The sequence below is a fragment of the Benincasa hispida genome, chromosome 5 (genome assembly GCF_027475165.1).
Source record: "Benincasa hispida cultivar pf3 chromosome 5, pf3_genome.v1.1, whole genome shotgun sequence".
Classification (NCBI taxonomy): Eukaryota; Viridiplantae; Streptophyta; class Magnoliopsida; order Cucurbitales; family Cucurbitaceae; genus Benincasa; species Benincasa hispida.
In genome coordinates, this window is record NC_143482.1 from 57982176 (window position 1) to 58043123 (window position 60948).

General features: G+C 35.6%; 3 protein-coding genes across 6 annotated transcripts; 2 read left to right on the forward strand and 1 right to left on the reverse strand.

The window, feature by feature from the left end:
- Positions 1–32995: 32995 nt before the first annotated feature.
- LOC120077147 (Pectin lyase-like superfamily protein) lies at positions 32996–37057 on the forward strand. 3 transcript variants are annotated; one of them, XM_039031049.2, is made up of 6 exons: positions 32996–33312; positions 34601–34741; positions 34872–35048; positions 35550–35839; positions 35944–36172; positions 36689–37057. In XM_039031049.2, exons 2-6 carry the CDS (start codon positions 34622–34624, stop codon positions 36914–36916), a joined length of 1044 nt encoding a protein of 347 aa, XP_038886977.1. In that variant the 5' UTR covers positions 32996–33312; positions 34601–34621; the 3' UTR covers positions 36917–37057. The 3 variants fall into 3 exon arrangements, with proteins under 3 accessions (XP_038886977.1, XP_090170337.1, XP_038886976.1); XM_090314211.1 differs by having other exon boundaries at positions 32998–33312; positions 34601–34645; XM_039031048.2 differs by having other exon boundaries at positions 33035–33569.
- A 3756-nt stretch (positions 37058–40813) lies between these two features.
- LOC120078127 (damage-control phosphatase At2g17340-like) lies at positions 40814–48580 on the forward strand. 2 transcript variants are annotated; one of them, XM_039032347.2, is made up of 13 exons: positions 40814–41235; positions 41661–41726; positions 42131–42197; positions 42308–42376; positions 42817–42957; positions 43098–43226; positions 43359–43445; positions 44222–44296; positions 44384–44461; positions 44572–44649; positions 46180–46242; positions 46344–46436; positions 48297–48580. In XM_039032347.2, exons 1-12 carry the CDS (start codon positions 41066–41068, stop codon positions 46422–46424), a joined length of 1104 nt encoding a protein of 367 aa, XP_038888275.1. In that variant the 5' UTR covers positions 40814–41065; the 3' UTR covers positions 46425–46436; positions 48297–48580. The 2 variants fall into 2 exon arrangements, with proteins under 2 accessions (XP_038888275.1, XP_038888274.1); XM_039032346.2 differs by lacking the exon at positions 48297–48580 and having other exon boundaries at positions 46344–46657.
- Positions 46823–48532, reverse strand: LOC120078128 (cysteine protease XCP1-like). The gene is made up of 4 exons (XM_039032348.2): positions 47975–48532; positions 47640–47875; positions 47327–47467; positions 46823–47217 (listed from the first exon to the last, which is right to left on the reverse strand). Exons 1-4 carry the CDS (start codon positions 48432–48434, stop codon positions 47002–47004), a joined length of 1053 nt encoding a protein of 350 aa, XP_038888276.1. The 5' UTR covers positions 48435–48532; the 3' UTR covers positions 46823–47001.
- Positions 48581–60948: the final 12368 nt, after the last annotated feature.

Consider the following 60948-nt stretch of genomic DNA (forward strand, 5'->3'; position numbering starts at 1 on the left):
TGTCTTCATCATTTTGTTTCTCTTTCAATCTTTGTAGGACTGGTGGTAGCTAAACTTCTTCTACCTCATGTTCTAAAGGCTTGAGGGTGGACGCAAGTTCGGGGTTCATCTTCTCGGGCTTTTCCGAATTATAAGTCAACGGGTCCTTGGTTGTTACTGCATTTAAGTTTGTCGTGATGGGTTCCTCCTTTACTTCCGTAGTCATTTTATCGCTTAGCAAGGAGACTGCTAAGCATTGTTCCTTCCCTGTACCCCCAACATTGTGAGGAAGCTCAGTTGAGCTCGACAAAGCTCCTTGCGGTCTATTTTTGAGCTCGCCCGTAATTTGTCCTAACTGAATTTCGAGATTTCAGATGGACGTTGCTTGATTCTGAAGCACTGATTTGTTCTTCTCAATGTACTGCTTCAACAAGCTCTCTAAGGACGAAGATTACGGTGTCTGCAAGCTACTGGCTTGGTTATGCGTTGGACCGTTGGTTTGCGGAAAAAATCCGGGTGGCTCTTCTTTTTGCGCCACTGGTTGAAAGCTTTGTTGTTGATTTTTCCACGCGAAATTTGGGTGGTTTCTCCACCCGAGGTTGTACATATCGGAATAGGGATTATTCTTTATGAAGCATACTGACTGTGGATTTCCTGGGCATTCTTCCATCAGATGAGCGTCTCCACAAATAACACAACTTGCGGTCGTCTGAGCAATTGCGTTGACCTGCCCCTTTTTTGCTCCCGTACTATTAATTGTGATGCCTTGAATCAAACTCATCATCGCAGTCATTTGGTTCTGAAGGGATGCGATGGCCTCGTTGTTCACATCACTATCTTTAATTCTTAATCTTTGATCGTTTTCTCACCAATCCTCGTGATTTTTGGAAATGCGATCAAGTATGTTTTTGGCCTCCTCATATGTTTTGTCAAGCAGACCACCAGCTGCTGCCACATTGGCAGCGGTCTGCGAAGCAGGGTTCTGTCCTTGGTAAAAAAATCTCCATCTGCAAGCAGTCTGGTAAGCCGTTATGTGGACAGTTGATGCTTGAATTTTATGAAGTGGAAATTATGGATGATATGTGTTGGTGGATTACGTTGTGCACTCAAGTTTCCCCAGAGGAATCCAAGTGTAAATTCTTTTGAGTTTCCTGGTAAGTCTAGAGTCGAACACAGGGGCTTGTGAAAATAGTTATGTTGGAGGTTTTTATGAAAACTTGCGGTAACCAGTTGAATAAATAAGTGTTGGGTTGTTGTTGCATTAATGAAAATAATAACAAATGTGGTAGAGTTCGAAAAGAGTTGGTAAACGGAAAATACGATGAATATGCGGTGAATAGGTTGAGAAGGGTTTCGACTAACACTCCCTAGGATGCGTTCATGCCTTGCGATCATGCAACATGCATACAATAGTAAACCACCTCTCGGTGTGAATGGCATAGCTTCTAAGGCTAGAACATGACATTCACACAAATATGCGACCACATAATATCATTCCTATTCCTAGGATGCATGCGATGCAAGTTGACAAATAGAGTTTATCTCTAAGTCTCTATATCTTGTTAATGCAAGCCTAATCTTGCTCTTTCGAGTCTAGATTCTAACCTAGCTCTCTTGAGACATTAGGTTCTTTCTTTAGATTCTCTCTCGAGTAACTCTAAAGGGGTATTTTGCACAACATAAAACAAGATAATCGCAAGCAATGAACTTCCTAGATCATGTTAGCTTAGTTCTTCTCAACCCATTCAACTAGTTTAGCTACTTATGCATATTAAGAGAGTGAGCAAATGTAGAAATAGAACTTCCATTGAATAGATATAAGATGAGGTACAGAATAAAAATGCAAGTATAGTAAAGAGCCTGGAGCAATTTCTTACTACCAGGCATTACACTGTTTCTACTCGTGCTCTAAAGATAGTCTCGCTTTCGTGAGAGTTAGCCCACTCTCTGCTCTTACGCCCTAAGGTTCTCTCTCGAACTGCCTTGGACAATCTCCGGTGCAACCACTCTTCTCTAGCTCCACCGTAAAAATGGAAAAGGAAACTATGAATAGAGGTATGGACTTGAAATGGTGGTGAGGTAATCGACTGCTTCACCCATTCTCTAAAGAATGCACTTGGTATTTATAGGGCATCAAAGGTGAAAGGCGGCTTCTCTATCCTGGTTGTACAGATGAGACAGCTTTAATTCCTAACTGATGCGCCGGATAATTGTCACCGATCAAGCTAGATGTACTTTGTGACCGTTATCAGCTGTCAACTTCATTTGGATCCGACTGTCGTCAGCTTTCTGTCCCATCGATCTTAATTGTCCTTTCGTTTCGAAGTGTCCACCATGTTGCAGTGATTCTTCTTAGGTGAATGTTTGCGAGCACGATCAAAGCAAAGTCTTGTGGTGAAGTTACGCTCGACCAATGTATTTCTATGATCGCATTCTTTGCATTGCATTAACGCATTCAAAAATATAAAGATCAACTACTCTGATACATTGGATGCATGCGACCGCAATATTATAGAATTTATGCTTAATGGACGCAATTTAACATATTTCACCAATGCAATCCGACATTGTTTAAGGATTTAGCACTATGATAACATGCATTTCTACCCATTATCAACAGTCTCTTATCAGCCTCTTAAACCTTGCTTAAGCATCGTTGAGCGATTCATCAATTTCTTGTTCAAAATTCGTTATTAATTTCCTTCTCCTGGCATTTTCAATAGGTGGGAAGTATTTCTTCATCAACTTCTTTACCACTTATTCCCAAGAAGTGATCTCCCTCGGTTCGAGAGAACACGCCCATTTTCGTGCCTGATCACACAAAGAAAATGGAAATAGAGTTAGTCGAACTTCTTCAGTAGAGATATTCGGGAACACAAAAGTGTTCCAAATTTCTATGAAGCTCTGGAGGTGGGCGTGCGGGTCTTCGCCACGCCTCCCTCCAAACTGTCCAGCAGTCTAGATCTTTGCAACATAATTGGTTTCATTTCAAACCTCGATCCATCTAGCGCTGGCCTCATGATTCCTAGGGAGAAATCATAGAGGTTGGGTGACATATAGTCCGTAATGGGTCTATTGCAGTCATTTGCTAGAAGGCTGGGGTTGGCCATTATATGATTTGCGTTTGTGGCCCTTTCTTCCGGTTGTTCTGCCATTCTTGGAGTTCTATCTTCTTGTTGTTGTTGGTGGTGGTGGTTGTCTCTCAGTCTTCGTCGAAACGTTCTTTCAATCTTCAGGTCGTAGTACACCAAAGATTGAAAGCTGCAAAGAAATCAGAAAAATTACCGTTAGCACACTGAATTGCCGAAGTCCCCAGCAACGACGCCAAAAACTTGATGCGTTATTTTATGCGGTGATTTTATGAAAGGAATTGCAGTGATGGGAAATACGTTGTGCAACAAGTTTTCCCAGCAGAATCCAAGTATAAATCCTACTGAGTTTCCTGGTAAGTCCAGGGTCGAACTCAGGGACTAAGGAAAATGGTATGCAGTGATAATTTTTAAGAACACTTTGCAGTAACCAATAAATCAAAGAGTTGTTTTTGGATCGTTGTTTGTGGTATAAAAAGTATGCATTGGAGTTAAGAAAAGAGTTAGTTCTAGAACACATGCGATATATGTGATAAAGTCTATAGGACCTACACATAAGCCTCTATTCTTATTTATGCGATGACAAATGACACACACATAAACAAGGCAACCGCATAATATCATACCTATCTCTAGGGTACATGCGATGTATGTTGGCAAACAGAGCTTATCTCTAAGTCCCTATCTCTTGCTTATGTAGATCTAATCTTGCTCTCTCGAGTCTAGATTCTAACCTAGCTCTCTCAAGTCTTAGGTTCTTTCTTTAGACTCTCTCTCGAGTCGCAACATAAGATAAGATGATCGCATGCAATGAAGATCCTAGGTTATGTTAGCTTAGTTCTTCTCAACCCATTCGATAGACTTAGCTACTCATGCGTGCTTTTAAAAGAGTGAACAGATGTAGATAAGAAAGTTCCATTTTATAGATATAGAGTTGAAATACAAAATAACAATGTGAAATGAGAATAAAGAGCCTGGTAGCAATCTCTTGCTTCCCAAGGATTTTTACACTGTTCTTCTCTACTCTGTTCAAAAGATAGTCTTGCTCTCACGAGAGTCGGCCTTCTCTCCACTTTTCCATGCCTCTGGGTTCTCTTTCGAGCTGACCAGAGCAATCTTCCGGCGTCTCTTTCCTTCTCTCGCTCCGCCTTCGAAGTAAAAGAAAAAATATGAACAAGGTTACTTCTATCTAAGGGAAAATTATCTAACTGTTCGACTCCTTCACTGAAGGTTTCCTTCGGTATTTATAGAGCTTCGAGGTGAAATACTTCTTCTCTCTTATGATTGCACTGATGGGATGACATTAATTCTCTATCTGATGCGCCGAATATTTGTCACCGAAAAGTTAAGTGTACTTGCTACAGTAGTTCGTTAACGGCTTGTCAACTTAATTCAGAATCGACCGTCATCAGCTTTCTGTCCCATCATGATATATTATGCTTTTCACCCAGATGCGCCCACCAAGTTGCACTGACTCTATGCGGCAATCCTTCTTGAGCAGATATTTGCGAGCATAAATCACCACAAAGCCTTGCGGTAACACTGTATTCGACCGTTGATTCCTTGTGATCGCATTTTTTGCCTTGCGTCAATGCATATTCTACACAAAAATGCATAAGTTAAACCGTTTTCATGTGATGAATGCATGCGACCGCAATATTATAACTTAATGCTTTTTGGATGCAATCTTATATATTTTATCAACGCAAACCTGAACTGTTTAATAACTTAGCACTATAATAACGTGCATTTCTGCCCGTTATCAATTGACCACCATCCTTTAGACCTTGTGGAGCATCCTCCACTTCCTTCTTGGTCATACCTTCTTCAGATTCTTCGGTGATGGTGATGTGGTGGCACGAAGTTTTTCCTTCCTCCTACTCTAAATTTCCATTATGAGGATTAGTGAAAACAACGTCGTACCTCTTTACTTTGAGCAAGCCTTCACTTGTGTTTAAAGTAACGAAGGTATTTCTCTTTATGTGTGAGGGGATGGTACTATGGATTTCTCCATCACTTCTTACCTCTCCTGATGGCTTCTTGATCGATGGCCTTTCAGCATCTTTAAGGTAGAGGTGTCACCAAATTCACGCTCGGGGTATCGGCCCCCTCTTTCTTATTCTCATTTCGGAGGCGTCACCGTAGGCTTTTCCCTTCCCCTTTGTCTCACTTGGGACATATTCATTGAGGGGATCTCCAACCCTCTCATGCTTTGGGCGATAAAAAATGGGAGTGTGGGGTTTTTCTTCGCTTTCCTTTGGAACTACACCTAGTGTCTTGAAGGCTGACGGTTGCACCACCATCGGTGATTGACAGATGATTTCCTCATTTCCTTCATTCGACAGAGTCAACCTTCGAAAGACTGAGCGTCAAGTAGCTCCAAGAATCATATGTGGGCTTCCCCTTTCTGCTTCTGTCAGGCTTAATCTCTCAAAGACCAAGGCGCGTGCGACAAATGGTCTAATACAGTCAAAGGCTAAGGCTCTTTTATCTTTGCCCTCCTTTTCCCCTGTATCATCGACTTCTTCTACAGTGATATGATTGCTGTTGGCCACTTTCCCCTTTGCCTTTCTGATCATGTGAACTAGCTCTGACGATTCATATCCGAGTTTCGCCCTCAACGTAGGTATAGTGTGTTCCTCTTGCAAAAGCTTCCTTTGGGTTGACGAGAGTCGGGGTTGCTCATAAATTTTCAAGCTCTTGAACTCAGTGTGAGTTATGAAGTCATAACCCCCTTCGCCAACAACTTGTAAGCCTTGGGATCGAATACATCTTTAGTTCGCCTCTCAGGTAGATTTAACTCCGTCACCTCCGCCTCCGGCTTGTGGACTTCTTGCTTCGTTATTGGCGTGAGGGGTGTGATGAAACTCTCCTTTAGAATTTCTATGTCGCCAACCTGTAAAATTTTTTAGCATTCCATAAAAAGTGACTAACCCTTTTTGTCTCGACAAAGGGACATAGCACAGAATCGGAGGCTTTCAGGATTTTTTGTCCCTCACCACGGGTGTCTCTCCAACACTAGGGGACGTCCTATTCTCTTTTGGGTTGGAGGCTTGTGCCTTGCTACCCTTCCATTTCTCTGTGTCTATTGGCGACCTCGATCGGGATCCACTTACTTTCTTTGTCAATGAGGTCTTGATGCTTGATTTTATGAATTGGAAATGTAGGTGATATGCGTTGATGAAACTGCGTTGTGCAATCAAGTTTCCTCAGTAGAATCCAAGTGTAAATTCCATTGAGTTTTCTAGTAAGTCCAGGGTCGAACTCAGGGACTTGTGAAAACAGGTGGCGTGGGTAATTTTTATGAAAACCTTTGCCGTAACTAGATAAATAAATAAACTGTTGGGTTTGTTGTTTGCGTTAATGAAAAATAAATAAATGTTGCAGAGTTTGAAAAGAGTTGATAAACAAGAAATTCAATACGTATGTGGTGAATGGGTTGAGAAAAGTTTCGCCTAACACTTCTTAGGATGCATTCATGTTATGCAATCATGCAACATGCATACAACAGTAAACCACCTCTCGGTGCGAATGCCACGGCTTCTAAAACTAGAACGCATGTGATATATGCGAAAAGTCTATAGAACCTACACATAAGCCTATATTCTTATTTATGCGATAACAGAATGACACACATACAAATAAGGCGACCATATAATATCATTCCCATCTCTAGGATGCATGCGATGTAGGTTGACAAACAGAGCTTATCTCTAAGTTCCCATCTCTTGTTCATGCAATTCTAATCTTGCTCTCTCGAGTCCAGATTCTAACCTAGCTCTCTTGAGTCATTAGGTTCTTTCTTTAAACTCTCTCGAGTAGCTCTAAAGGGTATTTAGCACAGCATAAACAAGACAATCGCAAGCAATGAATTTCCTAGGTCATGTTAGCTTAGTTCTTCTCAACCCATTCGACTAGTTTAGCTACTCATGCTTGCTAAGAGAGTGAACAGATGTAGAAATAGAACTTCCATTGTATAAATATAAAGATAAAGCACAAAATAATAATGCAAGTATAGAATAAAGGGCCTGGTAGCAATCTCTTGCTGCCCAGGCTTTTACACTGTTTTTCTACTTGTGCTCAAAAGATAATCTCGCTCTCACGAGAGTCGGCCTGCTCTTTGCTTCTTTTCCTCAAGGTTCTCTCTCGAGTTGCCCTGAACGATCTCCGGCATCACCACTCTTCCCTTGCTCCGCCTTAAAACGAAAGGAAAAATTATGAACAAAGACGTGCGAACTGAAGTATGAAATCTATAACTGTTGAACTGGTTAACCCCTTTTCTAAAGAATGCCCTTGGTATTTATAGAGCATCCAGGGTGAAAGGCGGCTTCTCTCTCATGATTGTACAGATTGGACGGCTTTAATTCCTAACTGATGCACTGAAAAGATGAATGTACTTATGATCGTTATCAACTATCAACTTAATTCGGATTTGACTGTCATCAGCTTTCCGTCCCATCGCAATTAATTAGCCTTTCACCCAGATGCGCCCACCATGTTGCGCTGACCAAATTGCGGCGATCCTTCTCGGGTGAATATTTGCGAACACGATCACCGCAAAGCCTTGCGGTGATGCTGCGCTCGACCAATGATTTCCTATGATCGCAATTCTTGCATTGCATCAACGCATATTCTGCATAAAAACACTAAAATCAACTGTTCCTATGCGATGAACGCATGCAACCGCAATATGAAATTGATGCTTGATGGACGCAATTTAAAATGTTTTATCAATGCAATCCAACATTGTTTAAGAACTTAGCACTATGATAACGTGCATTTTTTTCCGTTATCACACCCCCAAATTTAAACAATGCGTGTTCTCAAGCATAAGCTAAAGACTTCCTTTAGCAAGTCAACCGCAATGTTCTTTTCCTAGATTTCTCAAGGATACTTCGTTCAAATCCTATATACCAAAGTTTCCTTAAGCCTTATTCAAGTCTCTTCTTGAAATATTTCTAAGACCTAGAGACTGCAAGTTTAACCTTCAAAAGGACTTTACTAATTTTCGGAACATCGCATGATTTATTTCAAAAAGAATTTTTTTTTCACCGGGGTGTCAAATGATTTTATCCTTGCATATTTCTTAACATTATTATTTTTTTCTGACCTTGCGCTGATCCAAGTGTCTTACCTTCGTTTTGGCTTGCTCCCACGTGTGTCATGCGGACATCCAACTACGAGCAATGCACTCTTTCTCAGACCAAACTCATGCCTACTTGGCAGTGGAGTTGCGGTAATTTATTTATACGTTGATCCTGGTGGCTTACTTTCATTTTGGTTTGCCCCCACGTGTGTCATGCGGACATCCAACTATGGGTAAGTGCCTTTCACAACTTAACTCTTATCAACATGGGTTTCCCCATTGCGCTGACAGTGGAGTTGTTATTCTCAAAATTTTCCTCTTTTTTTTTTTTTTTCAAAATAGAAAGGTCGCAAATAAATACCTCACCCCCAAATTTAAAATGCGGCAATGACCTCATTGCCAAAAGATTGAAATAAGTCATGTGATGTTTGTAGAAAGCTTCGTGAAGAGAGTTTGAAAGAAAGCTAGCAAACCCCTAACTTCTAGAAATATTTCATGAGGTGACTATCTTAAAGTTAAGTTGATCTTAGTATATATGAAAGAAAGAGAAGCATATTTTTCATCATTGAAATCATACTTGGCAAAGAAACAGCATGCGGTAACTTACTAAATTTATCTATGTCAAATGATTGCGGTAATCAAAGAAGATACGGTGATAAAACTTTTAAAACTAACATGCGATACGATAGCGCAAAATTTGAAATAAAGATAAGGAAGACTACACCCCCAAATTTATGCTGTCGCCCGTATTATGTATTGACGCATCCATCTTTGCGGCGATCTATCTTCTTTAGATTGCGGTGACAGAGTGAGATGATTTGCTGCTTCATGTAACACCTCCACAATCCAGCGCCTTGATTATTGTAAGAAAAACAGAGAGAGGGTCAAGTTATTTTAAACAAAACAAAATTCGTTATCGCAATCTCTTTTCTTTTTTTCTTTTTTTTTTTGTAGAAATAGAATAGATAAAGTTGAAAAGAGATAGTGTAATGAAAATTCAGAATAGTAGAGAAAAGTTGAAGATTTCATGCTTCCCAAAACTTGCGTCCCTGATGGATTGTGAATGTTGGATAATGCAGGGACAACCTACTTCCTTCTTTATTCAAAGTTATTTGGTTCCACGGAGTCGACTCAGTGATGCCAGCCTTCTCCATGATATGCTTTTACTCGCTGCCCATTAACTTTGAATATGTTGGTTCCGTCATCGTTTGATAACTCAACCGCGCCATGCGGAAATGCTTGTCTAACTATGAATGGTCTGGACCAACGTGATTTTAATTTTCCCAGAAAGAGCCGCAGACTTGCCCGACTTGGAGGTTCTTACCGCATATGCGTTTGTTGTGCCAGCGCTTGGTGCGCTCTTTGTCAATCTTCGCATTCTCATATACGTTAATCCTCCATTCTTTTAGCTCGACCAGTTGCATTTTTCTCGCTTCTCTTGCTTTCTTCAAATCAAAGTTCAGCTTCTTTACCGCCCACAGTGCCTTATATTCTAGCTCCAAAGGCAAATGACATGCCTTACCAAATACCAACGCATATGGGGACATACCTATAGGTGTTTTAAATGCAGTCCGGTATGCCCACAATGCATCGTCAAGCTTTGTTGCCCAATCTATTCGTGAAGGTCTTACTACCTTCTCAAGTATCAGCTTAATTTCTCAATTGGACACCTCGACCTGACCATTCGTTTGCGGATGATATGCGGTGGCCACTTTGTGGAGGATGTTGTATTTGCATAGCAGCTCTTTGATATTATGGTTGATAAAGTGGGACCCTTCATCACTTATGATGGCACGGGGGGTGCCAAAATGAGCAAAAATATTTTTCTTCAGGAATTGGGAGACTACCGCCGCATAACTTGCTGCAGATACTATTGCCTCTACCCACTTGGATACATAATCGACGGGTAATAAAATATAATGTTACCATTCGAGGGAGGGAATGGTCCCATGAAATCAATCCCCCATACATCGAATAATTCAAGCTCCAAGATGGTGTTCATTGGTATTGCATGTTTCCATGAAATGTTACTTGTGCATAGACACCGATCGCACTTCATGGCGTAGTCAGTTGCATCCTTAAATAATGTGAACCAAAAGAATCCACTCTGTAAAACTTTGGTTGCGGTGATTGCTCTCCAAAGTGCCCACCATATGGTGAGTCGTGACATTGCGACAATATGCATTGTTGAGCAGCATTTGGTACGCATAATTGAAAAATCTAGTTTGTCCCTCTTTTATATAGATTTGGCTCATCCCAATAATAATGTCTACATTCATGCTTGAGCTTCTTTTGTTGGTGGTAGGTGTAATCTTCAGAAAATTGCTCGCAAACCAAATAATTGACTATGTCTGCATACCAGGAAAATTCTTCAATATGGAACAGCTGCTCATCCGGGAACACTGCACTCACCTCAGACTCATTGCGGTCAACCTTAGGATTTTCCAGTCTAGATAAGTGATCCGCAACTTGATTCTCTGTCCCCTTCTGATCAATTATTTCTATATCAAATTCTTGAAGGAGGAGAACTCACCTGATCAGCCTCGGCTTTGCATCCTTCTTTGTCATTAAGTATTTTATTGTCGAATGATCAGTATGGATGAGTACCTTTATTCCTAACAGATATGCCCGAAATTTCTCCAACGCAAAAATTACCGACAGAAGCTCTTTCTCTGTGGTGGTATAATTTGTCTGACCAGGATTTAATGTTTTACTCGCATATATGATGGGGTGCAAAATTGTTTTTCTCTTTTGTGCTAAAGCTTCTCCCATCGCATACCTACTTACATCACACATAATTTCAAAAGGAAGTGTCCAGTCTGGCACAATCAATACGAGCGCGGTAATCAACGCATTCTTCAAAACTTGAAATGCGTTGAGGCAGTTGTATCAAAATCAAATTTTCTGTCAGCCTCTAACAACGCACTCAATGGTCATGCTATTTTCGAAAAATCTTTAACAAAGCGTCTGTAGAATCCAGCGTGCCCAAGAAGCTTCGTACAGCCTTCACGCTTGTTGGAGGTGGAAGTTTTTCAATTGCTTTGATTTTTAATTTGTCCACCTCCAACCCATCCCGGGAAACCTTGTGTCCCAACACTATGCCTTCCTTCACCATGAAATGGCATTTTTTCCAGTTAAGCATCAGATTCGTCTATTTGCATCTTTTCAGTACCTTCTCCAAGTTGGCTAGACAGACTTCATAAGTGTTCCCATAAACAGAGAAGTCGTCCATAAAGATTTAAACAGAGTCCTCGAGATAGTCTGAAAAGATAGCCATCATGCATCTTTGGAATGTGCTTGGCGCATTGCAGAGGCCAAACGGCATGTGATGAAAAGCAAATGTCCCATATGGGTAGGTGAATGTGGTCTAGTCTTAGTCTTCTGGAGCTATCATAATCTGATTGTGATGGAACATGAGACATACACAGCGGAATTAGGATCTAATTACACTATAATTTCTTTTAATTAAAAGGAAACTAGCATGCAAAATAAAGGAAAAACAGTCAATTAACTTACTTTTGAAGTTCCCGAAAACCCCTTTTCCTCACTAAATCTCGACCCGAATTCTTCCGGACCACCACTAGAGTTAACATACTATCTTCTAGACTCAGAACTGGATTGTGGGACCTGGTGGATGAAGAAAATCGAGAGAGAGAAAAGAGATGGAAAATGAAAATGGAATTTGGGTAGGGTTTGGGTTTTTTTTTTTTTTTTTTTCCAGCCCAATTTTGAAAACAAAATTGGCAAAATGTCAAAAAAAATTTCATCCAAATTGAAAGCCCAATTTATAGAAAAAACCATGCAACAATTGCATGAAATAAATTCATAAAAACCTAACACCTCTAATCTACCATCTTAGTGGGCTTAATGTCTCCATTATAAGCTAAAACTTAGCCCACTATTTTGTTAGTGGAATTATCCAACAAAAGTTTGGATTTTCCCACTAACTTTAGTCAAAGGGCAAAATAGTCATTTGGTCAAAGTCAAACTTTGACCAAAAAGTCGACATTTTGACTTTTTATGATTTTTTCCGTGTTTACTAATTTTTGACCTCCCGATCATGAATCCGCATTCATTTTCTCGAAATTCAAATAACCACATTTGAATATAAGATCGGTCAAAGTTTGACTTTTCAAAATAAAAAAATCAACTCTTTGACTTTTTATATCTTTGATCATTTCCATTATTTTCAGCTTCCGAATATGAATGTATTCATATTCTTGATATTTAAATCACATTTAAATATTAAAGTTGTATCTCTAAACTGAAAACCCGACCATTATATCACATATATTTGTCGGTTTCTCTCTCTTCACCCAATTCGAACAATTTGAATTATTCTATCATACTGTTATAAGTTTATTCCATATGAGCTAGTAGGAGAACTTAATGGACCTATAGATCATGGGCTCCAACGATCCAAGATTAGCTAGCTAAATTCTTTAGACAGAGCTAATCAACATTCGTTAAATAACGAGTCATTCCACTATAGTCCCGTAGTTGCACTCCTCTCACTATAGATATATTTGTGTCCATTTGATATAACCATGATTAGTAAGCAAATCCTTCACAGGTTATTCATAATCTCGGCTGGGTCATAAAAACCGTTTTACCCCCAAGACTACATCTTGTTCCTTAAGTTTCACTGATCCTCTAATGAACAATTGGTTTAAGGTCCAACCTATAAATCGAACCCCTCTCGGGCCAAGGAGAGGGTGGGCCCCTTGTTCAAGACCTGGATTCAGTACTAAAGGGAATAACCTATCTACTATCACTATAACGGGTAGGAGTGAATTTCGTCTTGCACCCTATGTTCCCAACTATCCATTTGATCTTACCCCTGAAATGGGAGGCTTATTGGGCCAGCGATGATGAGCTGCCCTCACCTATGCAGATCTAAGGATAATTTCGAGTGAACAGAAGTTCAAAGTTAGCTCAGGATTAAGATTAAGTTACCTAGGTCATCAATTAACAAAATAGTCAGTTTTATACATAAAATGGCATTTAGAACGAAAAAAATGACTATTTCATGGTTTAGTCTTATGTAAACTCATTGCATAGGATGCTCCCACTCACATATCTCTATATGAACGATTCAGGATCACATCGTTTGTACTAACTACAAAGTGGGCCGCATCCATAATGTCCCCAAATTAAGCGCCGAACCTCATTCATATACTATAGACCATTTTGGCTATATATTTGAACTTGATCCACATTTATGTCACTACATAAAGTTCAAACTACATTAAATAGCTTCAGGACCTTAGTTTATTGGATTCAAGATTACAATTTCAATAACAACTTTATTGAAAAACAAAACAAAATATGTTTATTAATTTACAAACTACGAGTTTTAGGACATAAAATCCAACAAACTCCCACTTAGACTAAAACTCCTAGTGGAGTATCACAATGTTGAATTTAAGTGAGAAACATATGAGTACAATAAACATATTAATACAATAAACTAGGGCATATACCCAAAAGTTCTCCCACTTGTCCTAGTTTACAAACTTCGTAGACCTAGACTCTGTAGGTGACCTTCAAATACTTTAGCCGTGAGGGCCTTTGTAAAAGGATCAACAATTTTTTGCTCAGAAGATATCTGGGTTACTATAACGTTTCTTCGATTTACAATCTCCGGATCAGATGGTATTTGTGCTCAATATGCTTGCCGCACTTGTGGCTTCTTGGTTCTCTTGAATTTGCAACTGCACCACTATTATCACAGTATAGGGTGATAAGCAGATGCATATTTGGAACAACTTCCAAATCTGTCAAGAATTTCCTCAACCATACTGCTTCCTTTGCTGCTTCACATGCAGCTATGTATTCAGCTTCCATTTTGGAGTCCACAATACAGTTTTACTTCACACTTCTCCACACTACTGCTCCTCTATTCAGAATGAACACTGATCCTGATGTAGATTTTCTTGCATCTTTATCGGTTTGAAAATCAGAGTCAGTGTATCTAGTAAGGATCAAATCCTTAGTATCATACACGAGCATGTAGTTTCTCGTTCTCCTAAGATACTTGACGATATTTTTAACGGCAGTCCAATGATCATATCCAGGATTGGACTGTACCTACTGACTATCCCTACTGCATAGCATAGGTAAGGTCTAGTACATAACATTGCATACATCAGGCTCCCTACTGTGGAAACATAGGGAATGTGTCTCATATCTTCAACCTCTTGAGGTGTCTTAGGACATTGATCCTTTGACAAATGAATTCCATATCTGTAAGGTAACAGACCTCTTTTGGAATTCTGCATCTTATACCTAGACAAAATTTTGTCTATATAAGTTGCTTGAGACATGGCTAGTGTTATGTTTCTGTGGTTCTGAATAATCTGAATCTTGAGAACATATTGCACATTTCCTAAATATTTCAATTAGAACTGTGTTGCTAGCCATTTCTTGATGTCAGTTAGGTAACCTACTTCATTCCCAATGAGTAGAATATCGTCAACATATAAAACTAAGAACGCTATAGTAGAATTGATGATCTTTTTGTAAACACAAGGCTCGTCAACATTCTATTCAAAGCCATAAGATTTGATCGCAGTATAAAATCTTATATTCTAAGATCTAGAAGTTTGTTTCAACCCATAAATGGATTTTTGTGACCTTGTGCAATAAACCCCTCTGGTTGAGCCATATAGATACTCTCTTCAAGATCGCTGTTTAGAAAAGCTGTCTTGACATCCATCTGCCAAATTTCATAGTCATAAAAAGTGGCAATGGATAAGAGTATTCTAATCGACTTAAGCAAGGCAATGGGAGAGAAAGTTTCTTCATAGTCCACTCCCTCTCTCTGGGTATAACCCTGCTTGGTCTCGTTTTCTCTTGTAGATCCACTTACAACCAATTGGTTTTACATCATTTGGTTAATCTACAAGTTTCCAAACAAAATTGAAGTATATAGACTCTATTTCGAGGTCCATGGCTTTGACCCACTGATCACGATCCACATCTTTCATCGCCTGTTTATAGGTCGATGGATCCTTTATGCCGTCATCAAGTATGACGACTTGTGTTTCTGTTAAACCCAAGTAATGGTTAGGCTGATGAACAACCCTCCCACTACGTCGAGTCATTCTTAACTCTTGAGAAGGATGTGACTGACCAAATATACTAGTTTTATCAGATGAACTAGCTCTATTTATAGCGTCTTTAGAAATTTCATTCAATACTAGTCTACTGTGAGGTTGATGACTTCTTATGTGGTCTTCCTCTAAGAATATGGCATTTTTTGATACAAATACCTTATTCTCTTGAGGATCGTAAAATAGACCACCTTTTGTTTTTTTGGATAACCTACAAATAGGCATAGTTTTGAACAACGCTCCAATTTTTAAGGATTTTTCACCAACATGTGTGTCGCGCATCCCCAAATCCTAAAGTGATGTAAACTGCCTTTATGCCTTTTCCATAAGGTGTTTCTGAAACACTTTTAGAGGGAACGTTATTCAAAATATAGACAACAGTCTCTAATGCATGTCCCCAAAAATAATCAGGTAACTTAGCAAAGCTCATCATTGAGCGAACCATGTCCAAAAAGGTTTTGTTTCTTCTTTCAGATACACCGTTCTACTGAGGCATATTAGGTGCAGAGAGTTGTGACTTGATTCCGTGTTCTATCATATAGTCCTGGAATCTTAAGTCCATGTACTCCCCATCTCGATCTGATCATAGCGTCTTAATTGTTTTACCTAACTTGTTCTCAACCTCAGCCTTATTTTCTTTGAACTTTTCAAAAGAATTAGACTTGTGATGCATTAGATAAATATGACCATACCTTGAATAATCATCAATAAAACTAATGAAATATTCATACCCACCTCGAGCTTCAACATTCATCAGTCCACAAAGGTCCGAATGTACAAGCTCTAACGGTATTGTGGCTCTCAGACCTTTTCCAGTAAAAGATCTCTTAGTCATTTTCCCCTCAAGACAAGACTCACATGGATGTAAAGAATTGACTTCTAACTGATTTAGGAGTCCATTCTTAACCAATCTCTCAATCCTATTGAGATTTATGTGATCAAGTCTTAAGTGCCATAGATAGGCATTAGAAGAAACTTTTTGTCTTCTATTTTGAGTTTTGATTGTTCTAAACATCTCAGTATTTAAGACAAATTTTGCTTTAGTTGGTCTTAACTTATATAAGTTGTTTTCAAGTATAGCATAACAAATTTGAATACCTTTTTTGAAAATGAACGTTTCATTAACTTCAAAGATATTTTATATATTTGTTCCAATATACATGTGATAGATATTAAATTCTGTCTCATTTTAGGAGCACACAAAACATCTTTAAGTATGATATATCTATCGTTGAAAAAAAAATTCAAGTCTCCCACTGCTTCGGCTGAGACAATCTCTCCTGTTCCAACCTTGAGGGTGATCTCGCCTTCTCTAAGCTTTTTCCAAGAGCTAGTTTCTTGAAAAGAGAAGCACATATGATTAGTGGCTCTTGAATCCAATATCTAGGTTGAGGTATCATACTCCACTAAACATGTTTCAGCAACTAGTAAATCAAATTTACCTTGTGCTTCTTTCGAGGCAGGGGCCTGAGGACATTCCTCAGTTAAGACAAATCTCAAGACATCTATTACTAGTGTTGAATTCAGATTGGTTTTCCATGTTGAGTAATTATCATCGTTTAGTTTCTCGGAAGCTAAGAGATGATCTAAAGAGCTAGTCATGCTGAAAAGAAAAACATATCCTTTTTAGTAAAAAACATTAATCTTTTAAATCCAATGAAGTTTAGAAAAAAAATCTAATAATGTACCATTCATTATTATATTTTGCAACAATATTTCAATGGTTTAGAATAACCTTCATCGAGGGGTGATCGATTATTCCTCCATTGAACCAAGACTATCTTGACCAGATACTATCACCAGAATAACTCTTATTCCTATAGTAACTTAGTTATAGCTACTTTGGTCAAGAATTTACTAACACTTAGTAATTCTCGTAAGTGTGACCCTCCATTTTCAGACCTCAAAGATCGGAATCATTATGCTCCCGAAGTTGGAAAGACAAGAATGAAAACGGACCTGAGAGACCCTATCAATTTCTAGAGTTCGCGGAGTTCCGAATCCTATAATACAACCTCTGATTGGTAAGGTCACTCCAGGGCAGACATGCAAGCGCATTATAGGAATCTCACGGTGCGACCTAATGGAAGAGACCGTAGGATGTGTTGACACACTTCCTTCTCCCACTTACTATGAACAACTTCCCCTATTCACCTTGGTATTGACTCATGCAAACACTCTCCAAATGGAGTCTACTCCCAGGGCGGCCAAAGCAAAGCATGAATCTCACAGTGTGAACTCTTAGGGACGCTAGAGCTAAAAGTACATTACTTCTCTCCAGCTGAAGTGTTCTAGACGGTTAGGGTATAAAATACTTAGCGATACATTTCGGCTAACTAAACATATCCTTAGTCTAGGTGATTCATCCGAGTATAACTTTTATACTAGATTTTTAACCTACGATGTTTAGGTGATAAACAAATTTTATTACCTCACATCGCTCACGCATGCTCATAAAACCGGTTTAACTTAACTCAGACGTCGGCTCGATCTCTAGGTAGTAGGTGTTCCGTGAACCATCAACTTAAAAACCTTCAACCTTAGTCATCTTATCTGAATTTTTGCCAAGATCTTGTCAGGTGAGTTTTTTTGTAACTTCGGTTTTACAACATATCGACCTATTTTCTATGAAAATTAGGATTGCTCGATGTTTAATCCTAAGTGAGCATGCATCTCATCTTTGTTATAGATTTTAGAAGTCTAGGTTATTTTATAACAATTATAAAATAAATTACAACAATTATAACCCTAGAGGATTCATCTATAACATACTTCCTTCAATCAAACATGCTTTAATATAACACTTATATTAAAATTAAGCATGCATAGTATATATTTTATAACACTTATAAGATATAACAAATGCATGTCACATGCTTTTCCTATGGTGTGGTTTTAAAACTCTATGGCATACTATATGCACACATAATTAAACAACATTATACATCACATGCATAATAGGTAAAAAAACACTAAAATGGACCAATTTTCGCATTAAAAATAAACAAATAACTAATTTATTACACAAATCAGCAACCAGCTTCTCGGAACCGGCTTCAAACACTTTGAACCATCTGGAACCGCTCAGAAACCACTCGAACCGGACCAAAAACACCAAAAACCAAGTTGAACCGGTCAAACCGGCTCAACCAGGTCAAATGGACCAGTCTAGACCATCTGGACCGGCTGGTCAACGCACGCTGGCATGGTCAACAAAGGCATGGGTACGCGGGTCACAGAGCGGGTTGGCGCATGGGTGCGCGGGTCGCGGGCAAGCGGGCGGACGGGCATGCGAGGCTGCACGAAGTGGAGTGGATGCGCGGGTTGGATCGGATGAGGCAGGCATGCGAAGCTAGGCACGCATGCAAGATAGCTTCGAACTGGGTCGGACAACTACTCGAGTTGGGTCTGAGAGCTCTCTTCTTGGGGCTGGGAATAGAATTCGGGTCTGTGATCATTTTTTCTCCAATTTTGCTACTGTCCTCTCTCCCGAATCAATAAATTACAACCTAATTTCAATTCTAATGACTCCAACAAATTTGCAGACCCTTTTACACACATTAATGCTCATAAACATGTGAGCAATTACAAATTTCCACTAGAAATTTAAACAAAAACAATGTCAAAATCATAATAAATCCACTTTAGTCCATATTTCATTCAACACTTGAATAGAAAGGAAAAAAACACCCATCAAAAGAAATTAAGTGTAATTAAAGTATGTTCTGATACCACATGATGGAATACGAGACATACGCAGTGAAATTAGGATCTAATTACACTCTAATTGCTTTTAATTAAAAGGAAACTAGCACGCAAAATGATGGAAAACAGTAAATTAACTTACCTTTGAATCTCTCGAAAACCGTTTTTCTTCACTGAACCCAAATTCTTCTGGACCACCACTAGAGTTGACCTACTATCCTCTGGACTCAGAATCGGATTGTGGGACCCAGTGGATGAAAAAAACCGAGAGAGAGAAAAGAGATGGAAAATGAAAATGAAATTTGGGTAGGGTTTGGGTTTTTTTTTTTTTTTTTCCAGACCAATTTTGAAAAAAAAACTTGGCAAAATGTCAAAAACCTTTTTCATCAAATTTGAAAGCCCAAGTTATAGAAAAAAACCATGCAACAATTGCATGAAATAAATTTATAAAAACCCAACACCTATAATCCACTATCTTAGTGGGCTTAATGTCTCCATTATAAACCAACACCTAGCCTACTATTTTGTTAGTGGAATTATCCAATAAAAGTTTGAATTTTCCCACTAACTTTAGTCAAAGGGCAAAATAATCATTTTGTCAAACTCAAACTTTGACCGAAAAGTCAACATTTTAACTTTTTATGATTTTTTCCGTGTTGACTAATTTTGACCTCTCGAGCATGAATCCACATTCATTTTCTCAAAATTCAAATCACATTTGAATATAAGATCAGTCAAAGTTTGACTTTTCAAAGTAAAAAAATCAACTTTTTTACTTTTTACATCTTTGACAATTTCCATTATTTCCGAGCTTCCGAATATGAACATATTCATATTCTTGATATTTAAATCACATTTAAATATTAAAGTTGCATCTCTAAACTGAAAACCCGATCACTATAACACATATACTTGTCGGTTTCTCTCTCTTCACCTAATTCGAATAATTCAAATTATTCTATCATACTGTTCTAAGTTTATTCCATATGAGCTAGTAGGGGAACCTAATGGACTTATAGATCATGGGCTTCAACGATTCGAGATTAGCTAGCTAAACTCTTTAGACGGAGCTAATCAACATTCATTAACTAACGGGTCATTCCACTATAGTCCCTTAGTTGCACTCCCTTCACTATAGATATATTTGTGTCCATTTGATATAACCATGATTAGTAAGCTAATCCTTCACAGGTTGTTCGTAATCTCGGCTGGGTCATAAAAACCGTTTTACCCCCAAGACTACATCTTGTTCCTTAAGTTATACTGATCCTCTAATGAATAATTGGTTTAAGGTCCAACCTATAAACCGAATCCCTCTTAGGCCAAGGAGAGGGTGGGGCCCCTTGTTCAAAACCTGGATTCAGTACTAAAGGGAACAACCTATCTACAATCCCTATAATGGGTAGGAGTGAATTTCGTCTTGTACCCTATATTCTCAGCTATCCACCTAATCTTACCCCTGAAATGGGAGTCTTATTGAGCCAGCAATGATGAGTTGCCCTCACCTATGCAGATCTAAGGATAATTCCGAGTGAACAGGAGTTCATAGTTAGCTCAAGATTAAGATTAAGTTACCTAGGTCATCAATTAACAAAATAGTCAGCTTTATACATAAAACGACATTTAGAACGTAAAAAGTGACTATTTCATGGTTCAGTCTTATGCAAACTCATTGCATAGGATGCCCCCACTCACATATCTCTATATGAACGATTCAGGATCACATCGTTTGTAATAACTACAAAATGGGCCGCATCCATAGGGTCCCCAGAATAAGGTACCCAACCTCATTCATATACTATAGACCATTTTGGCTATATATTGGAACTTGATCCACATTTATAACACTACATAAAGTTCAAACTACATTAAATAGCCTCAGGACCTTAGTTTATTGGATTCAAGATTACAATTTCAATAACAACTTTATCGAAAAACAAAACAGAATATGTTTATTAATTTACAAACTACGAGTTTTAGGACATAAAATCCAACAGGTTGTACCTGGCATAACCATTTAGAAAGCAGTAAAAACCATTTCCAACTAGACGGTCTAGCATTTGATAGATGAATGGCAGACGGAAATGATCTTTCTTTGTGGCCACATTCAACTTGCGGTAATCCATGCAAATGCGCCACCCAGTGACGGTCCTCTGCGATATTAATTCATTGTTTTCATTCGGGACTACCTCATGCAACCCTTTTTCGGCACACACTGCACAAGGCTGACCCACATGCTATCTGCTATAGGATAGATAATGCCCGCATCTAGCCATTTAATGATCTCCTTCTTGACGACCTCTTTCATCGCAGGGTTGAGTCTGCGTTGATGTTTAATTGTTGCTTGTGGTCTTCTTAAAGACGAATGTGGTGCATGCAGTACGCTGGGCTAATTCCTCTAATGTCAGCGAATGTCTAGCCAATTGCTCACACATATTTCCTTAGAATGCTCATCAACGCATTCTCCTGGTCTTCGTTCAGCTCAAAGGAAATGATAACTGGCAGCTTCTCATTCTGCCCCAAAAATGCGTACTTTAAATGGGTTGATAGGGTTTTTAATTCCAGTGTTGGTGGTTCTATTAGGGATGGTTGCATTGTTTTTCTTTCTTCTTTTTCTGTTGGCTCTTCTTCTTGATTTGCGATCATTTCTTCTTCCTTGTTTGTTTTTGTCATGATCACATTACAGGCAGCAACGGATGCGCTGGCATCCTCTTCTTCATTCTCTTATCAAGCTTTTCTTCCTCAATCGAATTCTGGTCATCATCTAAGTCATGCAGATCTTCCTCATCCGGAAATTTCATGGCACGAATTATGTTAAACCTGAGCTTCTGTCCGTTGATACTCAAGGTGATTTCCCCTTTATGCACATCAATCTGAGCATGACCTGTTGACAAAAACGGTCGCCCCAGAATGTTGGACACATCTTTGTCGGCCTCGTAATCTAATATGATGAAGTCGGCTGGTAGGATAAATTTATCAATGGTTATCAGCACGTCCTTCACTTTTCCTTCTGTATGCACCAGAGATCTATCAGCCAATAAGAAGAGTCACCGTTGTGGGCACAAGTTGCCCCACATTCAATTGCCTAAAAATTGACAGAGGCCTCAAATTTATGCTGGCTCCCTGGTCACACAAGGCTTGCTCGATGTACAGTCCTCCTCTGGAGCAAGGAATGGTAAAGCTCCTAGGATTGCTCATCTTCGGTGGAATTATTGATTTGGAACTTTGTGTTAATGCCACCGTGGAAAACTTACCAGCTCCCCTCTTCTTAGTTACCATATCCTTCAGAAACCTTGCGTAGGCAGGCATTTCCTCAATCGCTTCACTGAAAGGAATATTAACTTGTAATTGCTTTAATATAGATAGAAAGCGTTGGTACTATACCTCTTCGTTCTTTTTCTTCCTTCACGGTTCCCGTCTTAGTTGGCTTTGAGGTCGACGCAACCTCTGGTTCTAGTGCTTCTTTTTCTCTTTCTTCTTCTTGCATCACTACAACTTCAGATTCTGCCGCAATGGGAGCTGTCCGACTATGCTACTTCTTTTCTCTTTCCACAGTCTTCCCACTTCGCAATGTCACAACCTGACATTGCTCTTTACTTGATCCCCCCCGGGTTGCGTGGGAGTTCTGTTGAACTCGGCAGAGCCCCTTACAATCTACTCTTCAGCTCACTCGCAATCTAGCCCATCTATAATTCTAGATTACGGATGGACGTAGCTTGACTTTGAAACACAGTTTCGTTTTTCTCTATGTATTGATTCAATAGGCTTTCCAAAGAAGATGATTGCAGTGGTTGTGAGCTACTTGCTTGAGTGCTCGTCTGACCGTTGTTACGTGGGAAGAATCCTTGTGGCCTCTCTTTCTACGCCACTGGTTGGAAATTCTGTTGTTGATTCTTCAAGCAAAATTGGGGTGGTTTCTCCACCCGGGGTTGTAGGTGTTTGAAAAGGGATTATTTTTTACAAAGTAAACAAATTGTGGATTTTGCGGGCAATCTTCCATCGCATGCTCATCACCACATGTCGCATACCTTGCGGTGTTTTGATTGATTGCGTTGATTTGCCCATTTTGCGGTGTTGGGCTGCTGATCACAATTCCCAGAATTAATTTCATTATTGCGGTCATCTAATTTTGTAGTGAAGCAATAGCACCATTACTTGCGTCATTGTCTTTGAGTTTCAATCTCTGGTCATTCTCTCTCCAATCTTCATGGTTCTTAGAGATGCGATCCAAGATATTCTTCGCCTTGTCATACGTTTTATCGAGCAGACCACCAGCGGCTGCTGCATTGGCAGCAGTATGCGAAGCGGGATTCAAACCATGATAAAAAAAATTTCCATTTGAAGGCAGTCTGGCAAACCATTGTGTGGACAATCCCTGACCAACCTTTTAAACCTCACCCAGGCATCGTTGAGTGATTCGTCCATGTCTTGTTCAAAATTTGCAATTAGTTTCCGTCATCTGGCATTCTCAGTAGGTGGAAAGTATTTCTTCATAAACTTCTCCACGACTTTCCCAAGAAGTGATCTTTCCCGATTCGAAAGAATATGCCCATTTCCTAGCCTGATCACAGACAAAAAATGGGAACAAAGTTAGTCGAACTTCTTCGGCAGAGATGTTCGAGAACACAAAGGTACAGATTTCAATAAAGCTTCGGAGGTGGGCGTGCGGGTCCTTGCCACGCCTTCCTCCGAATTGTCCTACAGTCTGGATCATCTGCAGCATCACCGATTTCATCTTGAATCTGCTTCCATCGAGTGCAAGCCTCATGATTCATGGAGAGAAATCATATAGGTTTGGTGATGCATAGTTCCTAATGAGTCTATTGAGATCGTTTGCCAACAGGATTGGATTCCCCATGACATTATTAGCATTTGGTGCTCCATTTTCAGGCTGCTCCGCCATCTCTTCTTTATCTGATTGTGGTTGTTGTTGGTGGTCTCTCAGTCTCCGTCTAAACGTTAACTCAATCTCCGGGTCATAATTCGCCAGAGATTGAGAGTCTACAAAGAAGTCAAAAAAATTACCGTTAGCACTCTATTTTGCCAAAGTCCCCGGCAACGGTGCCAAAAACTTGATGCTCGATTTTATGAAATGGAAATGTGGGTGATATGCATTGATGAAATTCCATTGTGCACTCAAGTTTCCTTAGCAGAATCTAAGTGTAAATTCCACTAAGTTTCCTGGTAAGTTCAGGGTCGAACTCAGGGACTTGTGAAAACAAGTTGCATTGGTAATTTTTATGAAAACCTTTGTGGTAACCGGATAAATAAATATACTGTTGAGTTTGTTGTTTATGTTAATGAAAAATAAATAAATGCGGCGGAGTTTGAAAAGAGTTGATAAACAAGAAATGCAATGAGTATGCGGTGAACGGGTTGAGAAAAGTTTCAGTTAACACTTCCTAGGATGTGTTCATGCTATGCGATCATGCAACATGCATACAACAGTAAACCACCTCTCGGTGCAAATGCCACGACTTCTAAAACTAGAACGCATGCGATATATGCGAAAAATCTATAGGACCTATACATAAGCCTCTATTCTTATTTATACGATGACAGAATGACACACACAAATAAGCCGATCACATAATATCATTCCCATCTCTAGGATGCATGCGATGCAGGTTGACAAGCAGAGCTTATCTCTAAGTCCCCATCTCTTGTTCATGTAGTTCTAATCTTGCTCTCTCGAGCTTAGATTCTAACCTAGCTCTCTTGAGTCATTAGGTTCTTTCTTTAGACTCTCTCTCGAGTAGCTCTAAAGGGTATTTAGCACAGCATAAAACAAGACAATCGCAAGCAATGAACTTCTTAGGTCATGTTAGCTTAATTTCTCAACCCATTCGACTAGTTTAGTTACTCATGCATGCTAAGAGAGTGAACAGATGTAGAAATAGAACTTCCATTGTACAAATATAAAGATGAAGTACAAAATAACAATACAAGTATAGAATAAAGGGCTTGGTAGAAATCTCTTGCTGCCCAGGCTTTTACATTGTTTTTCTACTCGTGCTCAAAAGATAATCTCGCTCTCGCGAGAGTTGGCCCGCTCTTTGCTTCTTTGCCTCAAGGTTTTCTTTCGAGTTTCCTTGAGCGATCTCCGGCGTCACCACTCTTCCCTTGCTCTGCCTTAAAACGAAAAGAAAAACTATGAACAAAGATGTGTGAACTACAGTATGAAATCTCTAACTGCTGAACTGGTTAACACTTTTCTGAAGAATGCCCTTGGTTTTTATAGAGCATCCAGGGTGAAAGGCGGCTTCTCTCTCATAATTGTACAAATGGGACGACTTTAATTCCTAACTGATGCACCGAATAATTGTCACCGAAAAGCTAAATGTACTTGTTATCGTTATCGGCTGTCAACTTAATTCGGATTCAACTGTCATCAGCTTTCTGTCCCATCGCGATTAATTAGCCTTTCACCCAGATGCGCCTACCATATTGAGCCGATTAAGTTGTGGCGATCCTTCTCAAGCGAATATTTGTGAACACAATCACCGCAAAGCCTTGCAGTGATGCTGCGCTCGACCAATGATTTCCTATGATCGCAATTCTTGCATTACGTCAACGCATATTCTGCATAAAAACACTAAAATCAACTGTTCCTATGCAATGAACGCATGCGACAGCAATAAAATTGATGCTTGATGGACGCAATTTAACATGTTTTATCAATGCAATCCAACATTATTTAAGAACTTAGCACTGTGATAACGTGCATTTCTGGCCGTTATCAGGTCTTTGTTGGCGTTTTTTCACCAGGATTCTCACTCTTTAGGTAAAACTTCGAATCTGCAAAGTGAGATTCAGCCTCAGAAAACGGATTAGAGTCTGCTTCAACCTTCTTAATCCCATCCTGGTAGAACTTGAAACACTGGTGCAGTGTTGATGTAATCACACCATTCCTGTAAATTCAAGGGTGCCCTAATAGCAGCCTGTAGGTGGTCTTTGAGTCTATCACATGAAACAGTGTATCAGCCTTCAAATCGCCAATGAGAAGCTTTAAGCGTATCATGCTTATCGCCCTTTGGCTACCTTGATTAAAACCCTGAATCACTAATTTGCTGTTTTATTGCTCCTCCATGAGTATGCCCATATGTTTCATAGTAGTCTTAGGCATTATATTGACCGCGGAATTCTCGATGAGGATTTGACCCACTTGTTCTTGAATGTATCTAGAGACGTACAAAGGCCTATTATGCAATTTGGATCCCAGTAGTAGATCTTTGTTTGAGAGGCCAATGGATATACAACACGAGGCATACGCACGTGTTGCGGAGGTCGGTGCACCAGATGCATTGGATTCCAACAATGTCTCAATGAGAGTCGTCTTGGCTTCTTGCGGGAGTGAGATCAGGTCGTCTCTATTGAATGACGACAAACCCTTTGGCTCTTCTGTCAATCTTAATGGGCTTGGGAGGGTATCTTCTTCTTCTGCGGCACTGATAGCATGACATAAAGCAGCCTCTGGCGTCTCTTTTGAACCCCAATCGCAGAAGTTCTTCGGGAGGAAATCTACCAATGTCACCTGTCGCCTGGGGCGAGGAGCATCCTCGTCTCCCTCGTCAACAACCTTGGGTCTCCATGCCTTCTTTCTAACCTTCTTTTTTTTGTGTTTTGCTCCCTCTCCTATAACTTCGATGAAAGCATGACTCTTTTTGGGTAGAGTTCGATCTTTTCTTTTTATGGCGTGCCACAAGGATCTAACCTCCGTTATCGTCATTATTAACGCGCTCTCCTCTATCTTGAGGATCTGTGGCTTGGACCTCCCGCTGAAATCGCACAACCACAGGTTCACAAGTCCCAAACTGGACCAAACTCTCACTTTCTTCATAACATATGATTGGTGCCAAAACGCTTGGAGTTACTGTCACCACGACATGATTTGTTTTGGACCACCTCGTCTAGATCTAGCTCTATTTTTTTCTTACAGTTCAACTTGAGGATCAACTTCATCAGTACAAAATATTTTTCAAGTGGGTGGCTAACGACCCTGTGATACTTGTAGTAATTGGGATCATCCACTTTACCGGCTTATTCCAGTCTACATTTTCGTAGCTGAATAAGGTGGTTCTTCAGCAGTTGCTCAAGCATATCTGCAATGTCGGAGTCGGGGAACGGGTAGACTTTTTCCTATTGCTCCTTTAGAGTTAAACAACGTCTTTCGTCTCTTTCATCTTTCTTTCCCATCTTCTTCTCTTTCCCTTTCGAGGAAAACTTCAATGGGGCCATATTAACGACCATTGATTCCTTTGTGGCGCCTTTCACAATCTTCTCGGTGCCCTTCACTTTCTTCTTGTCTTTCTTTGGTTCGTGGATCAGGAAATCCCTCGTTCCTTTGTTGGCGATACTTAGCTTCTTGTCGTGGGCGCGAGTCGCCAATTCTTCAAAAGTACGGGGATTTATTCCCTGCAGGATATAGAGGAGTTCCCAGTGCATACCCTACGTGTACATTTACACAGCAGATAATTCAGTGAGTCGATCTTTGCAGTTTAGACTCAAAGCTCTCCATCGGTTGATGTAGTCGATGACCGGCTCCCCTTTCCATTGCGTAGGGTTTGTCAGCTCCATCATGCTGACGGTGCGTCTAGTGCTATAAAAGCGATTCAAGAATTCTCTTTCAAGTTGCTCCCAACCGTCGATCACCTCAAGTTCTAAGTCTGTGTACCAGTCAAAAGAGTTTTCTTTGAGGGTTCTGACAAACTACTTGACTAGTAGATCTCCAATTATTCCCATATTCTTGCATATTTCTATGAAGTAGGCGATGTGTTGCTTTGGGTTGCCCTTTCCATCGAATTGCTGAAACTTTGGGGGTTGATACCCTGCAGGCATTCTCAAGTTGTCGATCCTCTGGGTGTATGGCTTGGAATACATGAAGGAAGTCTGAGTCAGGCCTCCATACTGAGTCTTTATGGAGGTCATGATCATGTCTTGCAGTTGTTGGACCGACAAAGAGGCCATTGAAGCTTACTGTTGTAGCTGGTTTTCTTGCAGCACGGTCTTCCCCTTGTCAGTTGCTTTGACCGAGGGTGCTTGGTTTGATTCAATAGCCTCTCGAGACTGCATTTGTTCTCTCAGGGCAGGGATCTCATAGTCTCGCTCCTCGATGACTAAGTTAATCTTCCTTTCTATTTCTGCCATGTTCGCTTCAGCCGTTATGTCTGCCATCATGATAAAAATCACATCTGGCTGTGAATCCCCTTTTCGGTTTGCTGAAGGCGGAAGTAGAGCTATCAAATAGGGGGTTCTCCTTGATGACAACCCCGCCTTGTGGGGACTTCGTCATTTGCCTCAAGATGTTGTGCGCGATGAAGGAGTTTTGCTCTTGCTCCTACGTGACTTCTCTTGAGGACTGCGGGTGACAAGTCTCGTGTAAGAGCTGTTTGTGAAGGAAGCTCTGGATGCCATCTTCTTTGGTGCCATTTGTCTTGTTTAGATGCTAAGAGAGAGAGATGAAAGGTAGAGAGGTCCCACTAGGCGTGCCAATTTGTTCATACGAGGTTTCTGGAGAAACATATTTCATGGAATTGAACTTGAGTTGATGTTGGTGTTGATATTGATTTGATGCGATGTGGTTCGATCTTTAGTACTTGATCCTATGATTCTCTCTCGATTGGGTGGATGTGCTTGACTTGAAGAAGAAAGGTACCGAACGTTCTCGAAGTAGAAGTCCTGGAAGAGTCTTTGTGTCTTCAAGGGTCTTCTCAGCTTCAGGAATCTTGGGAGTCTTCTGTTTGTTGATGAATTCTCTCTGATCTCTCTGGATGTAGAATTGTTGCCTCTTGAAATGAAAAGAGTTCCTCTATTTATAAGACTCTTTGATGGGCTTCATGGGCTTGGGCTTTGGCTGACTAGCCCATGGGTTTAAGCCTAGTTGACCCATAGGTTTAGTTAACCTATGAGTTTAGTAGGCCCATGGATTTGGGCCTAGCCCTTGGGCCCAATTATTTGGATTTGGGCCTACTTTGGTATTTAGGCCTCATTAAGTCCAATTTTGGGCTCAACTGGACTTTTACCCAAATAATTATATCAGATTGGGCTAAATTAATCTTTTCCGATTCAACGGTCGTGATGACACCACGTGACGTCATCGAAATTTGTCTTCAACTGGGACATGTGTCAACTCCTAATTGGTTTAAATTTAATGATTTAGAATTTCATCATTAATTTAGTAAATGGCGTGGCAAGTTGTGATTGATCCCAAAATTTCTCATTCAACAACGAATACTAATGAAGATCTTTGAAACAATTTATTTTAGTAATTATTGAAACAAATACTAATGCAACAACTTTCACATACCTTTGACCAACCTAGGAAAAGAATACTAAAAATAAATAAAAAGACTTTTGGCCAACTTATGAAAAGAATAATATAAATAAACAAATAAATTTAATTTAAACATAGATTTTTAATATAAATCATAAAAAGGCCATGCTACTTGCTACTCTTTGTTTTTTAAATTTCATTTAAATCATAGATTTTTAATATAATTAAAATGTAAATTCTTACCTTTTTTTCTGGATTTAAGGATGAGGTGATTAATTTACCAATCTACTAGTTAAACCCTCAAATAACTCATGAAGTTGTAGTAATGTATTTCAATTCAGACCCAATCCCTCATAAAACTATATTTCCTTTTGTATCATAGGGATTTAGGTTTCTATCCCAAAAAATGGAAAATGAAGAATTCTTTACGATCCTTTTAATCATCACCACGTCCCAACGACAACTGTTCTTAACATTGACCCTATTACTAAATGACCATCGTAGAATAGAGAACCAATTCCCCACATTAGACACATATTAGACAACTAAACTTCTTTCGGCTTATCTATGAGAATGAAGTTTGCTGTCGTGAGAGCACACAGATGGATAGACGAACTTTTGCCATTCTCTGTAACATGATTTGGACGACCGGTCGGCTGGCACCTACTCAATGTGTTGACATCCAAGAGATGATGGCAATTTTCCTCCACATTTTGGCGCACGATGTTAAGAACGAGTAGTTGGACGACAGTTTGCACGGTCTGGAGAAACTATTTCAAGGCATTTTAGGTCCGTTCTAACCACAGTATTACAACTCCATGAGTTACTGCTGAAAAAACTAGAGCCTATCACGAGCGACTGCACTGATAGTAGGTTGAAGTGGTTTGATGTATTACAACAATTTGAATTCCACTCCTAGTTAAATATTAGGTTCTAGATTTTTGTGAAACTAGGAAATATTTATCCCCTTGTCAATGTATGATCCCATACAGAACTGTTTTGGTGCATTGGATGGCACATACATCAAAGTCAATGTCAGTACAGGCGAGCGTCCCCAATATCGTACCCGGAGAGGTAAGATAGCCACGAATGTGCTTGTCGTCTGTTCTCCAACTGGTGAGTTCATATTTGTGCTACTAGGGTGGGAAGGGTCTGCAGCCGATTCTAGAGTGCTTAGGGATGCAATTTCTCGACCACACGGATTGAAGGTTCCCAAGGGTATAGACTTCTGCGATTGCACTGTCTGGATTCAAGAGCAACTACTTTGCCAACTAATTATGTGTATACCATACCTAGGTTATTATTACCTATGTGATGCTAGATATCCCAATTATGAGGGATTCTTGGCACTATATAGGGGAGAGCGGTACCATCTTTTAGAATGGTGTAGAGTTGGAAATGCACCGACTAATCCATAGGAATTTTTCAACATGAAACATTCATCCGCTAAAACTGCATAGAAAAAGCATTTGGCATACTCAAAGGTTCTTGGGCGATACTAGTGGGAAGTCCTACTACCCAGTTAAGATCCAATGTAGAACAATAACAACATGTTGCTTGCTGCACAACCTGATAACGAGGGAGATGGGCCAAACTACAATGTCTGGAACAACGGATGATGAAAAATCTACATCTAATGAGCTTGGCGATGAAAATATACAATTTATTGAAACATCCAATGAATTGACCAATTTCAGGGATGAGTTAGCAACACGAATGTTCGATGAATGGGAACAAGCATCATGAGCACAAAGTTTCTTGTTCAATTAGTTTTACTATGAATAACTTCCTCCTACTTTTAGATTATGTTATCTTTCAGTTCAAACAATCTACTGTATTGAATTATCTTAATTTATGTTATGTTAATTGGTTCATGTGAATGATGAAACATGTTCTACACTATTCGTACTCAAACTTTGTTTGTCTAACTATGCCCAATTTATTTTATTAAGTTGTACATATGTATGTAGCTAAATGGCAGGACGTGAGAAAATGACAAAACACATTTAGAAAAAGATTGAAGATGCACGATTAATGGAGTCACTACTGCATTTGGTAGAAACAGGTTGGCAAGTAGATAATGGAACATTCAAGCCTGGCTATCTACAACAACTACAACGTCTACTTATCGAAAAAAATTCCTAGTTGCTCCATCAGGCTGTTGACAATAGAATACAAGGTTAGATTTTTAAAGGAAAAATATTGTGCAATCGCTGAGATGCTGAGTAATGCATGCAGTGGATTTGATTGGAACAACGAGTTCAAATGTGTGGAAATAGAGAAAGAGGTTTTCGATGTATAGGTTCGAGTAAGAGAACACATTATAGTATTATTATCTTACAATGGTGAACTCTTTCTAATATAATATTATGTTCTAACATAATATACGTTCCTGTTTGTAGTCCCATCCCAACGCGAAGGGTCTAAGACACAAACTATTCCCCCACTATGATGAGTTTTCAATCGTATTTGGGAAAGATAGGGCCACTGGTGAAGACAATGAAACCCCATATGATCAATCATCTGCAATAGATGAATATTTAGAGGATATTCGGTTGGGATCACAGGTTAATGAGCAACAAGAAAGTATACCTGACATGAACATACCAACCGTTGATGGGATGGATGAGGTTTTCCCAGATACACCCATCAGTAGGCATACTGTAACGATACGAGAGGAACGAAACACAAGAGGACTCCCTTCCAATCTGAAATGCTTGACATTGTACACACAACAATGGACATGCAGGAAAGTAAAATGGAGAAACTTGTATAATGGCAAAAAGAGAAATATGAATTGGAGCTCAAGAGGCATCAGGAGGTCATCGAACAGATCTACGAAGTTGAGAATTTAGAGGAGGACGATCGGTTGACCCTCATAGGTCTGTTGGTGAATGATATTCAGCGAACAGGCGGTTTTCTAGCCATTCCACCATCATTAAGGAAAATGTATTGCATGCGTTTGTTGGGCAAGACTAACTAATTATGTTCTCGGTGTTTGCAAGTTGGCTTGTTATTATTTTTTGTAACTTTTCCTAGTCTCTTATTCCATAGGTATCATATATTTGTTGATTTTCTGTGACATGTACAAATGGCCCGTGGGAATGAAATTTTTTGTGACATATAAAATGGTCATGTATAAGGCCATCAAATTATGTAAAATCTTTCAAGGGGAATGAATATAATGAATTTCATATTCAGTCTAACTTTTTTTTTTTTTATACGTGGAATGAATTTAATGAATTTCATATTCGGTCTAAATTAATACTATTTTGTAAAACCATTTGGTTTTCTTTGATGAGAAGTTTGAAATGAATAATATAAAATTGAACTATATTCCATATCTTGAGATTGGAAAGAATAAAAAAAATGCAATTAATATCTTATTCCAAATAGGATGAATACAATAATTGGATTATAAGATTTTTTTTTAAAATAATGTTCATACAAACAAATTATTATAGAATACAAAAACTAAATGACATAACAACTCTTCACACTCAAACACAGACATATGAACTAGACATAACAACTTTGCACATCAAAACGTAGAGATATGAACCCAGACATTTTAACTCATACATAACAACTCTGCACACCCAAACACAAATATCAGAACTCTCCAAATATTAGAACTCTTCAGATATCAAACTTTCCACATCCTATATCATCTCAGCGCCCCAAAAGTTGAGTTAATTTGGCAACCAAATTTATCATATAAAGATCAAGAAATTAAGAATGAATATATATGATATAACAGAGAATCTTCTATTTTGCATGATTCAACAAGCATCATATTCATGACGCTCAGTCCACACGATCTCTTCCAACTAACACTCTCTCAACCTCCGCTCCACCGATCTGGCGGTCCGACGACCTTCCGGTCGCCGGGCAGCGCGGCCGATTTATTTCTCTTTTCCATGTGTGCGACGGTTAACAGCCAGAGACTTAGTGGGGGGAAAGGAGTTAACGACGGTTAACAAGGGCGAATTCAAAATCGCCCCCATTTTCTCAGCATCTCCAATTGCAAATTTAAACTCAAATACCGTTTCCATTCATGGATCGGTAAGCTAAACCAATCTCTTCCGATTTCAATTTCATCGAGCAGAAGCATAGCTTGTTAAGCTATTAGCATGAATTTCCCCTTTCACACCACATTGTTTTTGTTGCTCTCATCTTCCTGTTTTAGCTCAGTTCTTAGTGGAGAAAATTTGGAAGCAGACGTTTCAGAAAGCTTATTGCGTTACAGAACTAAGAGTTCTCATGTTTTCAGTGTTAGAAGCTTTGGTGCTCGAGCAAATGGCTTGACTGATGATAGCAATGTCTGTTTTCTGTTTGTGTTGTGTTGTGTTGTGTTTTTTTTTTGTTTTTTTTTGTGAAAATTGTTTGAGATTTTAGTTGATGAACTGAATTCCTTAAGCTCTGTTTCTCCCTTCAACTGCTGAGACTCTTCTATGCTGCAATTTCCTGTACTTTTTTTCCCTTTTCATTTTTTGTGCCATTTCTTTAGCTCACAATAAAGGATAACTTTGTTTGGAATTTTATTACATACATTTTTCCTAAGGATTTCCATGAATCTATCCTTTTGTGTTTTCTAGTTGTCTACTCATATTTAGAATTGTTCAGTCAGATGTTTTCTTTTACTTAGCCCAATTTCTTGCTTGGTGGAAATGAAAATCCAGATTCCTTCCAAATGGCGAGTTTGATACATGTGTGGAAGGAGTAAAAAGTGTTTAATGGCAAATTACTTTATGTTTGATTCTACACTCTTAAAGGGGTTTTAGGTGCTTCCCTAACAATCACGGGGTTTAAAAGTACTATATATATGTGCTTTCTCGTAAAACAATTTAGCTCACTTGAAAGGACAACTTTGTTTGGAATTTTATTGCATACATTTTCCTCAAGGATTTCCATGATTCTGTCCTGTTATATTTTCTTGTTGTCTACTCATTCAAAATTGTTCAATCAGTGATTCAGATGTTTTCTGTCACTTAGCCCAATTTCTTGCTTGCTGGAAATGAAAATCCAGGTTCCTTCCAAATGGCTACTTCAACACATGTTTGGGAGTAGTAAAAAGTGTTTGATGACAAATTACTTAATGTATGATTCTACACTCTTAAAGGGATTTTAGGTGCTTCTCTAACAGTCACAAGGTTTAAAAGTACTATCTATATATGTGCTTTCTCATATAGCAATTTGACCTTTTTAAAAATCGACAATATATTGCTTTCAAACATGATGATTTTGAGTTGGAAGTGGTTTTGGTCCTGCGAAAAAAGCTCTTGAACACACCCTTACAAGAGTAAAAAGATTAAGGTCACTTTTCAAAAGTTTTCATTTGCTTGTGATTCAGGCCTTCCTAGCAGCATGGAGGATGGCCTGTGGTTCAGCTGGACTGGTAACTTTCCTTATTCCAAAAGGAACCTATTTGGTTGGTCCAGTTAAATTTTCAGGCCCTTGCAAAAATGTGTCATCTCTAACAGTTAAAATGAAGGCAAGGGTCTAGTCTTCTTCTTCTTTTGGGGTTTTCTTTATTATTATTATTATTATTTTATTTTATTTTATTTTTTAATTTGAATTTGAATTTGAATTTGTTTGGTTTGAGCTCAAATTTCCTTTTGCAGGGCTATTTGAAGGCATCAACAGACCTGTCGAAATATGGTTCTGGTGCAGGTTGGATTGAGTTCAGATGGATGGAGGGGCTAACCTTGACTGGAGGTGGAACCTTTGATGGCCAAGGCGCTGAGGCATGGCCATTCAACAACTGCCTTGATGACTACAATTGCAAACTACTTCCAACTGTAAATTCCATACCACATTTTGGTCTGTTTGATTTTTAATCAGTTTGTGTCTTGAAACATTAGAAATTGCAAGAACTGTTCTATTGCTGCCATTTGAAGCACTAGTGAAATTGTTTCAATGAACCATTTCAAACTCGTCCTGAAACATTAGGAATTGCAAGAATGTTCTACTACTTCCATTTGAAGCATTAGTAAGATTAATAATGCAAATCCATTCCGAACTCAGGTCTTGAAAGTTTAAACATTAGGACTTGCAAGAAGCGTTATATTGCTGCTATTTGAAACATCATTAAGATTCTTACAATGAAACGTTTCAAACTCATGTCTTGAAACATTAGTACTTCAGAAACTGTTTTGTTTCTGCCATCTGAAACATCGATTGAAATCTTAAAATGAGTGATTTCAAACTCATGTCTCGAAACATTATGAATTGCAGAACTGCTCTGTTGCTGCCATTTGAAAAGTCGGTAAAATTCTTACGATGTCTTGATTCCTTTTCAGAACTTGAAATTTGTGGCTATGAATAACACGGTTGTTCAACACATAACTTCACTGGATAGCAAGTTCTTTCACCTGGCTTTAGTACAATGCAAGAGGTTCAGAGGTAGCAAACTCATGATTTCAGCTCCGGCAAATAGTCCCAACACTGATGGCATCCACATTGACCGAAGTTATAACGTCCATCTTTCTCAATCACGTATTCAAACTGGTGACGACTGCATCTCCATCGGACAAGGGAATTCTCAAGTCACAGTCTCCAGCATCAACTGTGGACCTGGCCATGGGATCAGGTACATAGATTGCTGCCAAAAGGTTTTATGCTTCTGTCATCTTTTAACTTGTATTCAGCTACTAGAAATAGCATTCTGGATGACATGTCTTTTGTTCATTGCAGCGTCGGAAGCTTGGGAAGATATCGAAATGAAGGAGATGTAAACGGATTAGTAGTTAAAAATTGCAGCCTCACAGGTACCACCAATGGGATCAGAATCAAGACATGGCCAAACTCTCCTGGCAGCAGCTCAGCCACAAACATGACATTTGAGAACATTACCATGAACAACGTGTCCAATCCAATTATCATTGATCAATCATACTGTCCGTTCAGATCTTGTTCTCTTAAGGTAAGTCAGTGCTCTCTCAACATAATCTTTGTACGAAAAGTGATTGTAAAGTTTTCTTCATGCGAGATCAATATGATATTGTTTAGGTTTAAATATTCTTTAAGCCTTTGGACTTTCAAGTTCGTTTTATCTTGGGTCTCTGATCTTGCAAATTTGTTCTATTTAAGTCTACGAGCTTTCAATTTTCATGTAGTTTAAGTTTCTGAACTTTCAAAATCTCTATTTTAGTACTTACATTTTTCTAGTTCATAAACGTTCAAAAGATTAACTAATACAAGTTTAGAGAGACCCAAATAGCATTCTCAAAACTTAAAAACTAAAAATGGATATTTTGGAAGCTTAGATACCAAAATGGAACAAAAGTGAAAGTTTTGGGACAAAAATGACATCTAAACATGTTTTTTTACAAGTTTAGTTCAAGAAATATCATTTCTTAAACAAATTTCAAAATTATGGCCAAAAATCATTGAATGACAAATGCATTTCTGAGATGATCAAGCTGATTCATTTGGACAGGCACCATCTCTAGTGAAGCTGAGTGATATTTATTTCAAGAACATAAGAGGAACCTCTTCCTCTAAGGTAGCTGTGGCATTAGAATGCAGCAAGGGAATCCCATGTCAGAATGTGAACCTTGAAAATGTTCACTTGAATCTTTCATCAGGGGAAAACCACCCATCTTCTACTTGCAAATATGTTAGAGCCAGGTACATTGGCACCCAAGTCCCACCCCCTTGTGCTTAAGATTTACAAATCATATGTTTGTAGTTTGCTTATGTTGCAAAGCATATTTATATGTTTTTAAACATTGGCCTAAACATTTATAGCTTGTGGAATCTAGAAATTATTCTATCTGGTTAAATTTTACTAATATCTTTGTTGTAATTGCTATGTTGTGGCTCATTGCTTGTGTGTTCTTTTAAGGATGAATATTTGAAAGTATGATTTGCAAAAGATGTACTATATCCAATTCATTTGTTGGATCTTTTGGGGTTTGTTTATTTTCTTCTCTCTTTTTCCTCCTCTTTGATAACTTAGGAAAGATGGATATTTAGAGATATGTGAGTTTTTTAAAAAAATGCATTAAATTTAAACAAGTGGACATGATAGGCCTTTTTTTTTAAGGTAGAGATTTAAACCTTAACTTTTTGGTTGAGTGCATATGTCTTAATCAGTTCAATTATCAAGTTGACACATGATAAATTCAATCGTTATCATCAACTTTTGAGATGATGATTGGTGTCTTTATCTCTATTGTCATGTTGCAGAGGATACATTAATATCATTCTACATTCATTTTAGTTATAATACATTTTGAGGAGTTGTGAATTCGCCAAGTCAACTTTCACGTTTCACTATATTTTTATTTGTTGAGCTTAACAACATATACAAATACCTATTAATCGAGTGTATGTGTCTCCCATACTGGAAATGTGTTCATGTTGGCATGCAATGTTAAATAATGTTTACAATTAACAAATAAGGAAGAAGTTAATATATGCCCAACTAAATTAAGAAAAGCATTTTAATAACCTCTCTCTATCGATTATAATGGTTATATGTTACCTCAAACATCAATTAAGTTCAAAGTTGTCAACTTATATACTAGATTAACATTAATTAAGCAAGATCAACAACATTACATAAAGGTCAAAGTAAGTGTAAATCGACATTAAATGATACATACTACCTTTTTTGAAGTTGGAGGTTCAAACTCTCATACACTCATTTTTCATACTAAAAACCAGCAACATTATTTCAAGCAAAGACGATGAGTCGGTCAAATAGGTGATCAGATTGAGACAAAACTTTCAACTTTGAATAATCTGCCACTAATTGAAGCTATACATGAAGGATATAGCAACATTTTTCGAAACCACTAGAATGACATATAACAATTGTTGTAAATAGTTAACTCCTAATTCAACATTTTTTTTCTCATAATGCCGAGAATTTTCAAGATCACTATTGCTAGTTGTGCAACATTTACTTTACTATTTGTTGTATAACAACTGTTAAAATTGTTGATACTTTATGTAGCAACAATTTTGAAGTATAAAACATCACATTTAAAGCTTATATTAGTAACAGTTGTCAGACAACTTCTACAAACTTGCATTATTTCAAATTTTCAATGGCAAGAAGGATTTGGTAACCACTACAAATATAGCATCTATGAATGTGCACTAATTTTTTTTTTTTTTTTTTTAATGTTACTATAAAATATAGACATTGTAGTTAATTTTTGTCGATATATCGACATTTTATTAATATTTTCACATATCTATAGATTCGACATCAACATAAAAGGTGAATCGACATTTTTATTATATTATAAAAAAATTTAGGAAACATACAAAAATAAGCAAGAAAATACCATTAATGTAGTTATACTATAAATAATAAACATTTTAGTTTGTTTAAAAAGTGTAAAGTATCTATTTATAAATCTAAATATTTTTGTTTAAATTTATTCACTGACATCTTAAGAATGTTTTCAATCCGGATATTTTTCGTAAAATTGAGACAACCACCTGAACCATTTAAATCTTAACTATAAAATCATTGCAAAGGTAAATAAACTTAATAAATAACAAAAAAAAAAAATGTATGACTAACTAATTGTTGTACATGTGGACTAAGAACTTCCAATTTATTGGTTGAACCACCAATAGATTGTATTGAATGAAAATTATGGTTATGACCACAGTCAGTGTAGACAGTGAGACAATAGTCTAAGACCCCATTTTGAGCCTCATATTTTACATCTATATATAATAATAATAATAATAATACCGATATCTATTTTATTTAATTTTTAATAAAATTAAACTTAAAATATAAAATAATATGCTTATTAATTTTGATACAATTTTGCTTATAATACTGAAAATACAAATTATTAAAAAAATTCATAACGAATGAATTCATAAATTCTCCCAATTTTGATTAGCTCATATTTTAAATTTATTAACCTTTTATCTTTTTATTCATAATTCTTTTCAAATTTTCTTAAAAATCTCAACCATTAATATAACCCCCTCAAAACTCTTGTAAAGACCTTTTATATTTCTTATTTTATTTTATTTATTTATTTTTAAACCCAAAACCCTTCCGATTTCCCTCATAAATATATTAAATTTTTATTAGGCATGACTATATGATATGATATTTATTTGCTCTGTGAGTAAAGTCTTACAACATAAAGCTATGCATATTGATGTGGTTTAGATCACTTGAAAGGTTTAGTTTCATTGTTAGAAAAATATAGAGATAATAGATTCACAGATATTATGATTTCAACAAAAGAAATTGCAAATGATATGGAAATACAACCAATATTTCGTGAAAAAAGAATGATTCAAAGAAAAAAAATAATTTAATGAGAATGTTGATATTGAAGAAATACGATCACTTAAAGATTCTTTTAGAATTTATTACTTTTACTATATTATAGATCAAACAATTCTATATTATAGATCAAACAATTTCTTCACTTAAAAATAGAATAGAACAATTTCAAATATACGAAAATATCTTTAACTTTTTATTTGATATAAAATTTTAAAAGTCATTGGATTATGATTTGAAAAGATATTGTATTAATTTTGAAAATAAATTAAAACATGATAAATTTTCTAACATTAATGATTTAGATTTATTTTTTGAAGTAAAAATATGAAGGGAAGTCTTGCAAAATGAAATTGATTGTCCTATTAAAATATTAAATTATATAAGAAAAAAGGTAAATGTTTTTCCAAATGCATATCTTGCTTATAAAATATTACTAACAATAGTAGTAATGGTTGCTTCATTAAGAAGCTTTTTAAAAATTAAAATTAGTTAAATTTTATTTAAGGTCGACTCTGTTGCAACAAAAATTAAATGAATTGACCATATTATCCATTGAAAAAATATATCAATGAACTTAGATTATCAAAATTTAATACATAATTTTGAATCTCAAAAAGCAAGAAAAAATTTTATATAATATTTTTTATATTAAGGTCTCTCAATCAAAGTTTTGCCCAAGACCTCGTTTGATATCAAGTTTATGAATTTCATCCCGTCAACATTAAACATTACTCAAATGATAAAAAAATTTCTAAAACATTACTCTAGATTAAAAGGTTAAGGTTCGAACTTCTCGCACATGACTCAACTAACTCATAATTTGTGTTACTAACTAAAAGATCTATGATTTTGTATTAAAATAAATGGTTCAAATTGGTCACTATATTTTATTAAATACGAACTAGACAAAGCTAATTTATAATAAATACTCTAGAATTTTACCATTTGTTTAAAAAATACTACGATACTTTCAAAATTCTAATATTATCTCTAAACTTTCCTAAACATTATGGAATTTCAATCCAACATCAAAATTTAAAATCATGACCTAAAATGATATTATAATCTAAATTTTCTTTATAAGTTCCACAACCATTCATATTTCTTCTTCTTCTTCTTCTTTTTTTCCTACAATTTTAAAGAATTTATACTCAAAAGAGAAATTTTGAAAATTTGTGAATGTTAGATGGGTATTATTGCTACAAATATGTGAAACAGGTGATAAAGTATTATTATTATTTTTTTAAAATTAAAAATAAAAAGACGATTCTCATTCCCTAGAACGACAGATTTGCTTACAAGATTAGAATAAGATTAGAATAATATAAAAGATTTCTTCAAAAAAGAAAAAAAAAAAAAAAAAAAAAAAAGAGAATAAATAAAACGACACGTCGTTTCTTACTCTTTCCCTGTCCCAGCTTAGTCCCATTTTCCTCTTCCCTCTGCTTCAATTGCTCTGCATGAGAAGCGTGCATTTCAATCGGAAAACCGCCGGAAGCTACCAAAACCCCTGTCGAATCACATCGAAGCTCGCCGGAGATGGAGAGCGCGTCGGAGCTGGTGCCATTTCCACTGCTGCTCACGCCGATTGAGTCCAATTACAGAGCCTGCACCATCCCCTACCGATTCCCTTCCGATAATCCTCGCAAGCCTACCCCCATTGAGCTCTCATGGATCAACGTCTTCTACAATGTTATCCCATCCTTCAAGTACATCCGATTTCTCTATTTCTTCAATTTCCTTTTGTTTCTTTTTTCAATAATTGCGTATTCTGCTGGTGGGAAGGAAGGGGAAGCCAACAATTGATCATTCTGTTATAGTTAGCGATGTGGACGCGATCTGATTTATTGAGTCTTTGTTGCTGTTTGTTTTTATTGAATGTCTGGCTGATAGAGAGATTTCAGTATGATCGATACTCGAGATTGGTTTTCTTTCGGAAAATAAGATAAAACAATTGATTTTCTAGGACGGAATTCATCATTCATTTTTCTTGTTAACTCGTTCCATTAACAATATTACAGCTTTTGCGTTTGTAAGTTTCAGTCAATCTTATAAAAATTTAGATGGCTATGATCTCTCTTAGAACTTGGTAGTACTTTTCCAATCTTATTGATAGTGGTTTTGACATTTCTAGAGAACGGGCGGCGGGTGATCCCACAGTCCCAGATGCTGAAGAAAAAGCTGAAAAGTTTGCCCAGAGGTGAACTTTTTCTTAATGTTGTTACATTATGTATTTTTATTTTTCCTTATGTATCCCTCTATAAAAAAATTGCGTTGCTTCTTCCTATTTAAGATCATAACCACACATTAAAGCAAGTATAGCTGCTGTATTTAGGAAAAATGTTCTTGATTTAAAGGATTTATCTCGCTTCTGCCGGATCAGATTAGTTTGTCAGCTTGAGATTAGCCTTTGCTGCATCTACAGAATACACTAATCCTATGTAATATCGGTTATTATTATTATTATTATTTTTTACGAGAAACAGTAACGAGAACCTTTGCCCTTTTGTAATTTCATACAATCAATGGTGTATCGGTTATAGAACTTATTGTAGAAAAAGAATGATATGGGTCTCATTTTGTGCTTTGTATAATTTATTGAAGGTATTCTCAAATACTTGATGACTTGAAGAAAGATCCTGAAAGTCATGGAGGACCTCCTGATTGCATTGTGAGCCAACTTTAGTATCCAATTTTTAGAATTTCTAAATAAGTAAATAAGAATATGCTTGGCTTACACCATTTAATTTTCATGAACTAACTTATTATTAAAAATTGTAGCTTCTATGTAGACTTCGGGAGCAAGTCCTTAGGGAATTGGGGTTCAGAGATATATTCAAGAGAGTGAAGGCAAGTATATATTTTTCTTCAATTAAATAGTTTCCTTCAAAAAGGGAAAAAAGAAAAAAGAAAAAAAATAACGTAGAGATGTCACCTAGAAGTGGTGGGAATTGGGAAATATAATGTCTTAAAGGGGGATAATAATGGTTCTTGGAACTGATATAAATCAGCTTGCACTCTGAGTAGACTAGCATGAATGCCCTATGATTGGATACGGATGTAAAGATCCTTGCAACCATTATAATCTCCCTGGGGTCATGCAACCTGATATTGAAGATGTCATGAGCATCTAATTTCTATTAACCATTTACTCCACCAATGTTGATAACAAGGGGATTTTGGATATTAAAAAAGAGATCAAAGTCGCTCCACGGTGATAAAGTCTCATCTTGTGTGTCAACCATGGTTACACCCTTCTGATGTCTTTGTATCTTGCTTCCTACTAATAGGATGAAGAGAATGCAAAGGCTATTACCTTATTTGCTGATGTAATTCGTTTGAATGATGACATTGAAGATGATGAGAAGCGTTTGGAGAATCTGGTTAGAGGAATATTTGCTGGGAACATTTTTGACCTTGGTTCGGCTCAGGTGGGACAACCTTTCGTTGTGAAGTGATTATTGATTCTTGATCGCACAATTTTATTTTTTTCTAATACATATAACTGATTCTAATTACTTGAAGACATGTTGAGCGTTAGTTTGAAGTGAAATTAGTTCATGTTTTGAAGCTAGCTGAAGTTTTCTCGAAGGATGGTATGTCTTTCTTAGCGAGTTGTCAAAATCTAGTTCCTCGTCCTTGGGTGATTGATGATTTGGACACATTCAAACTCCGATGGAGTAAAAAGTCATGGAAGAAGGTTAGTTTAGTTTAGAATGTGACTTTCTGAATGTGTTCTATTTTTTAGCATGGATGTTGATATCTGAACATACTTTAACTCAGTTATTTGTTGAAGCTAATGAATAACAGGGGCTATTTTACATTATGACAGGCTGTAATATTTGTTGATAACTCCGGTGCAGATATTATTTTGGGCATTTTGCCATTTGCTAGAGAGTTACTTCGGCGTGGAACTCAGGTTTAGCGGTAGATCTGGTTTTGCATATTACACAATCATTCCATTTGAAAACTCTAAATTTTACAATTGGAAAATTAAACTACATGCTTTTGTGTTAGTTGAAATTGATTGAAATGTTATATAAGAGACAAGAGAAAACTGTATTTTGTTATTCATAATTGTACCTTTCATGATTACTCTGTCAAACTATTCATCTGATGCTTATGTCAAGGAGTTAAAGATTTTCTGTTTGCTGTCTGAACTCTGTACAAAGGAGAATTATATTTGAAATAAGAAACTTTTAGATTCAGCATGGAAGTAGCTGTACTGGACAGGTTATAAAAAGAAATCCTAAACTCTTACCTTCCCCCAACTTGGTGTGTTTTATCGTTTCTTACTAGTAAACTATGGGTGTCCTTTCTTCTTTTAGTATGTGATATTTTTATTCAGTGAATACTGCTCAATGTAGGTTACCTTTAAAGAATGATCTCATCTTGACTCAAGCGATCAAGCCTGTGAATCAGTCTGTTGGCATTTTAGTTTACTTGGAAGTTAATATCTATACTTTTATTTCCTCAAGGATAAATCCCTACTGTGTGAATCATTTTATATATATGTCTTTGGAAACTTCTGTAAGTTTCTATGATATGTTTTTCTTAAATGGTACCATAAAGTTTTCAAATTCAATTGGGTACTTTTCCAGAAAATAGGATGCTCTTGTAATTATTACGTTTTCTGTGTTGCCATTTTGAGTATAATTTACTTTTTTTCTATTTTTCTTTAAAAATAATCTGCAGGTTGTCTTAGCGGCTAATGACTTGCCCTCAATTAACGATGTAACTTATCATGAACTAATTGAAATTTTATCACAGGTAGCTGAAAGTGATATTTCATAGTTCTTAGTATTTATGAATTCAATGTTTCTATTGCTTCTAATTTATCATTTGGCAACTTATCAGCTGAAGGATGACCGTGGACAGCTTGTGGGGGTCGATACTTCCAACCTTTTAGTTGCCAATTCTGGCAATGATTTGCCCGTAAGACATATGCAAATTTATATGTTTGAACTTGTTGCGTGGATTTATAGGCTTTTGATATCGTTCATGTTAGTTATGTGTAAGGATTTTTTGTTTATGTTTCCTTGAAGGTCATTGACCTTTCTCAAGTCTCCCAGGAGCTTAGTTACCTGGCAACCGATGCAGATCTAGTTATCTTGGAAGGAATGGTGAGTTCTCATTAGTTCATCATGCTACTAAAATTAATTCTGAAATGAGTTCATTGTGTTAAATTATAAAGTTGTCTTGTTATCGTATTAATGTCAGAGTAAAGTCCATTGTAGTTCGAAACTCATTTGACAATATTTCAAGGTGTTATTTAGAAAGAGTAAAGCTTGCCTGCTGGTGGGTCTGCACCTGCAGCCACCACATGGCAAGATCTTATTGGGATATGTGTTTTTTTTTTTTTTAAAAAAAGCTACACTGAATTTACGCTCTGTTTTGGAAGTGTCCATGCTTTTTTTCATTTTTCATTTTTCTTTTAAAAACTTTGTAGTTTGCATTTCCCATCCAATCTGGCAGCGCTAAGGTCTTCCTCCTTCATCCCATCGTCGGTGCATTTCTCAATTTACCGGTGTTTGAATGACGTTCCTCAGCCCATCATAGGTTCATCTTTGTTCCTCAACCCCCATTCTGTTAAAATGGTTCCAACAAAAATCCAAATCTCCACTTGATGAACATTAAGTCTAAAACCATAGTAAAAACTCATCCTCCTCCATCCCAAAACCTTCTGTTTCTTCTATATAAAAGCCATTGTTGCATCAATTTTTATCTTTCAATTTCTGCCTAGCATCATCATTTTGGGGATTGATGGCTAGGTGATGAATCACATAGTTGACAATGGAGTTGTTATTGGTTTGAATTAACTCTGTTTCATCATGTTTCTGCTGTTCTTCTTTCAACTTTGGTGTCGATGTCTCATCCAGTGGTAATGTTGTGCAAAAATTTCATTTTGTCAGAACAAAATTTGAAGTTCTTGGATATTTTTTCTTCAGTTCTTCCAAATTGGGAACTCTGCTCCTGGGTTCGTTCTTATTTTTTGCTTTGATAGATACTTGAGTTGTTCTTGCATTTGCAATCACTAGAAACTTTTATTTTTGTGGATGACAATGGACTGGTCGGCGATGGGATGAGGGAGAAAGACACTGACAAGAAAGATGGGAAACGGTGAAGTACGTTTTGGGTTGATGCAATTTACGAGTTGAGAATAATAAAATAAATGACACATGGCACAGTAAAATTTTGTCACGTGGTGGGCTGCTGATGCAAGGTGCAGGCCCACCAGCAGGCAAATTTTTCTCATATACTTCACAGCTTTGGGAGTCGAAAGGTAAAATAGAAGTTTTCGAAGTGTAGGAGCATAATTGAAACAAACTCCAAACTTCAGGATTATTTTGTATAATTTAACCTACTTTATATTTATAAATATATACATATATATGTGTGTGTATGTATGTATGCATGTATATATGCATACATACACATACATATCATTTGCTTTTCAGTTATCCTAAAATGATTAAAAGCAAACAACAATTCTAAAGGAGTCCTAATTTTGGCATTCAAACGAACCGTGTGAACATTCTCTACTTGATTATAGATATTTCTACAAGTTAACTGAGAATTGATTTTTCTATGGTAAAACAATTTCATTGGAAGTCAACTGATGAGCTGTTTGATTTTTTACTTAACATTTGCAGGGTCGTGGAATAGAGACAAATCTTTATGCTCAATTTAAGTCTGATTCGCTAAAGATTGGCATGGTAATGATTTCTCTTTTGTGATCATAAATGTTGTTTTCTCAAAATTAGCCTAAACAATAAACAGATTTGTTAATTTACTAGTGCTTTTTCTTGATTTACAGGTAAAGCATCTGGAGGTTGCAGAGTTTCTTGGTGGAAGGCTCTACGATTGTGTCTTCAAGTACAATGAAGTTTCTAGTTGATGTCATCCTTTGGTACATCTGACCCCATTTTTTTATATCATTAAATATTGGATCATTGTAGGATTATTTATTAAGCCCCGGCTGTTGCTTGAAAAATGCCTTCCTTTATTTACGTGAACGAACTTGAGTAGGCGTTTCCATTTCGTAATTGTGAAGAGACTTGAGAGATGTATTTTTATATATTAGAAATTAGGAAAATAAATATAAAAAGAAACCCTGGAGAATTGTTGACATACTGCAGTGAGTAATTTTCCTTCATTATCTATTATGTGAAACCTGGATTTTTTTCCCTTTCTTTTTGTCGTTATGCCACCCTTTCTCCATTTAGTCTTGCCATTCTTTTGGCCATTTGTAAGGGTTTCTTTTGAAAGAAACTTTTCTGGTAATAAGATGCAATATCCTAAAAGGAGTAGCAGTTTATTTCATGTCGAACCATTACAAATCTGGTCCTTTTATTGATAAAATGCAGTAGAGAAGTTATGTTTCATATCGATTTGAAAGGAACATGGAGGAAAAGGAAAAAAAGAATATCGAAGTCTCCAAATAATATAGAGACTAGAGATTTAGCTTCATTGGATTATTTCTCTTTGGTTGGATAAGAAGCCATTTGGTTGATTCCACATAGTCCTTCAGGTTTTCCTGTATTTCTCTTCATCCTAATATATCCATTTTCTCCCCATTTTGGTCCCCATGAGTTCTTTACTATAATGTAGTCTGTTCCCTGTGATGAACCATATCCAACGGCTGTCACGCCGTGATCCATGTCGGTTCCACAACGACCTGTGAATATTCCCTATGAAGTCGAAAGACAAACCAATGATTTCACGGTTAGGTCAAAGTGAAACCATCCATTTTAAATTGTTTATCAAGGGAAGTAGAAGTATGACGCGTTACAATCTTACCCCTTTGTAGAATTGAAAATTTCTGCCAGAAGCCTCAATGGCTACACTGACAGGTTGGTGACTCAATGCTTTTAGGAGACTCTGTTCATCGTTTGCTGGCACGTCTTCGTAGCCACTAATGGTCACTACCTCAAATTGTTCCTAGGGATTATAGTAACATGTTTTTAGTAAATAGTAGGAAATGCAAGCCAGTGTTTTCAAGGTGACCCAAGGGCGCACACCCAAGGCTGAGAGGCGAGGTGACCTTGGACCGTGGCACCTTGAAAACACTGGTGCAAGCTTTGTTTGTGTTTTTAGAAGATTAACTATTTACCTTTTCTCTAATACATCTTCCTTCCTCCATTAGATATGGGTAGTCTTCCTCCTTTCTAAGTCCAGAATTTGACATTATGTATTGGAAGGCATAATCCATCAAACCGCCATAGCACCCATTGTTGAAGCTTCGGTCACAGTCGATCAATTCTTGTTCGGACAAGGAGGTTAGATTTCCAGTGACAATTTGGTTTATCCCCTCCACTGCTGCAACAGTCGAAAATGCCCAGCAACTCCCTGCATTCCAAATCATATTTTTGTTCAAACATCATCTAGGAAAATTTTGAACTCTTACCATAACTAGGTAGAAATAAATAGATGGGAAAAGAAAGAGACCGCAAGAGCCTTGGTTCTTGACAGGAGTAACAGCTCCTTTACTTCTCCAATCAACCGACTCGGGCAAGTCCTCCACATCTCTATAACTAAATCCACGAGACGACCTTTTCCTTGGAAACTCAATTTTCAATCCCAAATATTTACTCTTAAACTCTTCATGGCTCAGGTCTGCAAATTCATTCAATCCCAGCCAATAGCTAGAAACCTTCTTGTTTGTCTCATCAATGTGCTTCAAATTATCAATGAATATCTCAAATCTATGGAGCTTCTCTTCAATACTCTGATACTTTTTACTGTGCTTTTTCATCCATGACTCGAACAGCTCGATGGTTTTATCCATGGAGGCTAAGTGCTCGGGGGAATAGCCTACAATCGAGAAATCGTGAGCAATTGCGTAAGTGATGAATACAGTTGCAAAGAGGATGAGAGTTGTTTTGGAGAAGAAGGTAGAGAAAGCCATTTTTGAATAAACTCTTGAAGGAAAGGAAAGAACTTGGTGAATGAGTATAAAGGGGTTGGGATTCTCCTTATATAATGTTTGTTTGGTTGATTCTGTGGGGTTTCTTTAAAGTGAAGCAGTTTATACCATTTCAATTTTTTTGTCTATACTGTGTCTTTAAGATTGGTTCTTTTCCAGCCTTTTTCACCAAGTTATGTTCATCATCATCATTATTTGAATATTAGGTAAATGGCTAACAGGTTCACTCTAATATGGTAAAATTTAAGCGCTTGGCTGAAAAATCTTCTAGATTCATCTTTCTTTTTTTCTCTTTTTCTTTTTTTGGTTTAAATTGAAAAACTCACCAAAGGTAGTTAGCTCAATTGGTATACAGATGTGTTAGTGACTAAAATGTTTGTAGTTTGAATTCTCGAAAAAACACCCGATCTTACAAACTGTTTTTCCCTACATATATATATATTTGGAGATGTTTGACTTTCAAGTTAAGTGTGTATTTCAACATTAAGTTGTGTTGGCAAATGAAACTTACATTGGCATCATATATAAACTTTTATGGGTTATATATTTATATATTAATTGTGATGGCGGAATGGGAGACTAAACAATTCATCTTGAGATGGTAGTTGGTGTTAAATTCTATTTACTGATCAATGCTCGAGTCGACAACTTTTATGGAGTCATATGTCCATCTCCATAATTATTATACTAAAAAAAATTATAGATTGTAGAAACTAGATTTTTTTTAATCTGTAATTTATGAACCGAGGTTACTAAACCATAAAGAATATATTTCTAGGACAATTTTGTAAGGCTGATCAATGTTTTACCATTAAAAATCTTATATAATGAGTCGTTAACATGACAATGAAAGGCTGCTAGATAGACATACGTGCCTAATGAAAAGTATCAAAAAAAGAAAAAAAAAATTGTGGGCTATGTGGGTTGTGTTTATTTATTTATTTTTATTTATACCATACGTGGATGGAGAAATTGAAACTTGACTTTGAGGTTGTCAATATAAATTTGATTTAAGTTGTTGGTCCCAACTTTGTATCTTGTCTTGTGTTCTATCCAATTTAGAAGTGTTTATATGTTTTTTAGTACAATAATTACACAAACGAGGTATTAAAATTCGAATTTCAAGGGAATAAGAGCAAGTTAATTGCTATTAAGCTAAATTTACTTTGCTATATCAATATATGTTCAAACATAAGTTTATATCTTTTAGAATTTGAAGAAAAATAGTTGTCCATAAACTTTCGAGTTTTTATCTTGAAGTTAAATTAAAATTTTAAAGTTTAGGCCATAAACTTTCAAGTTTTTATCTAATTAACCTTTTCTCTCATTTTAAATATCGGCTAATATGTTTCTAAACTTCAAAATATTTACTAGGTTTCTTAACTTTCAACTTTGTGTGTAATAGATTCTTTAAATATTGAAAAAGTTTAAAACTTAATTGATTTAATATATATAAAATTGAATTTTATATCTAAATCCTAAATTTCATATTTGTGTTTAGTATTTTTGTTGTTCGAATTTGCCTACCCCTAACTGTACTAAAAGGTGCTTCTATAAATTTTAAAAAAATATCGAATTAGTGAATGACTTATTAGACACAATTGAAAAGGGTTCGGTGGATGAGTGATCCAAAAATTAGGTAAAAAATGCGAAATGTCTCAGTTTTTGAAAAAAAAAGTGTCGAATGACCATTTGTTGACGTCAAATTGGGGTGAAATTAATTAAATATACTGACGCGTACGCGAAAAAGCAATCTTGCTCTTGCTTGCATGCGGAAAAGACCCACTTTTCTTTCCCTTCTCGCCGGTCTCGATCTTTCTTTCTTCGCCAGTTTTGCTCTTCCTTTCCTTACACAGTCTTGCCAGGCATCCGACATCAACAATCACTCTCCTTGGGTTGCTTGTGTGAACTCACTATGCCAGAGAAGAAGAAGATGCAGCGGAGAAGAAATCGGAAAAGAAGAAGAAGATGCAGTGGAAGAAGTCGGAGAAGAAGTCTAGAGAAAGGAAGAGGAAAAAGAAAAAAGGAAAAAAAGGAAAAAAAAATGGAGAAGAAAACAAGAAAGCAAGTGCAATGTCGTAATTTCACGTGATCATAACATCATCAAAGGGTCATTTGATATTTTTTTTTTTTCAAAATTTAGGTCATTTGGCATTTTGGACCTTTGAAATTGATCTTTTGGACAATATCTCTAATTAAAAATTCAATAATGTACAAAATTGAATGTTTAAAAACCTATTAGATATTTTAAAATTTTAAAAGTTTATCTAGATACATTTAAGAATTCATGAATCTATTAGAATTTTATTTTTAAAATTTGTTGATCAAATGAACACAAAACTTAAACTTATAATTTAACTAAAATTTTAAATAGTTTTTAGAAACAAAATCATCATAAAATACTTAATATTTTTCTACGTTGTTTTTCATAATCGATAATTGAACATAACTGGAATAATCGACATGATGGAGGGAAGAATTGAGACTTATAAGTGGAAATTATTATTTCTTACTTAAAAAAGCTTTGGGTTTTCAAAACTAAAATCTTATTTAAAAACGGTTTTTCCTTACCTCTTTTAAACTCGTTCAAGCTTTTAATTTGAGGGCCGTACAACTGTTGTTACCAAAATGCCCTTGAAAAAGGCAAAATAATGCTTGGGTAATGGGTATCTTTACTATTTACGGTGTGTTTAAGCCAGAACTATCCTAAGACTATAATAACCGTCTTAAATGCTCTAGTATTTATTATTTGCTATCTTTTTACTATTTTACATTTATCATTTTTTATTCTTTATTACAATATTTACTATTTCCTTTTCAAACTAAAATAGTTTACACCTCAAACATATATTATTATAACTCAAATTAAAATAATCTACACCTCGAAAATAAATTATTATAACCCAACTATAATAATCGATGACTATAATAACCAACTCCTTATCCTAAACATCCCCTTAGTTGTTTGAAATCCTCCCACTTTATCACTCAACGGTCTCTCATTTCTTTCCATAAATTTTTCTAAAAAACAAAGATGGCTTCCTCTCTAAAAAAAAACCTCTTGCCCTTCTCTTTATATTAGTTTACTTCTAGTTAGGGTTTCAATCTAACATACCTTCAATTTTTATAAAGGTTCTTTGTTTAAATTTAAGGTTTCTTAAAAGTTATTACATTCGATATTTGAACTGTCTGCCTCTTCTATCTTGGATTATATTGGAGGTTGTTGTATGATTTCTAGTTATACAAGACGAAAAAAAATTAAAAAATCGTTCGAAGAAAAGAGAGAACAACGATTCATAAGTGGATTTGAAACAAAAGGAACGTTTGTTGAAATCTACTAAAAAATTCTTTTAAACAAACGGATTAGGGTTTGATAAACTTCTTTAAAAAGTTGGAGTTTTTTTTTTTTAAAAAAAATTAAATTTTCCATAAGCTTTTCTGTCTTTAGTTCCCCTAAGAAATCGATAAAAGAGTTCATTAATTTGACAATTAAACAACATCATCAAATCTTAATTGCAACTGCCAAGTAATGCTAAAGTTGGCACATGAAAGAAGTTCAAGACAATGAAAAACAAGGAAGAATGTTATAGGACCAAGGATAAGAAATTAAACATGAAATAATCAAACAAGCAACAAAAGTGGTAGAAAGCTAAAACTCAGACCAAATGAAGCCCAGATTTTTCAACTGTGATGAATCCAGGATTTCATGTCGCTCGACATAAATTCACATAAAGTTAGAAGCTTAATCCATGAACTTTTATATTTGTGTCTATACACTTTGTGTTTTTATGTCTAACAAATTTTTAAAGTTTCGATTTTATATTCATTAGGTCCCTATTTAAAATGTTAAAAAACATTAACTGTCATCTCAGAAATAAGTTTGACTTTGTATTTAGTAAGTCTTTTTCGACATTTATTTTAACACCAATATATCTATTAGTTACAAATTTGAAAATTTGAATTGCTAAAAAAATTGAAAATTGAAAATTTGAAAAATCTACCATCTTGATCCTTATTCCTAAGATTTGTAAATCTTTCATATCAAATTCTTTAGATAATTTAGCTTTTATCTTCAGGAACCTGCTATCAACTAGTTTAAAATGTCAATGTCGACGAAAATATTGAAGTGTTAATTTTACATAAATCTCTATGGAAATATCGATTTAGATAGTTCTGAAAACAATATAAAAAGAAAAAAAAAATCTAAAAATAAGCTTAAATTAGTACATGAACATTTTATAATTTTTAAACAAGTTAATATGCTTATTGTTTTTATTATATTTACATTAGTGATATTTTATTGTTTTTTTAATGTTTCGTGGCTTTTTCTATCATGTAATAAAAATATCGATTCACCCCTAACGTTGATATCAAATCCATGGAAACATTAAAATATCAACATGTCGATAGAAATTTAATACTAAGCTATCAACATGTCATCAATATATTGCACTAAAATAGTGCACAAGTAACTCTCGAATCTTATGTAATAACAATGATATGCTTAACACCTCTGAAATCCATTGTTACACAAAATTATTAAACTTTATCACTATCTGAGAGCTTATTGCAATCGAAGTCTGCTGCAATACATTTACAAAAGAAGGATCGCTCCCTGATGCAACCGAAATTTGATGTGACACAATTACATTAGTATCAGTAGTTTTAAACCCGCTCATGGTCACATTGTCTACCTTTTCATTTCCAACCTCCCAAAATTGGTCTCATTCCCGACATCTTGCATGGTCACATTAACAATGTATATGACTCCCTAGTTTCTCATCGAGACCACTGATGAAAAAATATACGTTCCATTACTATCACTAATAAGAATAATACCCTCCTCTTTACATACTTGTTTTCTCCCAATATTTTCCACGGTTGTATGTTGCCGTATTTGTTCAAAACTTATGAATATTTGAAGTTTAGAGAGATTTGCCACCCAAAGGAGAAATTGAACATCTTTGTCGTCCATTATGTATACTAGAGGAGATTCATAATCCAACTTATATTTCACCCTCATTATAATATTGAACTTTGACAAACAACTTTTGTGAGTTCATATACACGATCTCTCATTCCATTATACTTTAGTGTGATTGGCACTATGATACTCTTCAATCGTCCTCCACTATAACATTGTTCCTTGTCATCCCATGAACCACCATATCGAATGAATAGAGACTTCATGTACCTTAACTAAACATAAAAAAAAATAGTAATTAAAAAATAGTTATATCTTAAACTTTAACTACTAATTTCACACTCCTTTCTCTCGCTCTTGCTCCTACTTTTCACTCCCCATACCGCATTCCCGATTCTCTCTTTTCTTTCCACGCTCTCGATTCATACAAATTTAAAACTTGCACTACCCTCACTTGCCACTACGTGCGCTCCTCTCTCGTGATTATAATACACCCTCTTCATCATTATAACACTCATTCGTTCTCTCTTAGTTAAATGAGATGCCACACAACCTCAAAAATAAAAATGAATCATAAGTGTATACATGTACTTTCTTGACACGTGAAACTAATTATCTACGATGATTCAAAGTCCTTTATAACATTGCAATGTTAAACTTTTCAATACCTTGTACGTGGCTGGTTGTGGATTTTTTTTTTTAAAGAACGTGAGTTTTGATGTGGTGTGTTTTGTAAGTCTTTGGGTTAAGGGAAACATAACATAACTTGCAAATCACTTTAGTATGAATTGGTTTGAAAGGGTTGTGAGCAATGTAAGTTTATTTGTTCCCATTTCAGTGTATGTTCGTACAACAGAGTCTGATGGGGAACAACGACGATGATTTAGTGGCAGCACAAAGGTGACACATCTGTGAGCGAGAGAGTGAAGGAAAATGGAAGGGATAGAGAGAAACAGTCGAAATTTAGAGAGATAGAATGAATGAACGGATGAAAGAGATAAGAATGAATGAACGGATGAAAGAGATAAGAACCTCACCACTAGGAGCGACCACAAGTGGCGCTTCCATATTGACGATGACAGGGGAGCAAATGACAGAGCAGTATAGTGTGACATAGAGATGTCCAAAGGGTAGGGATGACGAATTCCCCATCTCCATCTCCACTCCTATTTAAATTTCCATTCGTGCGAGGATCAGGGCACAAGATTCCCCGCATGGAATTTGAGGGGATCCAGTCCCCACGAGAAAATTCCCCATTTTCTTACTTTTGGTAGTTTAATTTTTTAACAATCTTGTAATTTATTTTCAACCAAATAAAAATTTTAAAATTTTATAAATTAAATGAGTCATTCCAATACATTTTTTAATTTTAAATAAAACATTATAAAATCTCTTACTAAAAATAATAATATTATGTAGGAAAAGGTAATTAAAATTTCATTCTATTCTATAATTTCTAAAAGTTAAAATTTAAATATCACAACAACATATCAACATATATGTACAACACTCAACATATATCTAAAATTTAAATATATATATATATATATATCAACTTTAAAATGTTTTTAAAAAAAACTCACACTTTACTCATACGTAATTAATTTACATGAGTATATAATTAAATAAATAAGTAATTAAGGCGCAGCGAGACGGGGATAGGGAATATAATCCTTATATTCATCCTCCTTTAACCATCGTAGAGAAAAATATCCTCATTCTCTCCCATTCTCTGTCTATTTGGAGATTCTTCCCCCATTTGAGATGAATTTTTATAGGTTAAATGAATATCTCTAACGTGATGTGATGTGGTGATTGGAGGAGTTCTCGGGCACGAAATAAAAACAAAGGGAGGCTTGTGATTGAGAGTGAGTTGCTAGGAGTTCTTTTTTTAAGGAACATAAAGTTTGTTGGGGAAAGGGGGATTATGTTGCATTTAAAAGAAAACCTTTTTTTTTTCTTCAACAAGGTCAAACGCCAAAAGTTCTATTCTCTAGCCCAATTAAGTCCAATATTTAATTACCAATCCACAATTCCATTTATTCCAAGTTAATCCAAATTACTTAACTGAGATGATATCTAAGTTTAAACTTTAGTCGACAAAAATTAACTACATCTAAAAATGCAAGACATTACAATCTTCCCATGTTAAGAACTTTTGTCCTTGAAACTTAGGTTATCAAACAACTCTAGATACTTAGCTTCGATCTCATATCCTTTTTCCTACAATTGCATTTTCAATTATCTAATTGCACCAAAACACTTTTTCTCAAAATATTAATTCATACCTTCAAATTCTATTTTAGGCACAAGTACTGACACACCATTTTTTAACAATGACGCACAAAAAAGTCACACGTTGTAGACAAAACTTCCGAAACAACAAGATAGATTGCTCTAACACTCAAGTTCTCACTTAACTAGTGCAATTGTTTAAAATCAAGTCCCTTAAGAGGACTCTGCTATGTCTCTCCTCAGTATGAAGATATGGAACAACAAGGCCGATCTACCCTACAAAACCTCAAAGTGCCTAACAAATCTCGAATGGCTGCCCTTCTTTTCGGACCTCAAAACGCCCCCATAGGCACTACTCTCAAGAACCTTTTATCACCCAAATCCAAGACTATTATCATTATAATATAATATTAAAGACTTTCGTTTTTATTTTGAGAAACAGATTCTCATGTTAAGACTGAGTTTCAGAACCATCAATTTAAGGTCTAAGACACCGAATAGTAAGAAGAGTTCTAATTCTAAAATTGAGAGAGAGAAAAAAAAAAAAAAGAAGAAAGAAATCATACATTTTATTGGCTTAAAAAATGTTAAATGAAATATACATCATCATATGTACAACATGGTTGGAAGAATAGTATGTTGATGAGCTACCAGAATCCAGAGGCTTATTATTATTGCCAGGCACCGTAGGATTGGATGGTAATGAAATTTCCTTTAAAATAGAATTGGTTAGAGGAAGTTAAAGAGATTGCTAAAAAAAAATGTTGTGTTTAGTGCAAGAACACATGATAAAATAAAATAGAATTTATACATGTAAGTCCACATGTACAACTCATTATTTTTAAATATGAAAGAGACTTCCAGAGAAATGAAAGAATATATATGGAAACACAAAAACAATAACAAAATTATTTCAAATAGTAAAACGGTTGAAAATATTTATAAGATATAGTCAAATTTTATAACAATCAATGATAGATGCTAATAGACTTCTATCAATGTCTATCAATATCACTGCTAGATACTTATAGAAGTCCATCAATGTCTATCAGCGTCTATCATTGATAGTTTTAAAATTTTGCTATATTTTATTTTTATTTTATTTTAAAAAACAGCCCAAAACAATAAGTCCCAACATATATAAAAATTAATAAATTAAAAAAAAAAAATAGTTTGAAGAACTTTGGAAAATTGTGAAAAATAGCATGTAAAAATAAATAAATTATACATGTAATTTCATGCCAACAGAGTCTTTCCTGAAAAAGCTTTTAAAATTGGTGAAAAATAGCATGTTTAGGTTTTCACCTTATAATCTAGCACGCTTTCTCAAAACTCGTAAAAGTAGTTTTTCTCGATCCATCTCGAACAAGATCAACCACCAAGAATTAATTTTAAAAAATCAATTTTTTTTAACTTATCGATTGTTTTGGGCCTTCTCGGTACATTCACCTTATTACAAATAGAGATTTTCTATTTTTTTGTAATCTTCCCAAATCTTATACTATTTTCGAATTTTTTCCAAATTCGGTTATGTTTACTAAATATTATATCAAATTATTACGTAACTTTTCACATATTTAGCATAATTTATGTTTTCACAATTTTATGAATTTCCAAAATTCCAAATGGGTTTTCCAATTTTCAAATTAGATTTTCCAAATTAATTCAACATTTTTAAATTTTGAAAAAGATCAAAATTTTTGAAATATTGAATAAGATTTGGGATATATATAGAATTTTGGTGTTAATCATGTCCAAGATTTCACCGAAAAAGTTCAAATATATGAATTTCGGTGTTAGTTATGCTTGGGATTTCACCGAGAAAGCTCAAATATATAGAATATCGATGTTATTTTGTCCGAGATTCGCACCAAGATGCACATAATCTTGGTGTATAATTTGGCGAGATGACCGAGAAAGCCTCAAACAATCTTGGAAAAAGTTGATTTTTTAAATAAAATCTCGTAGTCGATGTCGTCCAAGATGGATTGAGAAAAACTATTTTTACGAGTTTTAAAAAAAATGCTAGTTTTGTAAGGTAAAAACTTAAACGTGTTATTTTTGACAAATTTTCAAAAACGTTTTTCTAATTTATTTTGTTTTTTTATTTGGTAATTATTATAGTTTTTTTATTTTTTAAAAAATTAAGTCTATTTCTTCTTTGATGATTCACATCTTCCCCCAAGTAAAATAATTGAATTCTTACCCAAATTTCAAAAATAAAACTAACTTTTTAGGCTCCGTTTGGTAACTATTTTGTTTGTTGTTTTTGTTTTTTAAAATTAAGTCAATATTATCCACGTTTTTTACCATGATTTTTAAAGTACAATGATTGAATTCTGAGCCAAATTCAAAAAACAAAAACAACATTTTGAAACCTACTTTTTTTAGTTCTCAAAATTTGGCTTGGTTTTGTAAACTATTGGTAAAAAAAGTAGATAAGAAATAAAGAATTTGGAGGTGAAAACAGTATTTATAGACTTAATTTTCAAAAATAAAATCGCTATCAAACGAGGTCCTAAAAAAAAATAATTTATAATAGGACTTCAAGTTTAAGTTATGCTTATTTTGGTTGAAAAATTCAAAGGCTGAGATCATTACCGTTGATCGTTATTTTCGATTTCTTCTAAAGGACATTCCTCAATTAATCAATTAAAGGTAATTGTGTCTCTCCGTCATTCCCTACCATAGAAAAAAAAAATTGGAGAAACCAACATATTTTCATTTTGCAAGTTCTTATTTTTTGAAAGATTGTTTGAGAATGTTGTTGGGGTTAAGGTAGCATAAGTTTTAAGAAAATTGTGTTTTAGGTGGAGGTTTAGGAAGTGTCGGTTTAAAAAGTTTGTGTTTGGAGGGTAGACTTAAACATAATTAAATTATTTTATTTAATTACTAAAAATAATTACATAAATACATTACGTAAAATATTAATAATTAAATGCTATATTAAATAGTTATATCAAATAACTCAATAGTTTTCGAAAACTGAATCTCAAATTGTCTACCGAATACAGTTTGTTGAATCTGAAAACATAAAACAAAATCTAAATTACCAACCAAGTAGAAGTCTGATTTCCATTCATAATGGATTACAAATGAATTCCATTGTTTGGTACGGTAGAAAATGGAATGATTTTAAAATTCGAAGTAATTTCAAATCTCATTTTACTTTCATAAGTGTATCTAAATAAAACATAATGAAAAGTTTATATTGATACAATTATGAAACCAATTATGAAATTTCAGGGTTTAAATTAATACACTTATAAAAGTTTTGGGTCTAAATTGATACAATTATTAGTTTGAGGTTTAAATTGATACAACTCTCAAAGTTCAGGGTTTAAATCGATACAATTATAAGTTTATGGTTTAAATTAATTCAACACACAAAGTTTAGGGGTATAAATTAATATTTTCCCTAAAAATAATCGCATTGTTATACAAATTTAATTTATCTTTGAAATAAAACACACTTATAAATTTCTAATTGGAATGTATGTAAATGGAGAAGGAAAACATCTACAAAATCATATGCTTTTATGTTGCTACCATATGACATGATTCTACCTAGAGATGTCCAATTTTTCCATGGGGACGGGGATTCCCCGATTAGGCGGGGAATGGGGGAGGGAGTAGAGGAAAAAATTTCCCCGTGAGCTAAACGGTAACAGAGACAGTCCCCGGCCCCGGCCCCGACCTCGCCCCAATTAGCTTTTACATATTTATTTAGTATAGTTATTTAATGTTATGTTATTATTATTATTATATAAATAAGACATTTAAATTTCAAATTTGATTATTAGATTAAGTATGTGAATAATTTGATTTATATTTATTTCTTCCTACTAAAAAAATAATTAGCTTTTTTAGGCCAAAATTTAAGTAATTTAAACTAACCCTAATAAACAATTTAGTGATAAAGTTAATTATTTAATTAAAATTTTTCTACATTAATGATTTAAATTTATTGGCTTTTTACCAAAAAAAAAAAGAAAAAAGAAAAAAGAAAAAATTCCCCGAACCCAATCCCCACGAATTCCCCGCGGGAAATCTCCGCCCCGATCCCGTGGAGAATTTCATGGAAATAGGGAATGAAATAGGGAACAGGGACGAAAATGAAAAATGACATTTTGACTCCGTTCCGCCCCATAGACATCTTTAATTCTATCGAAGAGCATCTCATGTGCCACCAACACTCATTGAAAGTTGATGTTTTACCCAATACGGCTTGCCAAAAGGCTTTTTTTTCATTATTATTACTTTGTTTAACTTTTTTTAGTTTTATATTTTAACAATTGTTAGCAATATTGTAAGCTTGGCAAACTAAATATTGTCGAATGTCGTTAATAATGATTTTAAAATTAACAATAAAAAAACTGGAATATGAGATTTTTTTTTTACAATATTATTCTTAGTTCTAAAAAATTATATAAATTGACCTTATTAAATTGTTGTAAAATTTAAAAATTTCATTTATAGTTTTGATTTTTCTTGTTGAGATTGAAATTGATGCATGTGATTTATCGTTCAGTATTTTACAAGTAGTTTTTACCATACGCGATGCACATTTATGTATCAATTACATATGTTTCCCATAAATAATAAATTAATTTTATAAATAATTTAAATTAGTATATCTAAAATTTATAAATAACTAATTAAAATTGTATATTTAACATTTTATGAATATTAAATAATATTTTTAAAAGAGTTGTTTAATAAATTTAAAATATGCACGTGTATCATGGTAACATACTAGTGTATCTTTGTGTTTCTAAACTTAAAAGAAAGTAGGAAAATTACAATAGATAACAAAAAAACATAAGGTTAATTCACAAACACAGCAATGGTTTCTAAAATTGAAAATATAGCAAAAAAATTTAGACTTAATTCCCAATTTTTTTTATTATTATTATGATTTGGCCCTCATCTGTGAATCAATATGTATATCCGATATATTTTATATTTTGGTATATAAGTTAACTTATATATTTTTTATTTGGTATATCAATCAATCGATATATATTATTTAAATAATATCATTTATACAATTGATATATTACAATTTTAATTGTGTCATGGTCGATGTTGTTTGTTCGATTATGGTAAATATTATTTTTATTTTTTTTCATTTTGATATAAAGTTACTCTCATCCAATTAGTTCAATTAATTTGATGTTAATGGTATATGTTAATGTATTAGTTTTGTCCAATGATATACCAAATATAAATTATATGAGTTAATTTGTTTTACTTTCAATTTTTTTTATATGATTTCTATGGTATATATGTTTTAGTATATCAATTGTATAATAAATATTTCATTTTTCATATATT

What these genes read in the sequence shown, in the direction of transcription:
- LOC120077147 (XM_039031048.2), top strand. Translation starts at nt 33,381, where the DNA reads ATGAATTTCCCCTTTCACACCACATTGTTTTTGTTGCTCTCATCTTCC. An exon ending in CTCTAACAGTTAAAATGAAG is followed by an intron (nt 34,742 to 34,871) that starts GCAAGGGTCTAG and finishes TTCCTTTTGCAG; the next exon opens with GGCTATTTGAAGGCATCAAC. An exon ending in TCAGATCTTGTTCTCTTAAG is followed by an intron (nt 36,173 to 36,688) that starts GTAAGTCAGTGC and finishes TCATTTGGACAG; the next exon opens with GCACCATCTCTAGTGAAGCT.
- LOC120078127 (XM_039032347.2), top strand. Translation starts at nt 41,066, where the DNA reads ATGGAGAGCGCGTCGGAGCTGGTGCCATTTCCACTGCTGCTCACGCCG. An exon ending in AATGTTATCCCATCCTTCAA is followed by an intron (nt 41,236 to 41,660) that starts GTACATCCGATT and finishes TGACATTTCTAG; the next exon opens with AGAACGGGCGGCGGGTGATC. An exon ending in GCTGAAAAGTTTGCCCAGAG is followed by an intron (nt 41,727 to 42,130) that starts GTGAACTTTTTC and finishes AATTTATTGAAG; the next exon opens with GTATTCTCAAATACTTGATG.
- LOC120078128 (XM_039032348.2), bottom strand. Translation starts at nt 48,434, where the DNA reads ATGGCTTTCTCTACCTTCTTCTCCAAAACAACTCTCATCCTCTTTGCA. An exon ending in CAAGAACCAAGGCTCTTGCG is followed by an intron (nt 47,876 to 47,974) that starts GTCTCTTTCTTT and finishes TTTGGAATGCAG; the next exon opens with GGAGTTGCTGGGCATTTTCG. An exon ending in GAAGATGTATTAGAGAAAAG is followed by an intron (nt 47,468 to 47,639) that starts GTAAATAGTTAA and finishes TATAATCCCTAG; the next exon opens with GAACAATTTGAGGTAGTGAC.